Consider the following 68,711-nt stretch of genomic DNA (forward strand, 5'->3'; position numbering starts at 1 on the left):
AATCTCATGTGCCCCGCTACATGAGTTTTACGTGTAAAAGCTGCGCCGCATATCTCACACTTGTATGGCTTCTCTCCAGTGTGTATTATCATGTGTCCCACTAAATGACTTTTATATGAAAAAGCTGCGCCGCATGTCTCACACTTGTGTGGTTTCTCTCCAGTGTGTATTCTCATGTGTCCTGTTAAAGCCGACTTTTGAGTAAAAGCAACTTCACATAACACACACTTGTAGGGCTTTTCTCCTGTGTGTATTCTCATGTGTTTACGCAAATCAGTACCATGTGCAAAAGCCACAGAGCAGGTCTCACACTTGTATGGTTTCTCACCTGTGTGTTTTCGCATGTGGTATTTCAAATTACATCTTTGAGGAAAAGCAGCACCACATATCTCACACTTAAATGATTTCTTCTCAGTGTGTATTTTCATGTGGCGCAGTAAATGCTGGCTATCCATAAAATCAATTGAACATATTCCACACCTGAATTGCTTCGCTTCGTCATTTATATTCTGTGACATTTTAAAGAAATTTATTTTTATTCACAGTCATAAGGAAGGATCTAATATGTACATGTCTTTGGTATTCTTCATTTTGGATGTGTTTGTAAACTATCATTTCAAGTAAAACTAGTGCTGCACGTCCAACACTTTACATGCTGCTTCCACATGTCACCTGAAAAAAGCAAAACAATACGAATGATGTTATGCCAACAGAAGAGATTTGATGGGAATTAGTTCGTATTATAATGAAAACTGATGTAAGGGTTCGGACATCAATATTTTTGGATAAAATGTGAAAAATAAATTAAGCAAAACTGAAACTAGCATTTTTACAGACTTGCGATTCAATCATTGGTTTAGTCTAAAATAATAGACGTGTTACACGGGATTCTTCCAAGGAATAACCGTATCAAAAATTGCAAAAAATAAACTTATTTGGACTAGCTATGGGTTGAGAACCTTTCTTAAACTGCCATATTAAAACCAAATTCGTAACAGGATTATGCACATTTGCGACACAAATAATAAATTAACCGGAAATACTAGACTAAAATAATAGCGTTCATTATGAGATTCGTCAAAACCCTTCATCTAATCGTGAAGGATTTGCCATTTAAAAAATATCATAAAAAATCTGTCCATGTACAATTATTTGGACTAAGTAAAGTACCTGTAGTGTAAGAAGAAAATAATGGTATTTTTTTATATTAAACAGTAATTATATTATTTATAACTCAATTGTTTTATGCATAAATAATAAGTTAAACACTTCACCGACTAACAAAATTTACCTTGGCGGGGTTAAGTTGTGAGAAATGATCAAGACGCTTTCATAAGCTATGATGGGTGCTCTTTAGAGAAGATTTAACAGTTCTAGTGCACCTTATTATTGGTTCAATTATTAACAAAGCATGAACAATTTATAACTACGGGAAGTAACTGTACTGTGGACCATTACGATCGCTGCTATTCGCCGGTAACCGGTACCCCTAATCTTCTCTGCATTGATGTTTAACATTCTCTCGGATATGTCTGCCAATATAAATCGGCCAGATTTCTTTTCGGCATACGGTTCACCCCCTTGTTCAATGGTAATGAACGATTCATTGCTGTTTTATTTTCGTTTATATCGGATAATATATACGCCTCTCGTGAAATATATTTGTTGTACACACTCGGTGAAATAAATTACGATCTCCCACTGAAAATAACAATTTCTCGTTCTATCATATGTCTTAAAAGGATATCAAAATACATTTATTTGTAATTGTTCAGAAAAAAATGAATTGCAAAATTAAATGCGAGCGTAACGTCATTTCATGAGATTGTGACGCTGCACTACTTGTTTTTGTTCCTTCGGCAAATATTTGTTATTGTGTTACGATGTCATTTCCACTTAGGTGGTTACCTGTAGGTAGGGATTGACCCAATTAAAGGAGCAACCATCCTTTGTACGCTACTGCTTCTGATAATATCAGCAATATCTAGTAGTATTTATACTACATGATAAATTAAGTACCACCTCTTAGCAAAACTTTCAAAAGATTTTTTTTCCAGCAAGCTGAAATAATTAGAACATATTTTCAACTACACATCACTTTACCGTGCTGTAATTTCCATGTGCATGATTTAACTAACAATCTAGGCGACCCGGGTTCGATTCCCGGCCCGGGCGCATGTGAGTTTGGTTTGTGGTCACCAAGTCGGACAAGTGGGTTTCCTCCGGGTACTCCCCCCCCCCCAACACAAGACCCACACTCTCGCGCAACATCGTGTCAATTAGATTGATTAATACAAGTTCACAATCACTGTAAAATTAAATAAGTTTAAACTAACTTACAATGTTGCTGTTTAAATCGCACATGAGTTATCCTTAGTGTATACTCTTGAAAGAACTAGACACTTTCCAGTGGTATGTCAACTAGAGCAACCGTGCGCGTGTGTATTGTACTACAATTTTTAACCTGGAAAACTAGCTAATGTTATCAATGTATGAACTATACATTGCTCTAATCTACTGTTGTGCATGGATGTATTAAGAAACAGGTCACCGGCTCTTTGTTACGTTTTGTTAGTCAACATATACCTGACTTTAAATAAAGATACTTGTACCTTGTTCCTCGTTTGATTTGGAATTGAGAGCGGTCCGAAAAAGTGAAAAATATCATGTCTAAAGCAGGGAGATATTATTTTCAATTCATTTTCTTTGAAATCATCTAATCGCACATAAGAATAAGTGTCAGATATCTATTACCTGTAACGGGTTCTACTAACTCACTATGACGGAAGTCTATAGTGTAGACTGTTGTGTACATGTAAGTACATTTTCCCGTGCTAAAGAAGTCAGTATCTTTATTTGGATTATGATAAGTATGATTTACAATGTATACTTCTTTCAATTTCATTTAAAGTTTAAGTCATACTTTGTCATATGATTTTATATTCAGAGTTTACTGTCTGCTGTCTATTAATAACTGTATATGCAAATCTGGTTAGTTCCATTTTGTTCGTAAATGATTCATTGGGAAGTGTGTTTATTATGAAATTAGATATGGAATAGGTTTCTTTAAGTAGCTTGTTTGGAATAAAGTATATCATTAAAATGTTTTATAATTAGCAACCTATAGGCTTGTTATAAAGTTGTTTAGCTTTTTCTTTTGGTTGATTTTATAACCAAATTAAACTATGCTACTTGTATTAATATTCATATTTTATAAACCATACTTGGATTTGTTTTCTTTCTATTTAAAGACTGACTGAATCAGTTTCATTAAGATATCTGTCCTCTGATGGTACCTTCACCATTATTACGTTCTTGGACTCTGTCAAGGTAGTGTGTGGTTTCCCTGTGGGCCACTCACATTTTTCATATAGGATTTTCAACTTAAATTTGATTATAGTAACTGAGATGTGAAAGTTTTCTTATTTTTGATAGTTAAAAATAAATTACTTGGAGTTTAGCTTTTTAAACTGTGTTTCTCAATATTTGACGACAGAATTGTTTTAACCTTACAACATAAAGTTGCATTATGGCTTGCCTGAGCAGCTAGGTGTAGCTAGGCATTTGTTAGTTTCATAGTTGTTTTGTTTTACTGTGTTATTTCCATTTGAATATAATCAATGAACTTAAATTCTTGAATAGATTGTATAAAAAAATGAAAACATCTCAGTTGTTTTTCACGCCCAACCTCCCTGCCTTTGCCCTGTGTCGAACCTGAGGGTTCTTGTAAACGCCCGTGCGCCTACTACCACTCGTTGAGGTACATACCTATAATGTGCCCAATATGAGTTAATGTTATGTTTTGGGAACGTTTTAATCGTATGGCGGGTTTAGAATAAAACGAGTGTAACTCAATATGGAGTTGACATTACAACAGACGTCTGCTGAAACTGAACATGATTCAACATTTAGTTCATGCGGAGCTCCTCGGCCATTTTTTTATCGAAAACAAGCTGGGATGTATGTTAGTAATTCGTAATTATTTAAATATTTTTTATCATTAATAAAATGCAGTGTTTAAGCTTTTACTTATTGATCAAAGTTTAAATTGATTGCCAATGTAGTGTATTATTGCAGACACAATTAAGATTCCCAATAGTTAAGTATTTCTGAGTATGTAAACCGTCCATCTGCATCCGAGGTTGTTTTCGAGAAAAATGGCCGAGGAGTTCCAATAAAAAAAGTAAACAATATGCTTGCTTATTTTGTCATATGTATTTTCAGTATCTAAAATTGAGGCTACGGACGCTACACAAAATGACAATATCCATGTAAAGGGCAAGAATTGGGCAACTTTTTAAAAATAATATCACTGTCAACATTTCTAGGCATACCTCATACGGTTTTCATAGCGCTGAATAATTCTATAGTATATACATGTTTCTGAATTTTTTTATTTCCGTGCTCTTACAAGAACATATTCATATAATGACAGCATTGACAAATAACATTATCATAACAATGACAGCAGTAACAATCATTAAAATACCTCTACAGGTATTATTCATTTCATACATATACAGTGTGTATAACCGAATTGTAATCTTAATAAGTGTTACTTCTATAGATATGTTTGTATTCTAAAACCTACAAAAAACATTTATGTAACAATATAATACTAAATAATTGCGACACATAACATGATATACGAATTCATATGGAGAACTTTGTTTGTGATACACATAGAAAAGAACATTTTTAAACGTTATTATTTACTTAAATAGTTTTGGTATGCAACATACATTTATGTTCATGAACTTAGTGCATATGATGGGAATATTGCAAAATACTTCGGCCAATTTGCCCTTTTCACCGAAATGAGTTAGTAACGCTATTAAATACTGATTCTTTAGGCTTGTATTCCAATTAACTTTTCCAATGAGTATATGCCTGTTGCTGTTTTCTCTTTAATCATATAAGTAAGTAAAATAACTTATAACTCAATTTCAACAATTTAAAAGATAAACACTGCAATTTTTGTTTCCTATTTTCTATAATAAATGTCATAAACTGTTCATACATGTATTAATCGCAAACAGTTAAACTGAAACTTCCTTCAGACTCTTTTTCCATATGTTGACTCATGTGTCTCTTTAACACATCTTTCCTTATAAAGGCTTCGCCACATGCCTCACACTTGTATGGCCTCTCCCCTGTGTGTATTCTCATGTGTTTACGCAAATCAGTTCCATGTGCAAAAGCCACAGAACAGGTCTCACACTTATATGGTTTCTCTCCTGTGTGACGCCTCATGTGAACCCGTAAATCAGTACTTTGAGAAAAATCTTTATGACAAATTCCACATTTAAACGGTCTTTCTCCAGTGTGTACTCGCATGTGTTTTATTAACAAATTTTTCATGCTAAAAGCTTTACCACATTTCTCACACTCGTATGGTTTCTCGCCTGTGTGTATTCTCATGTGTGCCTTTAAATGAGCACTTTGAGAAAAATCTTTATGACAAATTTCACATTTAAACGGTCTTTCTCCAGTGTGTACTCGTGTGTGTTTCATTAACGAATTTTTCATGCTAAAAGCTTTACCACATTTCTCACACTCATATGGCTTCTCTCCTGTGTGTATTCTCATGTGTGCCTTTAAAAGAAACGTATGGGTAAAAGCAGAGTCACATGTCTCACATTTGTATGGCTTTTCTCCTGTGTGTTTTCTCATATGTCCCGCTACATTAGTCTTACATGTAAAAGCTACGCCGCATAGCTCACACTTGTATGGCTTCTCTCCAGTGTGTATTACCATGTGTCGCAGTAAATGACTTTTCTGTGCAAAAGCTGCGCCGCATGTCTCACACTTGTGTGGCTTCTCTCCAGTGTGTATTCTCATGTGACCTTTTAAATTAGACGCCTGAGTAAAAGCAACATTACATAAAACACACTTGTATGGCTTCTCCCCTGTGTGTATTCTCATGTGTTTACGCAAATCAGTTCCATGTGCAAAAGCCACAGAGCAGGTCTCACACTTGTATGGTTTCTCACCTGTGTGTTTTCGCATGTGGTATTGTAAGATGCATTTGTAAGAAAAAGCAGCACCGCATGTATCACACTTGAACGATTGCTCTCCCGTGTGTATATTCATGTGGCTAAGTAAATGCTGGCTATCGATAAAATCAACAGAACATATTCTGCACCTGAATTGCTTCGCTTTGTCGTTTATATTCTGTGACATTTGGAAATACTTATGTTATTTTCATATACAGAAGTAGTATTATATGTGTTAGTAAACGACAATTCCGTGTAAAACCAAATGCTTCACAATACTAAATCATTGTAGTTTTTCTCACATGTTGTTTTCCTGACACCTGAAAAAAATACGAAAAATATTATGTAATCAGCAGTATTTTCAATAATAAGGAAAACAGAGCTTCATACATTTTCATTTTACTGTCTCAAAACATGACAGCCGTACGAAAATACATATATAATAAATTATGCAGACGGGATGGAGCTAATTCACATTAGTTTTGATTTAATAAGATAATGTGAATAGTGAAATTGAATTAAGCAAATATTTATAACACGTACTTTTCCTGGACAGGTTAGAGCGTGCATGCTAGTGTTTTTGTGTTGCTTCGTCTCTTTTTTATTCGTGATTATTATTGATGTGTATGTTATATTAGCTGATATATTGGAAAGGTGGCGCTTGATAAGATAATATATTATAGATATGTTTAAAAAGTTCCCCTAACGCGCATTATTTTTGCCTTCAAAAACCGACATTACGAAACGAATACTGTAAAGATGATATAAGACATGAAAAAGCGATATGAAAATGCATGTAGGAAAAAGAGAACAGTACCAAAGTGACACATTATCATGCACCAGTCAATTGTAACCACGCCCCCCCCCCCCAGGTCCTGGGAATAGCGCGGACTTTGACTTTCGGTCCAGTCAACCCCGTGTAAAATCCCCGCCCTGCGGAGACGAACTGATGGTAAAACCCCGGCCAAATGCCCCCGCACCCCAGAGACTCTATAGAAGGCCCAATCTCCGCTAAATTTGGCGCTAAGACAAAACCACCGGGGTTAGCCAGCCCTGCGGGGCCACCTGGAAAGTAAAAACACGGCCTTTTTCCCCGGCTATCCCCGGTTTACCCCCGGACCTGGGGGGGGGGCGTGGTTACAATTGACTGGTGCATTAGCAGTTACTAAGACAAACATATTAAAATGCTGCAATGACAAACATTTACCTTTCAAAATGCAGTAAAGGTTGCAATATTTATCTAATAACATGTGTTTTATGTTATGAAAAACCGTAATGTAAAATATTAATCACAGTACATGGACAATTTATGACTAGGGGACGTAATGTGAACGTTGGCAACATCGACGCTGTGGTACAGGTATAACCATTGCCCAGTATGATGCCGCGAACCTGGATGGTACCGAGTTAGAATTTACGTGCATCACGTGTAATGATGAAGCTCGGCCAGAGGAGTCTATGGGTGACATGTGCTGTTTATTGTTATTGTTGTATTGCATTCGTGATGCATGTATACACTGATATGTTATTATATGTGCTCGATTTGTTTTGGGAAATAAACTGTTTAGGAAAATATTTCTTCTGTTACTTTTAATTGATTTAACTGCCAATCTTTCAAATTTCGTTCATTATGATTCACATAATTGTTATAAATACATAGGTCTTTAACACCTTTTGGAATTTCATAAGATTTTATATTGAACCATTGTTCTATTCGAATTTCACGGGATTTTTCACAGTTATATGGAATATATAAAGTCAGACTGAGCACTCATGTTCAAGTATTTATTAACAAATTAAAAACTAATGAGTGAATGATTAAAAAATATCTGGTCCGTAATGTCCCTAAATCTGATCCGTAGTGTCCCTAAATCTGGTCGGTAATGTCTGGTCCGAAATGTCCATGGTCCGTAGTGTCCGTAATTCTTATATGCTTGGTTGCAAATTCTAGACAAGCTCTGCTATATAAAATTGTGAAATTGAGCAAGCATGGAAAGCATTTTACTAATACATAACTTTCAGGCTTGTGCGTATTTGAACCACTGAACAGCAAAACGCAGGGTGGGCCTTTCGAGTTTTGAAGAAGATAAATCATAAAATGTGAAATATAAATTTAGCAAAATTGAAACTAGCATTTTTACAGACCTGCGATTCAATCATTTGTTTAGTATAAAATAATAGACGTGTTATACGGGATTCTTTTGAGGAATAACTGTATCAAAAATTGCAAAAAATAAACTTATTTGGTCTAGCCATGGGTTAAGAACCTTTCTTAAACTGCCAAATTAAAACCTAATTCTGATATGCACATTAGTTACACAAATAATGAATTAGCCGAAAATACTAGGGCCTAAAAAAAATAAATACATATGGTTCGGGTTACCCGACCCTACCTACGGAATAGGCGCCGACCCTACCATTTTTATAGTCAGTTTGAAAAAAAAATGAAAAACTAAAAAAAAAAATGTTTTTTGTTTTTTTTTTGCTTTTCAATATGTAGTTTAAAACCTTAATTGCTTATATAGAAGATAACTTTAACACAATTCTCCAATGATGAAAATGACATTCATATATAAAGCCTAATAAAAAAAATATAAATAAAAAGCCTACCTACCCTTCCTATTTTTGAATGTAACCCTAACCAAATATTATTTTTTTTTAGGCCTAGTCTAAAATAATAGTCGTTCAATACTAGTTCTGGCTTCCATAACTTTAATGTTGATATTTATTTTTTTGATGTTTACAACGCATTAAAGTTATGGCGTAACCCCCATAGTAAAGTCAACCAGAATCAATTGAGTGTGATGATGCAATGCAATCACATGACCATGATGACGTCGATGGATTCTATTTATAGCATCGGATTCACATTGTTCATTTAGTTGAATCCAATTGCAGTAAGGCTGTAAATACCTTTTGATAAGTAAAAACAATTTATTTATTCCAAATTTGTTATTATTTATTTATTAATTATTCGAAATAGAAAAAATAACAGCAAAATAAACACTAGGTCACATGGGTATTTACTGAAAATCTTGGTGTCACGTGATTAAATTTGAACACAACTATGACCTAGATAAGGAATGTTTGTAATAGGATTTATTAAAAAGCTAAATCAACTATCTTTAAAGCGTTTTTTGGTTTTGAAAATGAGTTTGTGAACTACATTTTACTTCATTAACCTAAGGATACAGATATTTTGTCTGTACAATGCATACAAGTGAAATAACAGCGTGACATAAAAATGTCACGAATTCTGGTAGGGTTTGGATACGGCGTTCTCTTCAGCGAACACATCCAAAAAGGTAATATATAACGTGTTCGCTGAAGTTCTTTAGCTAGTACAATACGAGATTCTTCTAAACCCTTCATCTAATCGTGAAGGATTTGCCATTTAAAAATATCATAAAAAATCCGTCCATGTACAATTATTTGGAATAAGTAAAGTACGTGTATTGTAAAAAGAAAATAATGATAATTTTTTTATATTAAACAGTAATTATATTATTTATAGCTCAATTGTTTTATGCATAAATAATAATTTAAACACTTCACCGACTGACAAAAATTACCTTGGCGGGGTTAAGTTGTGAGAAATGATCAAGAAGCTTTCATAAGTTGTAATGGGTGCTCTTTGGAGAAAATTTTACAGTTCTAGTGCACCTTATTATTGGTTCAATTATTAACAAAGCATGAACAATTTATAACTACGGGAAGTAACTGCTCTGTGGACCATTACGATCGCTGCTATTCGCCGATAACCGGTATCCCTAATCTTCTCTGCATTGATGTTTAACATTCTCTCGGAAATGTCTGCCAATATAAATCGACCAGATTTCTTTTCGGCATACGGTTCACCACCTTGTTCAATGGTAATGAACGATTCATTACTGTTTTGTTTTCGTTCATTTCGGATAATATATACGCCTCTCGTGAAATATATTTGTTGTACACACTCGTTCTGTTATATGTCTTAAAAGGATATAAAAATACATTTATTTGTAATTGTTCAGAAAAAAAATAATTGAAAAATTGAATGCGAGCGTAGCGTCATTCCATGAGATTGTGACGCTGCACTACTTGTTTCTGTTCCTTCGGCAAATATGACGTATTTTTATAACGTAACGTAATTTCATGAGATTGTGTGCACGTTGAGGCACTGCACTACTTGTTGCTGCTCTTTCGGCAAGTACTTCTTATTGTGTTACGATATGTCAGTTCAAATTTATATTCTTGAACAGTGGTGGGTGTTGATATTTTGAGAACGGTGGCCGGGCAGAGATTTGTGTGGTTACCTAAGGTAGGGATTCACCCAATTATAGGAGCAACCATAATTTGTACGCTTCTGTTTCTAATATTATCAGCAATATCAAGTAGTATTTATATTACATGATAATTTCAGTACCTCATCTAAGCAATACTTTCGAAATATTTTTTTCCTAGTAAGCTGAAATAATTATAACATTTTTACAAACTACACATCACTTAACCGTGCTGTAATTTCCATGTGCGTAATGTAACATACAATTAAGGCGACCCGGGTTCGATTCCCGGCCTGGGCGCATGTGAGTTTGGTTTGTGGTCACCAAGTCGGACAAGTGGGTTTCCTCCGGGTACTCCGCTTTCCCCCACAACACAAGACCACACTCTCGCGCAACATCGTGCCAATGAGAGTGATAAATACAAGTTGCTAAACCTTGTTTCACAATCGTTGTAAAATTAAATAAGTTTAAACTAATTTACAATTTTGTTGTTTAAATCGTATAATGAGTTATCCTTAGTTTATACTCTTGAAAGAAGTAAACATTTTTCAGTGGTATGTCAACAAGAGGAACCGTGCGCGCCTGTATTGACCTACAACCTGGAAAACTATGTTATCGATGTATTAAACATTCAGTGCTCTAATCTACTTTTATGCATGAATGTATTCATAAACAGCTTTTGTATATAATTGTTCCAATATTGTACCTATTTAAAAACTATATGCTTTTATTTCCAGGTCACCAGCTCTTTGTTACATTTTGAGATGTTATTTATGCTCATTGAGCTAATGTTTTTGTCAACATATATTTGACTTTAATTAAAGATCCTTGTATCAGATATCTAACTATTACCTATAATGTGCCTCGTATGAGTTAATGTTTTGGGAACGTTTTAATCGTATCGCGGGTTTAGAATAAAACGAGTGTAACTTAATATGGAGTTGACATGACAACAGACGTCTGTTGAAACTTCTTTTTTTTCTAAGTGAGAAACTTCGGAACCACACTTAACATATGTCCTTTGTGCAATAACTCAATAACTATTAATGTTTGCAGTTATGGAATTATCACAAAAGTATAAGGGTGAACATCCTAAGTTTGACGATTTGTTTCGGTTTATATATGTTCGTTGATCTATTTATAGTTCAGTGACGTTTGGAACAATACTTTGATCCTCTAAACAAGGTTTAAGTATTGGGTTGTCAAGTGTAACTGATAATTTAAAATCGTAATCGGAAATTAAGTATTTGAAATCTTTGTTAAAACGCTTAAAAACGTGTTTTCATTCCTCGGATGCTTCGCTATTTTTGCACTTTTCAAAGAGGAATTTCTAGGAGCCTGGAAATATAGGGATTATAGACAAAAAAAATATGCAGGGACAAAGAATATGACAATAAGTATTCATGAGGATGTCGATCATGTTCTTCCTTCCTTAAATGCTACCGGGTGCCTGTTTATTATGTCCAGTTAATATTTCGGCCGGGACCATTAAGGCGCAGTGACTTTTCCGGCTTGACTATTTTGGCCTGGGCTATCCCGGCCTGGATCATTTCGACCAAGTGAATATAAGGACATGGGCCATTTCAGGCCAGTTCCATTTCGGTCATGTGATCATTATGGTCTGGGCCATTTCGTCAAAGCCATCATTTCGGTCCAGTTACCATTTCGGCCTGGACCTTTTCGACCCAGTGAATACTCCGGGATGCCAATTTATGTCCAGTTACTATTTCGACCTTGACCGTTTCAGCCCTGTGACTATTTCGGCCTGGACCATTTTGGCTTGGGCCATCTCGGCCTGAATCATTGCGACCAAGTGACTATTTCGGCCAGGGCCATTTCAGCCCAGTGACTATTTCGGCCTGAACCATTTCGGCCAGTTGATCATTTTGTCCAGTGGCATTTCGGCAAAGCTATCGTTTCGATCCAGTAACCATTTCAGCCTGGACCTTTTCGACCCAGTGACCATCCCGGGGTGGTCCATTTAGTTTACAGTTTCGGCCCAGATACCATTTCAGCCCAGCCTCGACCAAATTGGTCCAGTGACTATTTTGGCCTTGACCATTTCGACTGAGCAACCGGCCATTTCCGCATGGATCATAAATGTTCTCGTGTGACAATTTCCAATACAAACCCGATTAGTAAGCTCCTGTTATTCTTTGACCATACAAGCCTGCCCACCATATCATGACGAAATTTGTCAACAAGGTTTTGTTATAAAGTTTCACCTTTATAAAGATCACTTGGTGGAGTTGCAAAACAGAAGCTAGGTCACATCAGATGATGAATTGAAAGAGTCGCTTTTAGTTATGAATGTCCCCATTAGATAAAGTATATCAAATCTAAGCGCTGAATGCGTTAAAAGGTTCAATAAAACTCATTTAGACGTGTGTTTAATGACTTCCTAGACCAATGGCGTTGCGCCATTTATGTTGGAGGCGTGGTATACTAGTATATTAACAATATGGTCCTTGTTTCAAATAATTCTGTAAAATTATATACATATTTTATTTCTACATGTTTTATAAATAAAATGTGTCAACATTAACTTAGTTATGCAAGACTGAAAGAATATGAATAAATTAGTTATTATCTTGATTCACTGGATAAAAAGACATAAAACTAAGTCTTGCAACTATCGAATAAGTTTAAGCAGGTAGGTCATATTAAAGCACATTATCGCCTCATGAGCGATCGGGCTATGGACACAACAGGCCTACGGACAACGCGTTTTTTCCAATACCGTTTTCGTGTTTGATTATAATTATTTGGCCTAATTAACATTATATCGTAACGATTGTCAATACAGATATGGTAACAGAGTTTCACTCTACTTGCTTATTTTGTCATATGTATTTTCAGTATCTAAAATTGGGGCTACGGACGCTACACAAAATGACAATATCCATGAAAAATGTATCATGAATTTGGCAACATTTTGAAAATGATATCACTGTAAACATTTCTAGTCATACCTCATACGGTTTTCATAGCGCTGAATAATTCTATATACATGTTTCTGTAAAATTTATTTCCGCGCTCTTACAAAAACATTATCATAGCAATAACAGCATTGACAACTAACATTATCATAACAATGACAGCAGTTACAATCATTAAAATACCTCTACTATTCATCTCATTCATATAAGTTTTAGAAAACCGAATAGTTATTTTAATAAGTGGTACATCTATAGTTATGTTTGCATTCTAAAACCTACTTAAACATTTATGTAACAATATAACACTAAATAATGGGAAACATAATATAATATACTAATTCATATGGAGAACTTTGTTTGTGCTACACATTGAAAAGAACACATTTTTGAAACCTTATTATTTACTTAAATAGCTTGGGTATGCAACATACATTTCTGTTCATGAACTACATGTAAGTGCATATGATGGGAATATTGCAAAATACTTCGGCCAAGGCGAATCATTTCATAAAATGACAAAAAATGCCTTTTCGGAAAAGTTTTCCACCGAAAAGAGTAACGCTATTAAATACCGATTCTTTATGATTATATATATTCAAATAAACTTTTCCAATGAGTGCTGTTTGCTGTTCAATAATATGAGTAAGTAAAATAACTCCTACCTCAATTTCAACAATTTAAAAGATAATTAATGCAATATTTGTTTTCTATTTTCTATAATAAATGCCATAAACTGTTCATACAATGTACATGTATTAGTCGCAAACAGTTAAACTGAAACTCCCTTCAGACTCTTTTTCCATATGTTGATTCATGTGTCTCTTTAATACATCTTTCCTTATAAAGGCTTCGTCACATGCCTCACACTTGTATGGCTTCTCTCCCGTGTGGCGCCTCATGTGAACCCGTAAATGAGTAGTTTGAGAAAAATCTTTATGACAAATTTCACACTTAAACGGTCTTTCTCCAGTGTGTACTCGTATGTGTTTCATTAACAAATTTTTCATGCTAAAAGCTTTACCACATTTCTCACACTCGTATGGCTTCTCTCCTGTGTGTATTCTCATGTGTGCCTTTAAAAGAAATGTATGGGTAAAAGCTGAGTCACATGTCTCACATTTGTACGGTCTTTCTCCCGTGTGTAATCTCATGTGTCCCGCTACATGAGTTTTACGTGTAAAAGCCGCGCCGCATATCTCACACTTGTATGGCTTCTCTCCAGTGTGTATTATCATGTGTCCCACTAAATGACTTTTATATGAAAAAGCTGCGCCGCATGTCTCACACTTGTGTGGCTTCTCTCCAGTGTGTATTCTCATGTGTCCTGTTAAAGCCGACTTTTGAGTAAAAGCAACATTACATAAAACACACTTGTATGGCTTTTCCCCTGTGTGTATTCTCATGTGTTTACGCAAATCAGTTCCATGTGCAAAAGCCACAGAGCAGGTCTCACACTTGTATGGTTTTTCACCTGTGTGTTTTCGCATGTGGTATTTCAAATTACATCTTTGAGGAAAAGCAGCACCACATATCGCACACATGAATGATTTCTCCCCAGTATGTATTTTCATGTGGCTCAGTAAATGCTGGCTATCCATAAAATCAATTGAACATATTCCGCACCTGAATTGCTTCACTTCGTAATTCACATTCTGTGACATTTTAAGTAGTTATCTTATATTCACAGTCAAAAGGAAATAACTTATAGATACATGTATGATATTTCTCCATTTCAAATGAGTCTGTAAACCACCATTTCAAAACCAGCGTTACATGTCCAATACTTCTCATGTCACCTGAAAAATAAAAAAAATACAAATGAAATCAGGTAATGTCATCAACAGTGCTTTGAGGAGTAAAGTGTGTGTAGATAAGAGCCAGTTGCTGGGTTAGCTCAGTTGGTAAAAGCATGGTGATAGTGTTCTGGCGGTCATGAGTTCAAGCCTGACACTGATGCATATTTCCTCATTCAGGAAATGAGGAATATTAATATTACTTAGTCCCTAATGTTAATGATGGTTCAAAATTGATTTAGAATCCTTTTTAAAAAGCCTCAATAATACAAATTACTCTATAGTTTTTTACACATTTGAGACACATATTAATAAAAAGCAGAGTGCAAGTAGGAAGAAGAAACATGTGACCATGCAAACAATAAATTTCACAGTTGTTTGATAGAAATTAACTACTTCTTTGGTGTCATATGACCTGTACAAAATTTAGTGACATTTAACCTAAAAGAATTATCAAGGGGTGTCACTCCTACCAATGATCTCGAATGATATATAGTACTGAAATACTACAGTTAGAAAAATTCAGAAAATCTTAAAAGGCTGACGTTTAAATAAACTACTCCCGATTTGGGCGAAGATGTATTTGTGCAAAACACAAGGAATTTTTACCTGTTTACAGACATCACATTAGTTCAGAAAATGTGTTGGTCATTCATACCGACAGCCTCCAAAATTTTTGGTGGTTCAAGAGAAAATGTGCCAGTTATTTTTGCCAGGCTTTGCTCCAAAATAAAGTTTTGACAACGCTATTCTTTACACTTCCATTTAATTGTATTGAAAATTTGGTTATACTGGTATTGGAATCGAATTTATAGGATTTTTGTTTGCACCATTTGCAATGTTAATTACTAAAGTTTATCATTTGAAAACATCGCGGGATATATACACATTTATATACATTATTTGGTTATTAAATGCAAAGGGAGGCAAATGTGCATGGTGTTTGACTTAGTGCTATACGCACTCTGACATCTACACAAGAGAATACGACATCGGCTTCGTAAACAAATGGCTATTTGACAGTATTATTGATATTACAGGATTTTCTATTCAACAAAATTACTTTTACCTTTAAGAGGTGGTTTGATAATTGATCAATATTTAATTTTTCATTCTTTTATATATGGACGTGACAACTGTTGGTTAGACGGGCCAACCCAATTACAAATTTAGTTGAACTTAGTCAAAATTTACTGGTCTGACCAACAATTTTTGCGATGTCTGTAGTTTGAATAACATAATTTATCGAATTATTACTTTATACTCAATATAAATCTTCAATGACAAACAACATTTACCTTTTCCGCTAAACTTTAAGAAAAGCATAAAAAAGCATTCAATATGCAGTGATGGATGCAACTGAATATTCATCTAATAAATTATTTCAAGTTTTCAAAGTTTATTTTGAACATAATTTATTGAATAATTATGCACCAGTTAATTAGCGGGGGACTTTGACTTTCAGTCAAGCCAACCCCGGGTAAAATCCCCGCCCTGCGCGGACAACTGATGGTCAAATCCCCACCAAATGCCCCCGCCCCCAGGGAGCCTAGGTAAGGCTCATTCCCAGCTATATTTTACTTGAAGCCAAAACAACCGCATACACCTGATGCTGTGGGGCCAACTGAAAGGTAAAAACACGGGCCATTTCACCGGCTATCCCCGGTATACAGCCGGACCTGGGGGGCCGTGGTTACATAACTTACAATTGACTGGTGCATTACTTTATACTCAATATAAATCTTCACTGACAAACAACATTTACCTTTTATAATTAACGCTATTCGTGTTGAAAATCACCAAACAGCTTTCAATATGCAGTGATGGGTGCAACTGAATATTCATCTAATAAATTATTTCAATTTTCAAAGTTTATTTTCATTAGAAAATTACCAACGCTTCATGGCTAATCTATAAAAAAGGGACGTAACTGCTCTGGATACTAATACGATCGCTGCTATTCGCCGGTATCCGGTACCCATAATCTCTTATGCAGTGATCTCCCCTAACAAGTTCGGAGTCGGGTTAATTTGGCGCAGGCACCATTCCGACATGTTCGAATAATTTTGGTTAAGATAAGACATACAATGTTAAAATGTTTAATATTATCATTTGGCTTAATAATGGTTAAATGAGATATGAAACTTTCTAAATGTACAACTTAAGGGGCCACATATCTATTCAGTACATATATGTACCAAAACAAAGTACAACAATAGTAAGTTTAAATGAATTGGACAGATTAAGCGATACAATTGATCAACTAAATGGCGACATATACCAAATCACAAGTATGAAAATAACAGTTTCTCTCTTATTGAAAATATTCATCGACATCATGGAGAGTTGCAAGACTGTCAATATGTCAATATAAAATTATTTAAAACATTTCAAAACGCAGTTGAATAGTGTACGTGATTCTTTGGATGCGTCTCCCTTTTCTGAGATTTTGTCTTGGAGGAATGTCAAGAAATACAATATATGACATAATTCGGTACAGGCACTCGCTAACCAATGTTTATTTTGCATTATTTGGAAGAAGGTGAATTCATAAAGACGTTGATAACCACCTCCAACTTCATATTGACGTTTCAATGATTTGTTTATATGAATCTTTAATTTTTATGCCTTGATGTTAAGAAAAGCGAGCACTTAAATGTCGTTATTTAAACTAAACCAAATGATGCAAACACATGAGTTTATTTTTTTGTTTCCGGTTCCTCTGCCAAGAAAATTGGAGTAGAAAGGTCAGGATATATTATTTGTTTTAGTGAAGGTTTTGTCTTAATATCAATTTCACGATGAAAACCGTCGATATTTAAACTGGATACATTTACAAGCATTTCCCGTGCAAGAAAGTTCTGAAAATTTATACCAGTAGGAGAAAAAAGAGTTAACGATCACTTACTTTTGTCTGCTTGGTATAAGAACAAACACGGTTAGATGCAAAGATATAGGGTAGGTAGAGAAACTGGAAGGAAACATTTTTTTTTTCAAATTACGCCATAGTTTCCAACCACTATGTGTTCACTAGTACAAAATATTGCTTTACCTCCAGAAATGCTGGAGATAAAACATTCGACAGAAAGATAAATAACAAAGTAACTAGTAGGCTTTCGATAACGGTTTGGTTTTTGTTTTACAAATATTTCTGCAAAAATATTTATATATACATTGTATGTACCGTTATATTATGACATGTGAAACAAAGTGATAGGAAGTAATCATCTACGAGGTAATTTGTTTTGAGTGATAATTGGTATATATACCATGTTAAGACAAAAGTTAAACTTACTACTACTACTGCTACTACTACTGCTACTGCTACTGCTACTGCTACTGCTACTGCTACTACTACTACTACTACTACTACTACTACTACTAACACTACCACTACCACTACCACTACAACTACCACTTCTACTACTACTACTATTACTACTACTACTACTACTACTACTACTACTACTACAACTACTACTACTACTACTACTACTACTACTACTACTACTACTACTACTACTACTACTACTACTACTACTACTACTACTACTACTACTTCTTCTTCTTCTTCTACTTCTCCTCCTCCCATTCTTCATTTTCTTCTTCTTCTTCTTCTTCTTCTTCTTCTTCTTCTGAGAGCTTAAGTTTTGAGTACCTTTTGTGTATAAGCCCTCATGGGCGCGAGGTTTGGTTGTCAGTAGTTTTTTTCTTTTTTTATAATTGACCGTACCGGCGTGGGTTCGCAGCCCACAAAACTAATTCATCATACTTTATACTTTAAGTGTATTTTTCTACAATTTCGTTATCAAAGAGTAAAATAGTTATACTATAAGTGTTTTCAGATGCAAAACCAGCAGATAAAAAATGTGCGAGTCCCTTTAAATATATTAGAGGTTCAATGTATTACAGACAGTTATACGTTGTACAAGTCATTATAAAATGTCTGATCTCTGCCATTCTTCTCATTGAATCGGCATCATCGGAGGACGGAAACAAATATAGCTAGCAAGTTGTGTTGCCAGGGTGTCACCACCTCGTGTGTTCAATAAGGGTCGCACATTAATGCTTCCTACATGTACAATCGAACCCCATTGGCTCAAACTTACTTCACTTGTTGGCTTGAACTGGGTGTACAGGACAGATTTTGTTTATAATTTAAAGTTCGACCGGATGGCTCGATGTCGCCAGGCTCGAAGTCTATAGTCTGTATAAACATTTGTTCTACGTTTCATGTGAGTATCTTGAACGGTGTTTCATATTTGGCCTAGGTTTTTTTAAACACCGACAAGAACAAGAACAACAACAACAACAACAACAAGAAGACGCCAAAGCTATCACAATTACTAGTCATGCTTCTTCGAAACCCAGTCGAGCTAAAACATAAACCATTATTTAATAACGCCATCAGAAGGTCATTTATTATAAGAAACTTTACAAGTTGCGACACGAACAAAAACATGAAAAACATTTTATTTTCTTTCATGCCCTATACAAAAAAGTCATATACATATAGTTACAATCAACGTTTTACTTCAAACACAAAATAAAGAATTTAATACATTTCCTGCAAACTTCAACAACCAAGCAAATTTATATTTACTAAAAATACATTACGCGATACACTCCGACAAATATAATGGAAACAATATATAGATAATATTGCATTAAAAACATGCAAATGTCCTTTAACTTATTTTAAATCAATCAAGTAAATTGATGGTCATATGTTTGTCTAATGGTATTCAACACACACAATACAACTCCCGAATTTTAATATACTTAATCACTTCAACCCATGTCTCAATTAAAAAAATGATGACAGTACTAAATACGGAAAACAAGAAACGTTCTAAATATGACGTCAGAAAGTTTGATGACGTCAGCATATCACTCTTGTTTTCCTCTCATCGCACGTGTGAGATCCATTTGGATAGCATCGGCACACTTTTTTCTTACAGCCATCGACGTATGAAAACAGCTTAGTCTTGTAGACGCGGTTTCCGACTTTGCACCCTGAAAAATAAGTGTCTTTAATTAAGAAACGGTTCTTTACTTAACAGTAAAGAGTCGATAACATATTAGATACACTTATAGTTTCATTTTTTTAAAATTGGCCAATCACATGGGTGAAAGTTGAAAATTTTGAAAAACCTGAAATATTTTACTGGGGGCCGGGGGGGGGGGGGGGGGGGGGGGGGCGCACTATGAAATGAAATTGAAGCCTGAAACTTATAATATTTCAAACTGATGCTTTTGTCAAAACTCTTTTAACAACCATTAATCAACCAAGTTTGATTCTTTTCCATTTATTCTGACTGTTGCTACCATTTTCATTTTTTTCATTTCTTTTTAAGCACCGTCTGTTTGGCCAGTCATGTAACCCTTTTTGCTTTTTCAGTTTTGAGAAACTGCAGGGAAGATTCCCAAATGATTGGTTTTTACACATCATTTCATCGCCAAATAATTACGCTCCGCAGAGTGATTTCCCCATCTATCACCGTTTTTGTCAACCTCAGACAAACATTCCCACCTCCACTTATTTTACTGCCTTTTCTTAGTCCTTCGTATTATAACCCGCTAGCAAAAACTTAATTTTCAGAACTATTTTGTTTGATAAACAATCGTCTGCATCGAATGACAGTTGCTAATAATAACAATGTCGGCCATCTTTATGTGCAGTCCTTAAGTGATAAAAGACACGCTATTTCATTGGAGGGCAAAATCGAGTAAGCCAATCAAAAGTATCCTTTCACACGAATGACGTATAGGGTTTTCCTCGACCTCGTTTGTCGGAATTACGATTCGGCGATTCCTGATGAAAGAGGATCGCACACCGAGTCTGTTTGGCCGTAATCGAACAAAAAGATCGGCTATCTCCGTAAATGAAATAAAAACGCGCACTTGTTCAAGCGGGCACCTGCTGGATGGCAAAAATGGAGGTTGTGAAATCGGACTTATTGTTGACCTCTGCAAAATATGATCGAAATTCGGAAGAGGAGTTGGGTCATACCCCCTAAACCCCCTCTGAAAATCTCAACGGATTTACACGATTTGGAAAAACGACCCCTCTGGATCAGGAAAAACCGGAAAATCCGGCATATGCCGGAAAACTTTCACCCATGCAATCAGAGCCAAACATTCCGTGCTACATAATTGGTTATAATCGTACCTGACTGAGTATATTTATTGAGCCGTGACGTCATATTCTGCTTAACCGAGATTCAACTTTTAAGTTCGTTATGGTTCACGAAATTCAAATTAAGTAAACTTATTCCAGTGGTCGCTGTCGCTCCCTTGGAATCATTTCGATTACTTTGTATTACATGAACTATACGCTATACATCAGTTTTTTTTATATTTTATGACACATTTACAGTATCGCTAACAACAGATTGTCTGCCATAATCACAGGGACAGGTTGCGTTTTCATGACACACTCCTATGACCACGCCACCTCCCCTACCCCCCAAAAAAATAAATTTAAAAAAATAAATAAATAAATAAATAAATAAATAAATAAATAAATAAATAAATAAATAAATAAATAAATAAATAAAAATAAAATCGCAGGCTTTACTAATGATGATGGAGGAACTGTAACTAGTGATAGCTAACAAAACATTTTTGTAAACTATTATTATATAATCTTTGTAAAGGGTGACGACTTGCCCATGCATTTCCACATAATCGCTGAGATAACCATATTCAAGAGGCCATAACTTTGTCAAATCTTAACCAAATTCTACAATTTTGGGCTTTCCTTATAACGTTGCTATCAATCTTTAGGAAAACGTTCAAACCCTAGATGCAAAAAAACAAACTACTCGACAATTGCAAACTAACTACCCACAAGTTTACCAGACTAAAAATGCATTATCCCGCTTTGGCATCATCAATTAAACACGACTGCCTAACAAACATCACACATCACACATCTATCACTATACATACAGAATAGAAGTCAAGTGTTGCTTAAACAATTATTTTCTTCACATAAAATAAGTAAGCTTTACACACCGATTGGCTTTGTTTGCTTGTCCTCTTCACAGAAGTCGATCTGCCTATCAGGGTCGCAGACATGAGTTCCGTTACAGAAACACTCGCAGAGGTGTTCCAGGCAGCCGGATCTGTAGGTGAAGTCGCGGCCTCCCTTTAGAATCTGAAGGTATACATACATTGTCATTTAGGGTGTGTAATCACTAATATGCGTGCCGTTACACCAAACACTCGCAAAGGTGTCGATTCAGCCCAATAAGAAGGTGGAACATCGACATCCATATAGAACCGAATCAAATAAATCGTTCCTATTGTAGACGCTACATGTAAAAGTCGAGCACAAAGATTTATTACACTGTGTTGTATATTGCCTCGGTCCTGCAGGTAAAATATCTGCCTCGCCTTTAACCCTTAACACAGTATAAACAACATTACATATGGCGAAAGTACTACACACTGATGCACGTTAAAAAAACCAGGGTAGCTCTAACCGGGGTTTCGTTCTGTCTGTGCACACTTTGCTTTAAAAACCTAAAATGACTAACAATCTTATCAGATCACTCGCCGAATGGGCAAGGCCCAAGTGCGAGTATAAATAAGCTTACACACCACCAAAAGCTATCATCACAAACAATATCATTCTATGCTGTCTGGTTTACTGTTCAAGTCAAGCCCTGCCTTCGAAACCTTAACAAAACATAACACGAAACACATGTTGGTTCTATATATCCTGATCTGGTTAAGACTGTAAACTGTAAACATTACTAAAGTCAGAGGAATTCGTATTGTGTCTGGACACGTTTAGTGCGTCCCACAGTCATTTGATAGGAATGAACTCCTGTTTTAGTATCATATGACCTGAAATACATTTAGTGACATTTACCTTAAAAGAATCTTCAGGTTTATCCAAGGGGTCACTTAGGTTAAATGTCACTAAATGTATTTCAGGTCAAATGACACCAAAAAAGGAGTTCATTCCTATCAAATGAATGTGGTGAGAGCTGGTGATACTAAAACTTTTTTTGCGATTTATAACACTGATATAAATAAACACAATATCTATATATCTGTCTTAAACGACCCAAATTTAACACAATTCCTGACACTAATATTAATCAAACAATATACTATTAAAATAATTATGTATTTGACCGTTTCACAACCAGAATATGTCGGTGTCTCACTAAGCATTTTGCCCCTTTTTCCAGCCTTCCCTTCATTGGCTCCAATGTGTGCCATAACAGAAACATATACGAAATGAAGCCCCATCTAGCCTCAGTCGGTCACAACTCAACATAACAACACGAAGAAGTTAGCTGTGTGAAGTTAGCTAAACAAACGACATTGGACATTGGACATTCAAAATCGAATGTTGTGCTGGCACGACATTGGACATTGGACATTCAAAATCGAATGTTGTGCTGGCACGACATTGGACATTCAAAATCGAATGTTGTGCTGGCACGACATTGGACATTCAAAATCGAATGTTGTGCTGGCACGACATTGGACATTGGACATTCAAAAGTGAAAGTCGTGCTAGCACGACATTGGACATTGGACATTCAAAATCGAATGTTGTGCTGGCACGACATTGGACATTGGACATTCAAAAGTGAGTCGTGCTAGCACGACATTGGACATTGGACATTCAAAATCGAATGTTGTGCTGGCACGACATTGGACATTGGACATTCAAAAGTGAAAGTCGTGCTAGCACGACATTGGACATTCAAAATCGAATGTTGTGCTAGCACGACATTGGACATTGGACATTCAAAAGTGAAAGTCGTGCTAGCACGATATTGGACATAGGACATTCAAAATAGAATGTTGTGCTGGCACGACATTGGACATTGGACATTCAAAAACGATTGTCGTGCCGGCACGACATTGGACATTGGACATTCATAACCGAATGTTGTGCTGGCACGACATTGGACATTGGACATTCAAAAGTGAAAGTCGTGCTAGCACGACATTGGACATTGGACATTCAAAATCGAATGTTGTGCTGGCACGACATTGGACATTGGACATTCAAAAATGAAAGTCGTGTATCAACTTCCAGGAGTCACGATGCACAGAGAGACGCACTATTGTGCAGTACTTCAATCAGAAACCTTTGGAAACGTGTGGTATGACGGGCTGGTCGGACAGCTAGGTCCATTACCGCACGACCTGCACACTTGGACACCGTCTCACGCTATTTTTGGTCAAGTGTAGAAGCATTCAAGTTTATTTTTTTTCTCAAGAATCACATTATGTAGCCTATTAGTATCTTCCATGGCCGAGAGTGTAAGATGGGTTCAGCCCAACCCGACCGTAGGGTCTTTTGCGGAAACGAGGTTTACCTGTTTCCGCAGAACACCCTGTGCGAGGGTTGGTATGAACCTATCTTACACGAGCGACTATGGTAGATGTTTTTCTCTCTCACCGCAGTTAAACAAAATAATGTAAAAATGTATTTTATCGCTGGAACTTTTTTGTGCGTAGTGAAAATAATGTGCGCATAGATATATGACAATTCCTGGTTGTCATAGATATTCGCGCGGTGATTCAGATTATGTTAATAGTCAAATCGTTCTTTAAATAGTTCTGGATGCAGCAAAGTGAAGGCAATAAAAAAGAGTTCCATACGGGTACTTGTTTATCTTTGCCCGTTGAGAAGATAAAAATTTCACGCATGGACAAATGTTTGAATCTACTGTTCTGAGGTGGCAGAAATATATATATCCGAAATCTTGGACTGGTGATAAGGCTGCAATTCTAGTTTGTCCATTCAAATTATTGTGTTAAATAACGACATTCAACTTGGCTTTTATTTTTTAAAATATGGTTTATAATAACGTATATCTGTCTATTCATAGTGACCAAATATTATTTAGGCATCCATTGGAAGTGGTAAATATTAAGAGAAAAAATATAATGAAACGACAACCAGTATACAAATAATAATTGTTGGACATAGGTCATTTTTACTCTTTAATTATCTGTCGAAGTACCCTTTAAAATAATACCAAAATTATATGGGATCCCCATGCATCGAAATGTAGCATTATCGCCAATGGTTTATGCATTGACAAGTTTAGCTGTGTGTATGTTGCCTTAAGTCACATCCATTGTTATTGAGAGTTGTATTAAAACAATCCTTTCGATTGATATACATACATATTCCCATGTAAATGCAGACACATTCATTAATGTAATATAATTTTTCTAAAGCTCTGTAGATAAACACATACTGAAGTGCACATTTGTTGGGTTTATATAATTATTTGCGCTTTGTTTCCTTTCAACCCTTTAACCATTGTCAGTTCTGCCCAAGATGCCATTTCCAATGGCTCTGGTGTCACATTTTACATGTATAAATTGTATATTCTGTAAAACCTATAAGAACTTATGTCGTATGTGATGAAGACGTCATTTTGAATTCTTTAATGTCGATGCGATTGATTATAAAACGCTTTGTGTAATTCTGTCGACTTATAAATATCAAAAAGGTTTATCGAACACAATTATTTCATATAAACTTGAAGACGACGTAGCATGTTTGACTAACTAAGTCGATAAAAAAACAAGTCGACAGGCAGGAATAGGTTACTTTATCGACTCATTGACAATATTTTTTTGTGTTTACGTAAAACCAGATAAAAAAGATGTACGGACGATTACATTTATACTTGTAGGAATCATCAATGCATGTATATATTTTCCATATGTCATAATATACTGTGGATATAATTATCTTCACTTCCTTTATAAATGGTACTAGATGTGTAGAAGTGGTGTGTAAACAATTAAGCTTATTAAAATATGCCATTTTGAAAGCATTATCACTGTTTGTCTACATATAATCCACGACCATTCATAAGTATATTCATTTGAATCTTTCTCTGCATATGTGACATCTTATTTTTCTGAATCATGCTTAAGTTTCAAATATTTCGATGGAATCGTCATGACAATGCTCTCTTGGTGCTAATAAATTTTATAATGGTTCATTGCTTTGTGATCTCTGACCCTTTTCAAATAATTTCAAGACAATATCTCAAACAAACAAAAAATCCGAATATTGCATGCCATCAAAATTAATTTAAAGTCGGTAAAAAAAAACATTCATTCATAAAACATGTCATACATTGATTTGAATGTGCTAATAGCTAGCACGACTTTCACTTTTGAATGTCCAATGTCCAATGTCGTGCCAGCACAACATTCGATTTTGAATGTCCAATGTCCAATGTCGTGCTAGCACGACTTTCACTTTTGAATGTCCAATGTCCAATGTCGTGCCAGCACAACATTCGATTTTGAATGTCCAATGTCCAATGTCGTGCTAGCACGACTTTCACTTTTGAATGTCCAATGTCCAATGTCATGCCAGCACAACATTCGATTTTGAATGTCCAATGTCCAATGTCGTGCTAGCACGACTTTCACTTTTGAATGTCCAATGTCGTGCCAGCACAACATTCGATTTTGAATGTCCAATGTCGTGCTAGCACGACTTTCACTTTTGAATGTCCAATGTCCAATGTCGTGCCAGCACAACATTCGATTTTGAATGTCCAATGTCCAATGTCGTGCTAGCACGTCTCACTTTTGAATGTCCAATGTCCAATGTCGTGCCAGCACAACATTCGATTTTGAATGTCCAATGTCCAATATCGTGCTAGCACGACTTTCACTTTTGAATGTCCAATGTCCAATTTCGTGCCAGCAGAACATTCACTTTTGAATGTCCAATGTCCAATGTCGTGCCAGCACAACATTCGATTTTGAATGTCCAATGTCGTGCTAGCACGACTTTCACTTTTGAATGTCCAATGTCCAATGTCGTGCCAGCACAACATTCGATTTTGAATGTCCAATGTCCAATGTCGTGCCAGCACGACTTTCACTTTTGAAAGTCCAATGTCCAATGTCGTGCCAGCACAACATTCACTTTTGAATGTCCAATGTCCAATGTCGTGCCAGCACAACATTCGATTTTGAATGTCCAATGTCCAATGTCGTGCTAGCACGACTTTCACTTTTGAATGTCCAATGTCCAATGTCGTGCCAGCACAACATTCGATTTTGAATGTCCAATGTCCAATGTCGTATGTTTAGCTAACTTCACACAGCTGAAGAAGTTACCTTTAAGCTGCACTTGCACAAATATACCATTTTTTATACTTTTTTCATTTTTGTCTTGAAAAGAGCAATTTTTTTGCATAAATTTCTGCAAACCAATGAATTAAGATTGTTGACAAAAAGTCAGATCGTAGATTTTCATATTTCCGTTCGAAAATTAATGTTTTATGGCTAACGGTTTAAGATAAATGCATTACACACCATTTTTTGAACTTAAATATAAAAATCTGCGATCTAATTTTTTGTCAGCAGTCTTTTTTCACAGGTTTTCAATCTGTGAGAGTGCAGCTTTAAATGTGAAAAAAGAAAAAAATCATATCAATAGTTTTGAAAGTAATACCTCTCCTTGGACAACACAGTCCTGGCAGTTTTGTGACCCTATTTCGTCATCACCAATGACCTCACGATCTGTTATGACGTTATTGCCGGTCCACGAGCCAGATATTCCTCCATTACTTCCACCAGAAGAAGACGATGAAGAGGATGATGATGATGATGATGATGAATAAGACGAGGAGGACGATGAACTTCCTGACCCGGATGTGGCTGATTCTGAACAGAAAACCAATAATCAGTGTGTATTATTGACTAAAAGGGTATAATATGTAATAATAAAACAATGAAAATAATCTTTCAAGACATGAGTATGGGTATCATAGCCGTTTGCTAGTACATCATTTTTTGCATCGAATTTGACATTAAATAACTGTAAAAACGACAGACCTCCTGACGATGTGAAGGATCCTTGCACATAGACACCTCCTGAGCTGCCCCCACCTCCGACACCGGAACTACTTCCACCACCGACACCATAACTGCTTCCTGTAACTCCGCTTCCTTCTGTGTACGACCCCTGGCCTCCGCTAACACTGCCACCGCCGCCGCCATTAACGCTGGCGTAGCCGACATTGTTACCGTTACTGGAACTAGACACGCTTCCTCCATTGTAAGATCCTTGGCTTCCAGAGTAGCTTCCACCACTTCCGGCGCTTACACTGCCATAGCCGACACTCGTACCAGAACTAGATGCACTACCTACTCCGCCGGTTCTAGAAACGCCCCCATCTGTATAATAGAATCCCTGACTTCCGCTGACACTCCCATCATCGACACTGCCGTAGCCTACATTGGAACTTCCGCTTCTGGAGTAACTGCCCTCACCAACGACACCGGAACTAGAAGCACCACCTGTATACGATCCTTGGCTGGCGGTGTAACTCCCAGAGTCGACACTGCCGCCGCCCGCGCCGCCACCTGACCCATAAGTGGACACACTAGAGGCACCACCTCCGGTTTGAGAACTTTGACTTCCGGCAACGCCTGCAGAGCCGTCAGCACCAAACGTGTTCACAGAGTATCTACTTCCAGTAGTCGCTGCGTAGGAAGAGCCTGAACCGAAGCCCGCTGGCCGTATCGCGACGAAGGTTCTCCCCGGCTGGGTGATTGTGTTGCTTCCACCCTGTTCCCTGTTTGCAATAAATTGTGTTTTGAAAGAATAATTGCATACTCTGATGTCTTAGACATTCATTAAGTCATTACTTCCGTATAAAATGCATGAAAAAACATTATTATGCAAATCTTAATTATTATCAAGAGGAATTTAAGTCAATAAAGGAAGAAATGTTATCAAGCCTCATTTTCTATAACTACTCTCTTTCTAAAATGGCTGCTAAAACTATATTGCAGAGGTTGATTTTGAAAATATTGAACTTCCGATTTAAATGATGCGAGCGCCGGCGCCGTAGCATCCCTAGATCATGCGTACACCAGTACTTCCGGGACAGCCTCCGCCTAGCTAAGTGTTTGCTTTTACTTATTTTATTTCCCACAAATAATATTGAATGTTAATACCTTGAGGTTCCGGTTGAGATTATGCGACCACCGGCACCGGAGCCTCCACGGCACACACGGACGCCGGTACTTCCGGGACAGTTGTAGGAGCCGTCACAGTTACAATTACATGTGTACTGTATGCAATCATCTATTTTTGTAAACTGCTTGCCTGTAGACGTAAGAAACGTAATGTTAGGCCGTACAGATTTATTTCTTGTTCTACGGAGTTTGACCGCAAATAATTGTAGCAAGCGGGTTAAATAAAGATAGAATACAGTTTTTCCATTTCGTTTAAAAACGAAAACTGGGGAAGGTGAACCTATTATTGATCATTTGGAATAATTATCTTGAATAATCATAATTGTTTACTCCCTTCTTAGTCAAATTTCCAGTAGACAGCCCGGATTATTCATTTGTTGCATTATTTCATTTATTTCACTATGATATTTTTTGCGTTGTTCGATGCAACATGGCGTTTCAAACTCATATAAATATATTATTTTTTAAACGAAAATATCAATTTGTAGTAGTAGTAGTAGTAGCAGTAGCAGTAGCAGTAGCAGTAGCAGCAGCAGCAGCAGCAGTAGCAGTAGCAGTAGCAGCAGTAGTAGTAGTAGTAGAAGAAGTAGTAGTAGCATAAGCAGCAGCAGTAGCAGCAGCAACAGCAGCAACAACAACAACAGGAACCGCAACAACAGCAGTACAAGTGTATAATGAGCTTCAAGGGTGATTTCATGTTTTGTTTTGAGCTTGCCTTTACTGTAGAATTGTTTTAAAAATATGAGGCACGCTGCTTTTTCGCATGTGTTATTGAGAAATATGTATATGAAAGAAAATGTCTGTTTCAAGAAAACAGAATTCCAAGCTCATCTTTCAACATTTTTGAATTGAAAATTATGTTTAAACAATAGAGCTCGAATAATGCATTGGCGATCAATGTGTCTCTAACATGAGCTTAAATAAAATAAATTGTTTGACGATATATCTTCGTATCATTAACTCAGCATTTCTTCATTTCTGCAATACGATTTAGTGTGTGTATGAAAAATGTTTCATAATAGTACGAACATTATTAGATTTACTTACCGTAGTCGTACGAGTTCAGACCTATGACGCACTGTCTGCACGTGCCTCGTGAGGGGTCGTATATCTCGTCTGGTCGGTCGCAAATCTGCACGGTGTGTTTTGGCGGGCATTCGAAGCTTCCGTCACAATTGCACATGCACTGGTATCTGAATAAACAAAACATTTTTATTTTGATATATTCAAAGGAATATCATCCGGTCGATCGCAGATTTGCATGGTGTGTTTTATCGGGCATCCAAAACGGGTACACGTATAGTGATATGGTTATTACTTAATATTAATCGACATTTTGTACACATTATAAGAACTGTAACTATCTAAGATATGTCCCATAAGTTACAACAGAGCTGCAAGGGGCCCGTCACTTAGTCGTTTTTTTAACTTTAATTTGAAACTATTCCAGTGTAATATTTTCATTATTATGTTGCATATTTGAATGAATTGATCTGTAACCAGTTTTAAAAATGAACACAAAGTTGTCGAAATAAAAATCAATGTATTGCCATATGTGAGGTTTATATAGATTTAAGATAAATGCCTAAAATCCTTTATTAAAGCATGCCCCAAATGACGTGAGCAAAAAATATGACGTCAAAGCTTTCTGTGACTGAAAGTTAAATGGCGGCGAACATGTTGTGACTAGTGTTCATTTTCCGGTGCGTAACCAAATACAATTTTAGTACCCGGTACACGATCAATACTATCTAATGTTGGGTGCTTTTTGATGGGAGGGGGGTGGGGAGCACGCCAGCCTTGGATAGGTGAATAAAACATGAAGACATCCTTACTGATAGCAAGTATCGTTTGCTGTAAACCACTTGTTCGGCGGGTAAGCGTTGTTGAAGGCTCTACACTGAATACATTCCGTCATCTCCCATGGTAACAGGGATCCTACACAGTCGGTGCCGATCACAGCTGGAAACGTTCAAAAATAAATTGTAGACAATACATATAGCGCGGATTCTTTATTGTTTAAGATTTGTTCTGTACATGGGAGGAGTTGTAATCGATAAATAGATAAACTACTATCATTTGTATTGATTAATATGTTGCGTCTAATCACTTTCTTCTTTATATTCCGCCTACCGGGCTTGCCCCAGTAGTTTCCACCCATTGTATTACGACGCCGTCAAAATATGAAACCTTCAATTCTAAAATATGCTTTGCTCACTGACACCGGATTTTCAAACTCAAATTATTTTAATTTTATTTAAAAACACAAAAATGTCTTATAATTCCAAACTAAAAATAACGATGCAAAAATTGTGAAAACATACAAAAATATTTGTTTCCATAAATATGCATTTCTATTGTCTATAACATATAGACAGCACAAAGTGCATATTTATAAAAAAACAACACTTTCTTGCAACGAAAATCTAAATTTTGTTATCGTTAGTTTTAGTCTGGAATTATAAGATTTTTTTTGGATCCCGATGAGAGTGGCTTTGCTCTATTTTAACTAAACGTGATTAAAGGCACACAACTACTTCTCCGTTGGTATTTTGAATCGTGAGTTTCTACTTTTATTCTATTTGCACAGAGCATCGGTGTAATAACCCTGAAAAGAAGACTGCCCTGCTGGCATATACCCAACAGCATAAATCAAAGAGACTTGTTCATGTTTAATAGAGTCAGACGTCGTAACGAACGAGTTCGTGTGAAATGTGTTGCAAAAATGAAACACCATCAATAGAGCTGTATTATTCATATCTTCTTAAAGTGACACTCTTATTCAAAATCAATACATACAAAAGTTTTGAGTTATAAACCTTCATTTACTTACTAAATAATGCATTTATGGAACATATGAATTACTGATAACAATATTATAACTGTTTTTAAAAGCTGAAAACGCAAAAATATTAAATGATTGGTGAATGCTTAAAGATTTACTGTGATCTACTTTGGTCTCATAAGGTAGATATCCATGATTTCTGCACCTTTCTTTCAGATTAAACTCAGTATCCTTCATAGAAAAACATTGTTTTCGACATTTTATTTGAGAGTATGAGTGCAATTTTAAAAGTGTAAAAGACTCTAAGAATGGAACTAGTGCTACCAACCATTACACTCTAAGAATGGAACTAGTGCTACCAACCATTACACTCTAAGAATGGAACTAGTGCTACCAACCATTACACTCTAGGAATGGAACTAGTGCTACCAACCATTACACTCTAGGAATGGAACTTGTATTACAACCACTTCAGTCCAAGAATGGAACTTATGCTACCTACCATTACACTCCAGCTTCCCACAGTTGCACGTGCACGACCATCGGAAACAGCCATCTTGCAGAACAAATTCAGACCCAGCCGCATGCGTGCGGTTATTTATATAACACGGTGCGCATGCGCTATCGCCAAACACTGTCGTCTTCTCCTCTTCCGCCACGACGACAGACGACTCGGATGTTATCGTCTCGGAACCTTTGAAAACAAGTTGTTCAAAGATTTGACACAAGTATTTAAATTTAAAAATATTGAGACTTTTGTTTATTTAAATAAATCTATATATTTGGCAAACCTAATGTGGTAAAATTAGCAGGTTATTGTAGTTATTAAACGAATTGGTACAATAAGCAAAACGTTCAAATTTAGACCCACTTCAAGCTGCGCTCTCACAGATTGAACGTTTTGACAACTTCTTTATTTTTTGTCTTGGAACGAGCCGTTTTATGCGAAAATCCATGGAAACCAGTTCTATAAGACTGCTGACGAAAAATTAGATCGTAGATTTTTATATCTAAGTTCAATAATAGATGTTTTATGCAATTTTCTTAAACCGTTAGTAAAAACACAATCCCGGCAGATTTTTACGCAAAAAATTGCTCGTTCAAAGACAAAAATAAAACTGGTATATCTGTGAGAGTGCAGCTTTAACAGTATAAAACGATGTACCGTTAGTAACGGTTTAAGCCATAAAACTTTAAATTTTCGAGCGGAAATATGAAAATCTACGATCTGATTCTTTTGTCACAAATCTTATAGCATTGGTTTGCAGATATTTACGCAAAAATTTGCTCGTTCCAAGACAAAAATAAAAAAAGATCTAAATCTGGTATATCTGTGAGAGTGCAGCTTTAACAGTCTGACACGATATGTACCTATCGGTTCTGTAGATAATGTTAACTATGTTATTTCGCTTAATCACAAAATGTACGCATTTGATTTAGTTTTCAATAAAGGATATGATAACGATGATTACACTCACCTGAGCTGAATACGTGACTTCCGGCGATGCTGTAGCGGGCCTGTTCTCGTGCCGATGATATCAATTCCGGCTCATTTCCGGTGCAGATGTACTCTGGCACCTGTTGCGGGCAATCCCAAGTTCCGTCACATCCACAAACACATTTGATGCTGTAACACGCTCGTTGAATTATGAATCGGCTGTTTCCGGGGCGCTGCTGATTTGCCACGTAGCAAGGTTCGCAAGATTCCGGCTCTTCCCGTTCAGCAGGAAGTAGGATGTTCGTAACACTTCGGTAACCCCGACATGAATACTCGCCGCTACATTGACAATCGCAGAGCATTCGAACACCACCGACATCGGTTGTAAACCGTGAGTCTCCCTTGTACGGTACCCCAAATATAAGACACTTCCGACAGCCATCATGCACTTCAGACGGTACTAATCTCTTCCCTTCACATACGAAATCCCCGTTACAGTTACATCGGCAGCGAATATTATGACTGTTTCTTGACAATGTAAAATCTGCTTTGCTCGAATACGTAGTACCATCGATGACACAATCTCGGCAGTCCACCGTTGAACCTTGGCAAGTATATTGTCCCTCGCAATTACACGAGCACACTTTTCTTTCTCCGTCAATGATCGCTTGGAATCGGGTGTTTCCGTTTATTCTCTGTCCATTCGCGAGCACGCACGAATTGCACCCGGTGTCTTCCGGATTTTCTCCGGTAGATATAATCTGGTACCCTCTACAAGTATATGTTGAGTCACAGTTGCACGCACATTGCATAAATAAGCCATACTTTTGAAACTGGAACCTCTCGTTGCCTGGAAACAGCTCGCCATCCACGTTGCAACGTTTGCACTTATTGTCAACGCCACAATCAGGTCCATTACACGTTATCTTGAAATTCTTGTTGTGGCAATTGTATTCTCCATTACAATCGCACGTGCATGAAAGCCCGCCTTCAAGCTCAAACTCAGTATTGGCGGAGTACGAAAGGCCGTTAACAGTGCACGCGCTGCAGCCATAATCATCACATTCATCACCAAAACAAGTTCCGGAAATACTAAAACACCTGTAAGCGCCATCACATTCACAGACACAGTTCATATCTAGATTATTCTTTCGTAATCGGAAACGGGCATCAAGCTGGTATTCATTTTTGTCAAGCATACAACTTCTGCAATGATCCGAAGCGCAGCTTTCCCCAACACAGGAGGTTTCAAAACCCGTGGATCCGGTGCAGCTGTGTGATCCATCGCAGAAACATGTGCACGTGTACTCGATACTACCCTTCTGGTACGTGAACCGTGTATTTCCGGTGAAGGGACGTCCGTCTATTACGCAGCGCTTACACCCTCCAGTGCCGCAATTCGGCCCTTCGCAAACGACCCGACGGCCTACACATTTATATTCTCCAGTGCACGCACATGTGCAGTCAAAGGTTACGCCGGTTTCTGTACGCTGAAATGTCGAGCCGCCTGCGTGTTCGCGTCCATCCACCAAACACGTTCTACACGTGCTGCCTCCATCGCATCCGTTTCCAACACACACCGTGCTTGTCTCCTCGCCTCTGCACGAGTAACGGCCATCACAATCGCATGTGCATTGCAGTCGTATGCCAGCATCTCCTATGGTCTCAAACTGCGAGTTCCCTGCATACTGCCGCCCGTTCACGTAACATGAGTCACACGACTGCGATTGACCTCCGTTACATCCGCTTCCGTAACATTTTGTTTCCGTCACGCTCCCCTGGCATCTATAACCACCAGTGCACGAGCATGTACATTGCATCCTTATTCCGTCTATTATAGCTTCAAAACGGCTATTTCCGGCGTACTCTCTTCCCTTGACGACGCAATTGTTGCATCCATTTCCCGTGCATCCGGGTCCAAAACATTGCGTGACATTCTTAACTCCCTCGCAACGATAACTTCCACCGCATTCACATTCACACTGCATACGTATTCCATAAGCGTTGTGGAACAGTTCGAAGCGAGTGTTCCCTTGATAACTTTTTCCTTCTATGCTACATCCTGGGCATGAATCCACACACCCAAATGAATCCGTACAGACACGTCCTTCGCTTGTACATTTCCAACTTCCTAAACAGTCACATCGGCACGTCATTCTTACGCCACTTACGTCAGCAAGGAAATCAACGTTCACTTGGCTGAAACTGCGGCCATAAATGACACAAGATCGACACTCATCTACGCAACCGGACGAAGTACAGAGGCGTCCACCTCCACGACATTCATAATTCCCGCTGCAATCACACGAACACTGCATGAATGTCCCCTCCAACACAGTATCAAATGTAGACTGTCCAGCATACTGGCGTCCACCGATCGTACAACTAGAGCACGTGTCAACGCAGCCAGAGTTTGTACAAATACGTGATGAACTGCGGCAGTCGTAATTTCCGTCGCAGTCGCATGTACACTGGTAAATGGTTCGACCAATCGACGCACTGAATCCCGCACTCTCCGCATAATTGCGGCCATCAATGACACAAGACCGACAGTTACTGACGCAGCCGGAAGATGAGCTGCAAGTCCTTCTCTGCCCACGACAAATAAAGGTACCATCGCAGTTGCAGTCACATTGCATATTTTCACCGTACACGGACGCGTAGAAGCCATTACTTGAGCTGAAGACTTTTCCATCAATGCTACACTCTCGGCAAACTGACACGCAGCCCCCTCGACTCGTACATTCCCGTCCGCCTCCTCGGCACACAAAGTTCCCTTCACAATCGCAGGTGCATTCCATTCTCGTCCCTTCCAGCAGGGCGCTAAACTTGGAACCACCGCCAGGATAGTCGCGTCCACCAATTGCGCAAGTAGAGCAAATGTCGACACATCCACTATTTGTACAGCGACGAGTAGATGTTTCACAGATGTAGTTTCCAGCACAGTCACAAGAGCATCTGAACACGATTCGGCCAATACTAGCTTGGAAGTTGGAGCTCTGTTCGTATTCACGCCCGTCAATGAGACACATTCTACAGTTGCTAACACAACCGGAAGCAGACGAGCAAGTGCGCAATTCACCGCGACATGTATACGTACCGTCACATGAGCACGTGCATTGCATAGTTTCACCAAATGCAATAGAGGTAAAACCAGTGGCGCTATCAAATAGCTTTCCGTCAATATTACACTGACGACAAATAGGAACACATCCTCGACTCGTGCATTCCCGTCCGCCGCCTTTGCAAACAAAGTTCCCTTCACAATCGCACGTGCATTCCATTCTTGTCCCTTCCAGCACGGCTTCAAACTTGGAACCACCGCCAGGATAGTCGCGTCCTCCAATTGCGCAAGTAGAGCAAATGTCGACACATCCGTCATTGGTGCAGCGACGAGTAGATGTATCACAGATGTAGTTTCCAGCACAGTCACAAGAGCATCTGAACACGATTCGGCCAATACTAGCTTGGAAGTTGGAGCTCCGTTCGTATTCCCGCCCGTCAATGAGACACATTCTACAGTTGCTAACACAACCGGAAGCAGACGAGCAAGTGCGCATTTCGCCGCGACATGTAAACGTACCGTCACATGAGCACGTGCATTGCATAGTTTCACCAAATGCAATAGAGGTGAAACCAGTGGCGCTATCAAATAGCTTTCCATCAATATTACACTGACGACAAATAGGAACACATCCTCGACTCGTGCATTCCCGTCCGCCGCCTCTGCACACAAAGTTTCCTTCACAATCGCACGTGCATTCCATTCTTGTCCCTTCCAACACGGCTTCAAACTTGGAGCCACCGCCAGGATAGTCCCGTCCACCTATTGCGCAAGTAGAGCAAATGTCGACACATCCACTATTTGTACAGCGACGAGTGGATGTTTCACAGATGTAGTTTCCAGCACAGTCACAAGAACATCTGAACACGATTCGGCCAATACTAGCTTGGAAATTGGAGCTCTGTTCGTATTCACGCCCGTCAATGAGACACATTCTACAGTTGCTTACACAACCGGAAGCAGACGAGCAAGTGCGCAATTCACCGCGACATGTATACGTACCGTCACATGAGCACGTGCATTGCATAGTTTCACCAAATGCAATAGAGGTGAAACCAGTGGCGTTATCAAAAAGCTTTCCATCAATATTACACTGACGACAAATAGGAACACATCCTCGACTCGTGCATTCCCGTCCGCCGCCTCTGCACACAAAGTTTCCTTCACAATCGCACGTGCATTCCATTCTTGTCCCTTCCAACACGGCTTCAAACTTGGAACCACCGCCAGGATAGTCCCGTCCACCTATTGCGCAAGTAGAGCAAATGTCGACACATCCACTATTTGTACAGCGACGAGTAGATGTTTCACAGATGTAGTTTCCAGCACAGTCACAAGAACATCTGAACACGATTCGGCCAATACTAGCTTGGAAGTTGGAGCTCTGTTCGTATTCACGCCCGTCAATGAGACACATTCTACAGTTGCTTACACAACCGGAAGCAGACGAGCAAGTGCGCAATTCACCGCGACATGTATACGTACCGTCACATGAGCACGTGCATTGCATAGTTTCACCAAATACAATAGAAGTGAAACCAGTGGCGCTATCAAATAGCTTTCCATCAATATTACACTGACGACAAATAGGAACACATCCTCGACTCGTGCATTCCCGTCCGCCGCCTCTGCACACAAAGTTTCCTTCACAATCGCACGTGCATTCCATTCTTGTCCCTTCCAACACGGCTTCAAACTTGGAACCACCGCCAGGATAGTCCCGTCCACCAATTGTGCAAGTAGAGCAAATGTCGACACATCCATCATTGGTGCAGCGACGAGTAGATGTTTCACAAATGTAGTTTCCAGCACAGTCACAAGAGCATCTGAACACGATTCGGCCAATACTAGCTTGGAAATTGGAGCTCTGTTCGTATTCACGCCCGTCAATGAGACACATTCTACAGTTGCTAACACAACCGGAAGCAGATGAACAAGTGCGCATTTCACCACGACATGTATACGTACCGTCACATGAGCAGGCGCATTCCATCGATTCACTAAATACTGTAGCCCTGAATGCAGTGGCGCTATCAAACATTTGTCCATCGATATTACATTGACGACATGTTGACACACAGCCGCCTTGTGTAGTACACTCCCGTCCGCCGCCTCTGCAAACGAAGTTCCCCTCGCAATCGCAAGTGCAGTCCATTGTCGTACCATCCAGTACGGCTTGGAACTGAGTGTTACCCTCGTAGTTCCGGCCGCCGATGTCACACTGGCTGCATGTTGGCCGCTGCTCGGGGTAGCACTCGTGTCGGCCGTCACAGAAGCAGTCACACACGTATGGAGCATTTCCTCTATACACGCGGTTTCTTGAATGCCCCTTGTAGGTTACACCGTCAATCTCACAGTTCGTGCACTGCGGTCGTTGAATGTCCTCGCAACTAAGGCTTCCGTTACATTGACATTGACATCTCTTGCGATAAGCGCCGCTCACGCCCTCTTCAAACGCTTCTCCGTACTTGTATTCTTTACCTCCATGGATGCATGATCTGCATCCTTCAGTGCTACACACATCTCCCGTGCAGACAATTATGATTTTTACCCCAACACCAATGCATCGATACGTTCCATCACAACTACACGTGCAGCTCATCCGTATACCGTCGTAGGTTTTCTCAAATGTTTCATACGCTTCTCTTTGGCGCCCATCTGACATGCACGTGTCACAACCTTCCCATTTGCACTGTCCACTCGAATTGCACGTGTATTCAGTTTCGTCATCCTTGCTCTCGCACCAATAGGAACCATCACATCCGCAGGTGCATCGCATGTTCTTGCTTCTTATAACGAAATCAAATGCACTGTTTCCCTGGTATTCCCTCCCGTTTACATTACAAGTTCCGCAATTGCCTAAGCAATTTCCTGAAGGACAGTCCACAATTACTTGATCACGTATGCCTATGCATTTAAAACTGGAGTCACAATTGCACGAGCAGGTCATAAAGTAACCTTGGTAAACGAAGCGTCTGGTCGTCTCGCCTTTGTAGATATCACCGAAGATTGAACAATCCCTGCAGCCGCTTATCAGGTTGCACCCGCCACGTCTCTGACAGGCAACGATTATATCGATAACCGTCTTCCCGTGGCACGAATAAGATCCATCGCATCCACAGGTACACACCAGATCAACTCCATCGTAAGTATAATCGAATTGCTGACCTGCGTCGTAACGTATATTGTTCGCTCGGCACATCCTGCAACGGTTGCTCACGCAACGTCTTCCGGCTGGGCATTCCAAAACCTCTGAGTGGCCTTTGCAAAGATAGCCCGTGTCACAATCACAACCGCAGCGCATAGTAAGGCCTTTATAAACGAGGTCAAAGTTTGTGCCACCTGCGTACTCTTTACCAAATATGTTGCAAGTCCCACAGCCGGGTACAAAACATCTGTCGCCAATACATGACACGATAATAGTTTCTTCGATTCCTGTGCAATACGACGAACCGTCACATCCACATGTGCAAGTCATATCGATGCGGTCTCGATACCTGTATGGAAACTGGTCTCCAAATCTGTGACTTACACCGTCCACAGTGCAAACTTCGCACGTATCAGGGAAACAGGAACTTCCAAACGGACAGGTAATGTTTCTTTCTCCGTAGCATATGACTCCTCCGTCGCATCCACATCGACAGTCGATCTCGAGGCCTTGTGAGATGAACTTGTGTTTTGAAAAAGCTGTCAAAGTTCTTCCGAATGCCGAACATGTTTTACAATTCAGCGGGTAGCATTTCTCGTCTATACAGCGCAGTTCGATCAGCTCCGTGACCCCCATACAGAATATCGTGTTGTCACATCCGCAAGTACAGGACACGTCGACGCCGTTATACTGGTACTTGAACGTAGCCCCTGCCCGTATTGTTTGACCCTCGAAAGAACATCGGTCGCACCTTTCAGGCAGGCAGTCCCTCCCGCGTCCATTTAGACATACAATGTCGAGCCCATGTCCTTCGCATTTGTAGCCACCGAAGCAGTCACAACGACACGATATTCTGTACCCAGAATGAATGACGTCGACCGACGTTAACGCTTCGTACGTCTGCCCATTTATATTGCAGGGCCTGCAGCCTTCTGGGTTACATACGCCACCGATACATATCACAGTGACGTTAACGCTTATTCCAGCACAGTTCATGCTCCCGTCACAGCCACATTGACATCGCATTCGGATACCTTGGTACTCCATGACTCCCGTCTGACCTCCTGGTATAATTTGTCCGCTGGGTAAGTTACATGAATTGCACGTCTGCCCTAGGCAGTTACCCCTTCCGCCTATACATTGTAGAACGATGACTTCATTTTGACCATAGCATCTATAGTCCCCATTACATGAACAGCGGCATTCTAAAACCATGCCCGCGTAGACCAAGTCGAACTCACTCGCGCCTGGGTAAGCAACCCCAAACGGTGAACAGGATGTACATCCCCTTGTTGTGCAAACACCATTCACACAAACCAACTTAATTACTTCTGTTACGCCTTCGCAGTAATAAGAACCATCGCAAGAGCACCGGCATTCCATGGCGATGCCTTGATATTCCATTTGGAAGGAGCTGCCACCATCGTAACGCCTGTTGTTGGCGACGCATTGACGACACGAGTCCGTCAGGCACCCTGGACCGATACCGCCGATGCATGTAACAATCACCACACCTCCTTGCGTGCGGCACGTGTAACCGCCCTCGCAATCACATTCACACGTGACCTTATCACCTTGATGGATATAATCAAACTGTGCTCCGCCGAGGAAAGAGACACCGTATATACTGCAGTCGCGGCAGCCAATTCTGTTGCACACTCCGTTATAACATGAGACCTCGATGCTGGTTCCGATTCCAACACAGTGGCTGCTACCGTCGCATCCGCAGGTACACATTATATCGATACTGTTGTATCGTGAACGGAATTCGGAGTAGGCGGAGTACTGGCGTCCGTCGGCGGTACATGGAAGGCAACGGCCAGTGAGACATCCGGAGCCGCGCCCCGCAATACACTGAAGAATGACCTCCAAGGAGGAACCGCGACAGATGTAACCACTGTCGCATGAACATTCACAAGCGAGGCGCATACCCTGATAGATCAGTGAGAAATCGGTCCCGCCATCGATTGATTCCCCATAAACGCGACATTCACCGCAGCCGATACGCCGACATTGCCCGTTGACGCACGAAATCTCAACGCGTTCAGATACACCAGTACAGAAATAGCTACCATCACAAGCACATATGCACGTAAAGGTGATTCCTTTCCAATTGTATGGGAACTCGGAGAGGCCCGTGTATTGTCGTAATCCAGTTGTGCAGGGTGCGCACACATTTGGGAGACAGCCACTTCCGTCTTCGCGACATCGCACCATAATCTCGCCCTCTGAACCTGCACACGTGTAACTTCCGCCGCATGCGCATTGACAAGTCAGCTGTAAGCCAACAGCGTAGATGTTGAAGGAAGACTCGCCTTGATAATTTTGACCGAATATAGAGCAAGCGCTACAGCCGACTTCCGTACACCGACCGTTAATGCAGGATAGAATTAAGCCTCCATCGCCTTCACAGTAATAGGAACCATCGCAGCCGCACGAGCAAATTAAATTCTGATTCTTGTAGACGCTTCCGAATTGATCGCCTCCGTTGTATGGCCCGCCCGCCACCAGACATTGGCTACATGAGGCTGGTAGACAGGCACTTCCGTATGGGCACGTGATTATTAATGTGCCTTCCGCGCCAAAACATTCGTATGAGGAGTCACATCCGCAACGGCAGTTGAGTTTCAGTCCATTATAAATGAGAGGGAAGTTCGTCTCTCCGTTATACATTTTTCCATAGAGTGAACACCGCCGGCACCCTAAATATTCGAATCTCTTCTCGCCATAACATTGGAAACCACCGTTACAAAAACATTCACACGACATTCGAATCCCCCCTCTAGTAACGTAATAAATAGAATTCCCAGCGTACACCTGACCGTTCATACTGCAAGTGAAACATCTGCTAACTTGTCCGCTGCCGACGCTACCAATAGCGGAACCGGAAATGCTTACGTCCTCGCGAATGTAATACCATTGGCCTATACAGATGTAACTGCCGTCACAATTACACCGGCAGACTAAGTCTATATCGTTATACTTGATCTGAAAGTGGGTATTTCCGGCCACGGTCCGCGTCCGGCTGCCTTCTTCCACCTGACACTGTTGGCAACTTCCGGAAGCCGTCCTCGTGTCCACGGCGATCGTTCCCGGACACCATGCGGTTCCGTTACAAGTGCAGAAACACTGATACAGCCATGAGCCTTTTGTGACGTCAAATGACGTATAGGCATCATGTAGACGTCCTTCGACATTACACGTCTTGCAAGTTTCGCATAAGTCGATGGAGTTGCGGCCGTAACACTCCCATCTGAAAAAACAATTGTACTCTTATTTTATTTCTGATTTAGATACAGTCGAACCCCGATGGCTCGAACTTCGAGGGACCGGCGAAAATACCTCGAGCCTCGCAAAATTGGAGCCAAGCGGGAATGAATACGTTCAATGTAAATAAATCGATCCTTAACGTCCAGTTCGAGCAAACCAAGATTTCGAGCCAGACGAATTCGAGCCAAAGGGGTTCGACTGTAGCTAAGGAGTACTAGTGATTTGCTGTGTGTTTAAAGATTAGAATATGCAATGAGAAAAAGCGATTACACATAACATCGTGGTATCGTTTGAGCCACACCATTTTGTGATGCGTTGATAATGACCCAACGGGTTTTCCCTTGTGGTGCCAAATATTTGGACGTGGAGGAAAACCTTGAGTATGGTATTTTTTTCTGTTCTTTTTAGATGTTTAAGCGCATAAAATGAAAAACAAGCAAACAGGGATGTGAAACAACAGATTATACCGTTTTAACTTAGAAACCGTTCATGTCAGTTTGATTCATCATGCTTTATCTTACTACGAATGTGAAGAAAGTTATGATAACTTATACTCCCGTTGGCACGATGTTACGTGAGAGTGTGGTCATGTGTTGTGGGGGAAACCGGAGTACCCGGCGGAAACCCACTTGCCCGGCTTGGTGATCACTTACCATACTCACATGCGCCCAGGCCGGAATCGATCCCGGGTCGCCTTGGTGAGAAGCTAGCTACTGCGCTAACCGGACAAACATTCAGTTAAGAATGCAATGATCATTAAACTTTCTTAGTTCCACTCCATGTCAGTTAAGAACGCATTTTTTCACGTATCCGGGTAGCTGTCCATGTCAGTAGCAAATGCAACGAATGTTCACGTGACAGTGTATGCGTTTGATCTTTGTCAACGCAATATCAAAGGGTTGTGGCTCCAATACTACCCCAACAGGACATCATAAATGGAATTGGTAACTTTTAACTGTGGCACTATTTGTTTCTGTTTATTTTCAAAGAAAAAAACTTTAAAAATACAAAGTAAGTTTTTCTTGATTAAAACAATGCTAGCACTGCCGATAAAAATAAATCTTATGTCATATATTAGGAAGCAGAAAAACGTATATCGCATACCTGCCATTACATGCGCAGTCGCAGTCAGTGTATTGTCGACACCCGGTTTTCAGGTTGAACTTTGACCCTCCAGGATACTCGGTCCCATTCACGCGACAGGAGCGACAATCCCCGCACGTGTCACTCACTGTCCGGCACGAGACGGTCCCACATCTACACGTGCATTGTCGGTAAGCTTGGCATTTCGTTGAGTAGTCGTAACTCTGGCCGTTTCTACAAAACGTAACGTCATTGTTTGTTTATGTAGTTATTCGATGAACTGAAGTAAAATCTTATTGATTAAGAATGAGCAAAGTTAGCGTTGCGTTACTTCAGGTCAAAACAACCTTATTCGCTGACACATAGTCAACCCAATATCTCACACAGGGAGTGTGTATCGGATGAGTGATAGTAGGCGGACCTTAAAACACCCACGACAGGTAGAAATTCTTAATGATTAAACCTAGTACTTAATGAACCTAAATGCCATTGGCTCTATAGAATGACAAACTTATTAGAACATCGCAGACCCAAATGCCTGATGATCTAATCTAAATGTCAATGGCCCTATGAAATGAAACTATTTATTCATGGGGCCCCAATTTCTTGAAAGTTCTTGAGCGTAACAAACTTAAGTAGCTAATTTCATTAAGCCAAGTTTCTTACTCTATCTTGATTTTATTCAAAATAAATCGTTATCATCATAAATATAATTTCCGTTTAAAGTCAAGCAACTCTTAAGAAAGTAAACATTACACAAAGTATGCCAAAATAACAATGGCGAGCTTAGCTAAATCCTGTTATAAGGGACTTTTGATGTTTCGAGATGGGTTCAATGAAGCTAGTAGTCACGAACATTGCAAGCAAACGACAACCAATGATTGTTTGGGGGTTTCATGCAAAAAGGGGCGAGTATTTTACTTAACAATATTTAAACCAGAGTTATGGACCTTGTTAAACATTAAATGATGTTACATTCTTGTAATAGAAATAGAAAGCTTATGTTTCATATACGATACATCTTCACTATAAATCTTTGGAAACGTCTGACACTTCAACTTCCAATCAGTCATCGATTTAATTAAATAATTTTGAAACAGGTAAACAACACATTTTGTGAATATAAGCATGTTCCCTGGGTACCAAAGTTCTTTCGAGTATTCTAACATTGTACAGCCGGAGCAGAACGCTGATTAAGTGTACCTGTACGTCCGTCCCCCGTGCACGCAATCCCTGCACGTCTGTTCCGGTGGCTGGTCGCCCCTGTCACACGTGTAAACGCCGCCAGAGCATTCGTATTTTCCATCACAATCACACGTGCATGTCCGGTACCGCGTGCATCCGTCTTCAGCTAATGTAAAAATCTAGATTAATCGTACGGGAAAAGAACGGGATTTTTACGGCATTGTAATTTTTATCACGTTAATTCAATTTACAATCACACTTGCATCTGACCTCTGTGCTGATAATGAAGGCATAGATACGCTTGCTTGATGCGTTTTGGTACGTAGTAAAACTGAACTTCAATAGATTCCGTTCCTATAGCTATAATCGTACGACAACGTGGTTTGCCGGTATATCGCGTGCATTCAACTTTGACTGAACGATTTAAAAGTTGAAGTTGTTGGAATGTTTGATGCGCTTTTGGAACAGAACATAATATAATCTTTTATTATTTCCGCTAAAAAAATAACGGGAATTATATTAAGCGGACGTCTGGTCACAATAAGAAGTGCATTGGGCTAGCAGCGTACGCGCGAAGTGGACTGAACTTTTGAATACGAAAACGATATAAAATTCTAGTTTTTTTTTAAAGTTAACATCATAATTTTGGTGGGAGTTATATGAAATGAAAGTGTAAATATGTCTTTATACGATATAAAATATGTCGTCTATAATGACTCGAAACAAGTTTTAATCAATACATACTCTGTTCTGTTCTAGGTTGGTATAAATTACACGCTTATATATGTCAAGTGGCCCTGGTGAAAAACACAACCAAAATGTCTTTGAAAGTAGTTACCTGTGAAGGGCACTGTGCCACTACTGTAGTACCTGTCCCCTATTTTACACTTCCGGCATTGGCCACACAAATCCTGAAAAAGAAATATTGATTAAACGCATAATTGATGGAACATGTACGCGACACAATAATATTAATAAAACTAAGTATTTTGGCACATCTGTTATTTTTCATTAAAACATCGTGAAAACAATGAATTATCCAAGAACTTTGAGAGTGAGAGTGGTCTAGCGGTGAAGGTGCCCACCTATCACCCAAGAGTTCGGTGGTAAGATTAAACTTGTTTGATTATACAACGATTGTGAAACAAGCTATTGCAACTTATATTAATCACTCTCGTTGGCACGATATTGTGCGAGAGTGTGATCTTGTGTTTTTTTGGGGGTGGGGGGGGGGGTGGAGTGCCCGGAGAAAACCCACTTGTCCGGCTTCGTGACCACTAACCAAACTCACATGCGCCCAGGCCGGGAATCGAACCCGGGTCGCCTTAGTGCGCTAATCGGAGAACCAGTTCGGTGGTTAGGGTCCCACAAGGGGTACTTCCTCATAAGCTGTTAGCATAGACACCACTGCTGGTTTATACCATGGAAACAGACTCACGCTTTTTCTATCAGGAAATAGCTTTCGTCACAATTCTGGTTGAAACAAATTAGTAAAAGCTAAAAATATTTCATAACACACTCACGATCACCGTGCCCTCACCGCCACCACAGTTCCAGCTACCGTCCTGGTCACATTTACATCCGGTGTAATAGTCGCATCCTTGTGTGTAGTTAAACAGTGCCCCACTGCCGTACTTCCGGCCATCTACTTCACATCCTGTGCATATAAATATAAAATAAATTTGCATGTGCTATAAATATACAGGGCCGTTTGCATGATATTACGTTACCGAGACGCTTGATTGTAATATGTTTTCGTGCGGTGGAAAAGAGGGTCTCAGGAGAGGATAGCCAACATCGAGGGCACAACACTATACTTCAGTCCCTTGCCCCGAAATGTATATATCTGACTATCCTGCTGTGCAGTTCTGGAGGTTTTAGTATAGAAATGGACTCTAAATGGCCCTGAACCAATAAAAGAATACACAGGAAATTGTTGGCCCCTACTGTGACACCAGTGCAATTAGCAGGAGATGCAAAGCAGGGGATTGTCATGCCAAATATTCCTTACACTTGGCCTTTAAAACACCGTCCTACTTGCAGACTCGTATTATAGACTTTTTCCGAAGGCGATGGAAAAATAAATCTGCCCGTGTGGTAAGATATTTGTTTAAGAAAAATGAACAATTAGTGATGCGTCATCATTTGGAAATAACGAGAACATATTTGCTACTTGATAATATATCACTAAATGTAGGATAGTGTCCTAGTCATGCTTTTAATAACTAAAAGGTGTGCTGATCGATCTGATCAATATCCTTCTAGAGTATTTTATTTCCACGATGATAGTAAATCACGTACCTTGATCTAGCGGCTCGCAGGTGTAAATGCCTTCTTCACATTTCCAGCTACCGTCGCAGTGACATCTGAAAAAGATGACTTGGAGTTTTGTCTTCGTTTGTTTTTGTGTAATTTTCTTTCGGATGTATCACGACACTCAACATTTATTTTATTGGGTTGTTTCCCTTGTTAATGATTTTTTCAGTTTAAATTATATCCATAATCGTCCACACATTTATGAATTACAAATTCCCAGCTATTTCCGAATTGGTTCAGATTTGACCACCTGCCACCGCAGCCTCTATATTTTCGATATGTCAGTGGAGGTCGGGATGTGCGTGATTCATGAAGTCAAAACAAACATTTAAGGCATGCCCGTCTCATACAGTTCGCGTGAACTATATACAACTAGCGGATCCAGGATAATCCGACGCCCCCGCCGCCCCCTCCCCCTAAATCGTCTAAGTTTACTTTCATTTCAATATATGAGAAAAAAGTATTGAATTCATAAAATCACAAATCCTGGATCCGCCTCTAAAATGCGGCACGCACCACATATAGGTCGCAACGAACTATGTTCGTTTAAGTGCTCCGAGTATAGTTCAAAGACGGCATATATGTGGTGACGAACAGTCTACGGCATCACACGTAATTATCATTAATTAAGCATTGCAACTATAGCTCCGAATTTTCCGTATCTGCGGAGGTAGATGTTGACATACCTGCATGAATTGTGATAGTGGCATCCTTCCGTGAAGGTGAAGGTCGTATCTGGGTCAACTATCTGCCCCTCCTTAACCTTGCACTGGATACACTGTGGAACAACATTGGGACGTTAGTAAATTAAAGTATAAACTGATCGTGTTTTTGTAACACAATGCGGTCTTGCATTGCACGTGATCATACTCCTAAGTATTTCCCTGGGATTATGATCACGTGCATGTGCAAGATCGCCTAGGGAAATACCTAGGTAGCTATGTGAGATCACGTGGATATGACGTAGTTTAAATATTGAGGCGAGGGCCGATCGACGGTAGCTCCAGGATTCTGGTTCCTGCTTCCAAGCTAGAAAGTCTGGTTTTTCCTCTTGAGCTAGAGAGTCGTAGTTATTCAACAGATATATGGTGACTTGTAAATAAAATGTAGAACTTTGAGGAATTGTTTCAAACGTAAGGTGACACTGGACTATTGTGTCACATTTTTTTTCTGGTTAAATGCCTTATTACCAAAAAGGTTACCAATTCTGATATAGACGAACTCAAAGGAAACACCTTCTAACATGGTACAAGAAACACTTACCTGAGACGGTACAGGACAAAGGTACTCTGAACTCCGCCTACCTGTTATCGTTCCGATATGGATTTTATTTTATAGACCATAAACAAAGCCTAGGCTCTCAGGCATGACACAAGAAACACTCACCTGTGGCGGTCCAGGACAAATGTAATCTGGACTCCGCCTACTTGTTACCGTTCCAATATTGAATTTATTGTATGGGCCAAAACAAAGAAAAGACTCTTAAGCATGGTTCAAGAAACACCTACCTGTGGCGGTCCAGGACAAATGTACTCGGATTCAGTGTGCGGACAATTCAGGCTACCATCACACTCACAGCGGCAGTTATACCGGAAACAGTGCTGGTCGAACGTGGCACGCGAGTTTCCTGAAGTTTAGGAAATGCATCTAAAGTTACTTATAAGGGAACTTATGATACGGCAAAACATACTTAGAATACAGATTACATTTTCAGCCAATACAATTGCAGACATGCAATCGTAAGGTACAAGGCTTAATCAATAAGAGTTTCAACTTTCGCGGGTATTTAAAGGTCCGCCTACTGCCCCTCATCCGAGACACACACCCTGCGTTGGATTGCGCGTTGACAATGTGTCAGCCAATAAGGTTGTATTCTAAGACAGTTAGATCTAAATGGTTCAGAAGGACTCATTCGCAACGGTCTCTCCGCCCATTCTTAATGATTAGGATTTTACTTCATGTCATCTAACTATTACATACACTATGTACGTCATATTAACTTGTATGACGTGAAATCGTGTGGCTCATTTTGAGGATGCATTGAGTAGAACATATCTACCTAATTAATCGCATGACAAACTTTAAATGTCTGAAGTAAATGATAAATAAGCTCCTACCTTCAAATGTCATGCCGTTATATTCACAACGCCGACATGTAGAGACGCCGGTTATTTCTGCGCCCTCTACTCGCGCCGAGCCGCTATTGACTCCAGGCACACGGGTTCCTTGTCGCACACCTTAAAATATGATAAATAAAATTAAAATCTTCGCAATAAGTCGTATAAATAAACATTGTTTGTTTCCACTAACCCGACCGACCCTCACTAACCCGACCGACCCTCACTTACCCGACCGACCCTCACTAACCCGACCGACACTCACTAACCCGACCGACCCTCACTAACCCGACCGACCCTCACTAACCCGACCGACACTCACTAACCCGACCGACCCTCACTAAACCGACCGACACTCACTAACCCGACCGACCCTCACTAACCCGACCGACCCTAATTTGCCTTTATTTTCGTAATGTGGATTTTTTCCCCATCATTTCCTAAAACAAATGCATTTTGAGTGAAAATGTTGAAATAAGACCAGTTCTTTAAAATGTTTTACAATAGTGATTAACCCTGATATTGGTCTGTTTTGTACAGTTAGAAAAAACGAACTTTTTTGGGGCTTATTCTTAAAATAGACAAAAAGCGTGTGTTGTGAATTTCTTTGCAATTTGTGATTTACCGAATGAAATTATGTTAAGTTTGGAAAAGTTAAGAATTACCTGATCCTGAATATCCTCCAGAACTTCCTGAAGTTGCATCAATTCCACCTCCACCGGAAGTGCGGGAATTTTGTCCGCTCCCACCTGACCCCGATGTGATGCACGTGTTTCTTGTTCTTTCCGCTGGGCATATATAGGTACCGTTACAATAGCACGTACAGATGAATAAGTTGCACTGCCCCCGCCTCAGTTGGAACGTCGAATAGGCGTCGTACCGTTGGCCATCAACTGAGCATTGCAGACAATCCTCAATTTGTCTCGGCGCGCGAGTGTGCTCCATGCCACTTCCTGCTCCAGATTCGTCCCTTCCGGAAGCTATTAGACTCTCAATCACGCGACTTTCGCTCTCGTCGCTGACGCACATGTGTCTGACATCATCCGCCGAACAGGAGAGACTTCCGTCACAGGAGCACGAGCATATATACCTAAGGCAGCCCCTATCGTAGTAAAACATAGATTCTCCCCTATACTGCTTCCCGCCAAGATAACAAGTCTGGCACGTGGTTTTCTCGTCGCCAAGGTGATTACAGACATACTCCCCCTGTGTGTGAGCGCACGTCCATCCACCGTCACACTTGCAATCACACCCCGGGTATTTGTAACACTCCCTTACGAGATCAAAACGCGACCCTCCCTGATAGATATAATCATCAATCTCACAATAATAGCACCCAGTAGTCATATTCAGCCTACAAAGGTCCCGTGCCCGCTCCCCCGGGCAATCCCACGACCCGTCACAATTGCAGACACAGTTGTACTCAATGCAGCCATTTACATAGCTGAAATAGTCGTTGCCAATGTACCGTTCCCCACCCACGTCACAATAATAACAACCGGAAGCGGGATCAATCTTGCATATGTCCTTAGCTCGCTCACCTGTAAATAAGTATGCACCTTTAATATAGTTACACGACTATACCCCCAGCAGAGCTATTGAAAAAGTGTCTTCTTACGGTTGTAAGCGGAACGTGCACGAGAATTTAGAGTAATCCCACTAGCCGATACATTGTATTTAGAAAGGCCATGATAAAACTCTAATGTTTATCATTCGGAAAAAAATATTTCCATTTGTCTATTAATAAATCTGTATTTATGTTTTCATTAATGCATTTATTTGCTCACTAATATATGTAAAACTCTTATCGTCGTATAAGTCAGATACAGTTACTCGTTTTTTCTTCAAAAGTGTCCTCGTACAGACGTAAGACTGGTGTTCGTCCTAGCGAAACGGCTTTATACGTCTGTAAGAGGACACTCTTGAAGAAAAACTAGTACTGTATCTATTACATGATCTAGCTATTTTTAGTGCCAGCTGTAAGTCGATATGAATCAGTCTCGTTTTTCCTGTGTAGAAAGCATTAGTACTCCACAGTTTTGACAGGGCATTGGAAATAGCCCCTGGTGCATATTGTAACAACTTTTAGGTGACCGACTCACACCTTTACCACTATACTACATCACCTGTGTGGATGTTTTTTTGTAGCCTCATGTTTTAGAAAGCTACTTACTAAGGAAGTTCCACATTTTTATCTTCATGGTAATCGTCAGATCCGCACGTGCAGTCATACTTTATCACATGCGTGAGCCGCAAGATTTAATTTTGATAAACTCTAGTTTAGAAGTGTGAAACATATTGATACAGTAATACCTCAGCATCGGGAAATTTGAGCCAAGCGGGAATGGTTACTTCGAGCTTCGGGAAATTTGAGTGAATGATTACCGACAGTAGAAAATGATTACCGACAGTAGAAAAGAAATCGGTCTTTTACATCCAGTTCGAGCCAACGAGGAAATCGAGCCAAATGAGTTAAAGCTAACGGGACTGGTCTGTAAATTACACAAACAACTTACCCGGGCAGTTCCAGCCGCCATCACATCCGCACGTGCAGTCATACTCGATACATCCATTCACGTACTTAAACCGCGAGTTTCCCTCATGCTTCTCCCCAGCCACTTCGCAATAATAGCAACCGGTGTCTGGGTTGGTATTGCATATGTCTTTGGTGTTGTTGCTATAAAATAAAGATTCATCCAATATACCATCGTAAGTGATAGTCATACAAGCTTTCTTCAGTATATCAACGCTAGACATAATCAAAACAGAACAGAACAGCCGACGATATTTTTGGTGAGGATCGTTTCAAAATGATTGAAAACATAATGTTAAGTACCATATCCATAACAATAACAGCCGTTGTCATAGTTATAAAACTGTATATATAATATCTAACTATAACGAAACAAACAATTAACTAAGGATCAATTTCAAGTAACTAAACTACGTTTGTAAGATAACATACCCGGGGCAGTTCCATCCACCGTCGCAGTTACAGAAACACTGGTACTCGTAACATCCCTCGCGGTACGAGAACTCGCGGTTACCCTCGCGGACCTAAAATGTTAAAAATATATAGCCATAAACAAACTACTATATAAAAGACATTTTTTTCTAACGTCTTGAAAATCGTTGTTTTATGTTTAATTTAAGTTGATAATATAGAAACGTCAATTGAAAATATTTATAGTTAATTCTTTCACGTATTTTTAAATGATGGAAGGAAGCTCCTATGTCTGTAATCACAAATACGAGCAAAGAAATAAATTCTGTAGAATACTCACCAGCGAGCATTATATAAACTGGATTTTGTTATTAGAAATGTTATTAGTGGTATAAAGCCTATATTTATTAGTGATATATAGCCAATCTAACCAGATTTCCGGCCCAGCACGTGCCACAGACTGATTCACTGACGCGCTCTTCTCTGCAAACGTCCGTTGTATTCTGAGCAGGACAATTCCAAGCGCCTGAACACGCGCATTCGCAGTTATATTTTAGACAACCCTCCCGTTGTGAAAATTTACCGGTTGGCCATTCTCGGCCGAATGCGTCGCATCGGACACAGTCGGATTGGCTTCTTTGACCATATATTCCTGAAATATAGGAGAAATTGTTTTTGGTCAAACAGTTAACATCCGCTCTAGCAGTTAGCATCCGCAGTTATATATTAGACAGTCAGCGTGGAGGGAGAGGGTGGGGAGCCAGCTTTGCTATTTGAGGCCGAAATTCACACAGTTGAATTGGCTTCAGTTGTCGTTATATCCCTAGAAAAAAACATTGCGATAAAAATATAATAGCATTCGTAGTTGGTTACCGTGACGGGATATTTTTAACATCCGCGGCGCGAATATATACACTGCAAGAATGTACACCGCGTTGTCTTGGCTGTTGCTTTTGTTGTTTCAATGTAACGAGATTTTATTTTTTCCTTTGATGGTTTGTTATATCTTTATGGATTTCAGAACTGCATAGCGTTAAAAAATGTACGCCCGCTTTTTGTCAGAATTTATATCTGAAATAGTGCATTCAATGGCATTCCAGTTCGCATTCAAGTGCATTCTTTTCAAACTGGTTCTCTGATATTGACATGTTTTTTAGAGAGGGTGCCAGCCGGGCTCAAACCCGTCCCAAGCCGCTAGTGGCATAAAGAATCTGAACATAGTTTACAAGTTAGTAGTCGGCCCTCCCCAATAGGTCTTATAAGTAAGTATTTAAATTGAAATAGCATAATGTGTTATCATATTAACAATTAACACTGTACTGCTTTATTTGATACTTCGAGTAAACATTTGTATAGGAAAGTCAGGATATTGTTATTCTCTTATAAAGTACTGAAATATGCAGAAAAGAAGAACCATAGAGAAAAAACAAACATTTTTTTTCTGTATACCACGGATAATCATTGTTCTTTTCTATCTCAGTTGGTTATGACTCAATGGTGTTTTATCGTACGTCATACATATAACCCATTTTGATGAATGTGTTGATAACGACGAACACATAATTCGTGTTGGCGTTTTACATGCTCATTTGTATTCGGACATGGCATGATTCGATACAAAGGCAGTTTCGTACCTAGTCACTCCTATGAACATGTAGATACAGGCGTATATGTTTGCGCGCGTAGACTGGATCATGCGAAATCATGAAAGAAGTTCTGTGTTTAGGAACCCAATGGAGTTTGCAACGCAAACAACCGCAAAATATTCAATTTTGCAACGCAAACAACCGCAAAATGTCCATTTAGAAACTGGTTTTATTTGTGAGTTATTTAAAAGCTCAGGCATGCGCACTGGTAAATATTAAAGACATTCGCGTGGCATTTCGCGCTGAACATTAAGAAAGCTAGATTCTGTACTGCGCCCAGCCTACCGACATAATCGTTCAGAAGACCAAACATTTAAACAAATATTTGAAATCGTAAAAAAATAGTATTTGTATTGGTGTTCTTTTACTCTTCCACGGCTTCTATGTTTTTAGAATCTAGACCTTATCAGTAATGTTTACATTTGCTTTACCTATAGCTAATAACCATGTATAAGGCAGTGCAAACCCCTAAAAAACAACAACCAAATGAAAATATGTATGCAGTGAATGAAATTAATTTTAAAGCGCAACATATTTGCCGATCAGATTAAAGTGGTAACTTTACAGTTCGTTTAATTGTTTTGGGTGAGCAGTGATTAATATACCACTAGACATTATCATAGCGCATGGATATTTTTCATAGGAGGATAAAAATATCATAAACCAGTGATGTATGTCTGGGAAATACTTCATAATTTATATACAAATATCTACAGTGATAGTTTGTCTATGGCCGTTCCTTACACGTGTCCATCAGGGGTAGAGGCAAAGATAGAAACGAATCGATGTCATATTTATATGGCGAGACATAATTATTTGGAATTGATTTTTCATTTGCTTTTAAAAGTCGGTGCTTATGAACTCAGTCGCCACATGTTTTTGATTAACAAATTCTCTAAATACAATACTACAGTAAAAAAAAACTTAACAAGTTTATTACTGTATTTCATTCGACATGTCAAAAGGACCGCATGATAAAAAACAAAACAAACAAGAGCGTGATAAATCTCTACTATAATATAAATGTTTTCGCTCGTAATCCTAGTGTATAAATGTACCTGGTTTACGTCTATTCGAATCAAACCTATTTCTCTGTTACGGAGAAAATGACGTAAGTTACAATAATACTTGTTTTTTTTTCAAGAGTGTTTCTAGTTGTAATCTGGGTTTATTAGGATATACATTTTACTCCTACTCTTGTCTAACCGTTAACATTTTGTTTACAGAGGCAGTGAAGAAATGATTCTAGTTTCTTAATTAAAGTTTGTAGCTGTAATCATTATTAAGATGAATATTTTACATATTCGTGCAGAACTTATTACCTTGTTTTAAATTGATTAAATGTAAAAAATAGCATGCGTTTTATATTCAATGACTTGTTTGTAGTCCTGGTTAAAATAAGCTGGAACCAATATTTCATGACATTAAGCGGGTTTAGACGGGATGCATACGGCGCGCGCCCATCTCTGAAATGGTTTACTTTTTTATGTCAATATCCGAAAAGCGATACGGAAAGAATGCAATTTTATGCTCTTTTTCAGGCTAAAATTGCTAAAAATGTCCTCTGTGACGACCTCAAGCATCATTTCACTCATTAGAACCTGTATTGTTCGTATGTTTTGTTTATGTATGTTGTTACTTTCTTAAATGCGCTCCAAAACCGCACCCCCTCTAACGCGAAATCCTGAATCTGCCCCTGCGTCCACATGCTGGTCAATTATTGCATCCGGTCTTGTAGGACGTATTTCATTTTTCTTCAATGCTTTAGGTAATAATCCTGTTTAATGAGGTCTGTTCGTTTCGAGACAATTACTTCGTTTACAGAAAAAGTTACTTAGTGACTTATACGATGTTTTTGATTGTTATCATTTCGGTACAGGTTTTACGACGATTCGTACTTTGATTGCTGAAGAAACTGTTTTTCCATATCGAGAAATGAATGCGATAAGGCTGTATGTGCTTCTTACTTTAATGACCCTTAAAACCATTTCTCCTTTACCCACTATATTTAATGTTTGTGGTTGAAATCCTGGTTCATTAAGTCTATTCGTGTTGTTTTAATATAAAAAACAAACCTAGAAAGAAAAAAATCACACTACTTCCGTATTCAAGGCCTTTCATGTTTTGTTATGAAAGAAACAATAACTTGTTCCCTGGTGTGTTTATTTTGTAAACAGCAGAAAATCTGGAATAAATTTCATTACGTTTTGGCTACACAATAAAACACGGTTTTATGAACTCCCACATGATTTTTTGGTTCGTTTGACATGCTTATGATATACAGTTTTCATTTCAGCTATACAACTTGAAGTTCTTGCCCTGCAAAGCATGTTGTAAATTAGGGATGCACATGAAATGCTTTAAATCTGCAGTCTCACAGATGGACCGTTTTGACTACTTATTTTTTTGTCTTAGTATGAGCAACATTTTTTCGAAAATGTCTGAGAACCAGTGATATAAGACTGGTGACATAATATCAGATCGCAGTTTTGAATAATAGCGTTTAGAAATTGAAGTTTGGTGGCTAAAAGCGTTACTAATGGTTTAAGAAAAATGAGTTTTTTCGGCATAAATCATCAACTTTCGAAAGTAAATGTGAAAAACTGCGATCTGATCCTTTGTCAGCAGTCTTATATTACTGGTTCGCAGACATTCAAGAACATTTTTGCTCATTCAGACATAAAAACACACAATAAAAAGTTGCAAAAACGGTCCGTCTGTAAGAGTGCAGCTTTAACTAATAGTGTCTAAACTCATGCCAATAGGCACAATTCACATTTGATAATTTAATGAAGCTCTAACGAACAAAACTCCACTTAGCCAACTTTCATTCATAGTTATTAATTGTTTTTAGATGAGTTATTTACCAGCCCGAGCATCCTCGGTCATGCGCACTGGCTAATTTAATAACATTTCCAGGGCATTTCCTACTGTACCGTGACTGTTAGAGTAAACATTTATTTTTTGGACTCCTCAGCAATCAGTCGGCGCCGGGTTGCGCCCTGCCATCTGACTTGCTAAAAAGACCTAAAATAAACACTTACTTTTACTTCTTCTCTTTTACAGTGAAATATCAATTATGCCACGCTCATGTTTGACGGGTTCTCGTTTAAGTATTTCGAAAGTCACTGACCAAAACAACCATTTAAATTCTATTTAGTCATAATCTGGTTTTATTATTGAATTATTCATTGTTTTGTGAGCTGACTAGCAAAGAGACATTCGCGACACCACTAACATGTTTATTATCTATTTTTCTCTTTACTATGCAATTGTAAACATAATATGTGGTGATTGCACGAATAGATTAAAAACTACGCATCGTCATGCTCTAAACATCATTATAACCGGTAATCGCTTTTATATTACAAGATCACATCATCAGTCAATAGGGTATACGCTTCCATACTACAGTATCACATCAACAGTATACACGGCATACGTTTCCATACTTCCTGCTCATACTATCAGTATATACGATATACGCTTCCATAACACCGGCTCACATCATCAGTATATACGTTATACGCTTCTATACAATGCAAAACGTCAGCATAAGTTGGCCACATTAAAATCGCATACAAAATTGGTCCAGGTATTTCCATATAACGAAACACGATAACATCAAGATTATTATTTTTTTGGTCGAAATTAGCACAAATATTACGACCATACTTTCACTTAAGTCAGCAAGAAATAATCTTTAAAGGGGCGGCCATAGACCCAGTCTCCGCGCCATCAATTAACATTTATCATATTTATCAGTAATTGCAGATTAGCTAGTGCTGTTTTATGGCCCGTTAATAAGACAATAAATCAGGTACGGTGCATATTATGTAATGAGAGTAATTGGCAGAATTAATTGCGTAGAATAACAAGCGAGATAAGTGGCACTTGTGATGGCCCACGGTGTCTCATTATTGTACTTGTCTGGCCGGGCTTATCAGTAAGTAATTGCTTACACAATTGTAGTCTGGCAAACTAATTCAAATAAAATCGTAAGCATATGAAATTCCTGATTGCTGTCCAACCGATAGCTCAGTGGTAAAACTCCTGTTTCGGGCGAGGAAAGTCCCATACATAAATATGAGTTTGTACATAGGCTTGCTTTTGTCGACCGCGTATCTAAGCATTTGAAAACAAACGTTGGAAGTAAAACTAAGATAAAAGGGTTTTGAGTGTACATTTAGCGTCACACCCGGCGCAGGTATACATTTGACAAAATATAACTACAAGTGAATCCATATGCATGTGTTTTCAGTATTGCACTACAAATTGTAGTCGATTTATATTCACAATTCAACCTGCACTTCTAATTGAAAGTTTAATAAAGCAAACTTAGAATACAACTTACATTTTCAGTCAATGAAATTGCAGATAGGCATTCATTAAGTACTAAGTTTAATCATTAAGATTGTTTTGGTAACAACATTCTGCAATCATGGGGGCCAGCATGGTCACCCTTCCAGGGGCGTAGCTAGGGCCTTAAAAACCTGTAGGCCCGATGATTCTATGTGAGTTTTGGGACTTTTATATGCTTATTACACACACTAAATTATACTTGCAATGATTACAATAAAACCAAGTAATATACTCTGCACGTACATGTAGTTTGAATACACAACAAACTTGCCAGGGTAAAAAGAATGTTCAAAGTGTTTGAATAGCTATTAGTTTTTAATGCATTTTATGGTTATTTAAATTTTGTCATTTTTCATTTAAGTTGTAGGCCCAGGCCTAAAAGGCCTTTATGTAGCTACGCCAGTGCCTTCTGCCTTCATAGAATTTAATGCTTAAGACTAAATATTAGTATCAAAAATGATTAGAATAAATAATAAGATTATAAACACATACAAACTTAACATACTTGGTGGCTTAAACCTAAAAGTACTTCAGTGAAGCATAATTCCTAACATCTTTTGTCGAAATTCATAATATTCAAGTTCTTCACAGCCCGATAATTCGGGGTATTTTCTCCCTAAGCACCCTGTCCCTCTTCTGTCGAACCCTGTCCTTTTTATAACCTACCTGAAACCTACATTAGATATAGCTAAAGGTATCAATTTACGACATTTTCAATATATTCAGCAAATCTTTGTCATCCGTATTTCGAGAAGTAAAAGAATAAGTTATGTACTTACGTTCTGCGGACGAAATGATGAGGAAAATGGCAATCACTCGGAATGTATGTTGAATCTGAAAGAAAGAGAAATAGGAAGAATAATTGATTACAGCTGACAAACAGATGTGCAAATAAAAGACCTAGTTATCTTAAACATCTCATTTTATTTCAAAGAAATGGCGAGGTCTAAATAAATTATGATGGATTTAATGCATATATAATTTAATATATAGAAATAGTTTTCTCGATTGTAATTAATATGTAGAATAACATTTCGTTATATTCCATTATTGCTACAAATAATAAAATAAAGGGTTAGTATATTACAGGTTAAGTTGGATGTTAACTTTGTTCATGAAAATAAGTTAAGTTACGTAACCAGAAAAAAAACGTTCAATAATAACAAGCACATTTGATTACAGTACATTGTGTTCAGATAAAATTAAAACACATTTCTAAAACAGATTGTGAATTAAGAAATAACTTAATGGTCAATATTTGAATTCTTAAAAAAAACAAAACATTATTATCAATAAATTCGTTACCAAGAAATAACAGCAAACTCAACAAAACTCACCATGATTCTTTATTATATGTAAGTTTTCACCACCAAACGTATATTTTTGGTGAAACACAGAGAAAAAAACTATAAATCACAAAGAAACGTATATAGCCCCCGTGCAGGGTATTAACATCGTCCCATTCTCGCAAACGATGTTTACCCGCTAGCTAGAGAAACTACAATACCAATTTGTTTGTCAGCATATCGCACTGGGCTTATCAGTAAATGCTGTGTTAACAATTAGACTGGCAACTGGAATAAATATACTGAAAGCGATATGGTGATTGTATAAGTGGTATAATTATGTCCTAAAACTGGTCTAACTTCAACCATTTGTTTATCACAGAAATAGCGTTCACCATTGAGCATGAGGTTTTCTAATGCACTGGGCTGATTAGAAAAAAAAATGCTGTGTCAATAAAAAGCCTGACAACAGGAGACGGTATCACGACAAACCACGCTGTAATGATCACACCGTGTTAATTATTTTACAATTCAATTTGAATTACTATTATTACCAAGAAAATGGTTTAAAAGTCAGTATTATGTTTTATAGCGCGCGGGGCTCATCAGGTAAATGCTGCTAAATTAAACTAAATTGCGAATGAAAACAAGTACTAGTAATATACAGAGAGTGTGTTAAAACTCGAGTTGTACGTTTAATGTTACTTCATAGTGTCTAACTTTTAAATTCATAGATCATTGTTTCAAAAGCTGGGAATACATGTATGTTTATTTGTAGTTTCATATAAAATTCGTCATATGCAGTTCGCCACGAGCTGTATGCGTGATATAGTCCGTACCAAATAGACCTATATGCGTGATATATTTCATGCGAAGATGGCCTATATGCGCGATATAGTTCATGCGAAGATGGCCTATATGCGTGATTAAGTCCGTGCGAAGATGACATATATATATATGTGATATAATCCGTGCCAAGATGGCTTATATATGTGATATAATCCGTGCCAAGATGGCTTATATACGTAATATAGTTCGAGCCTAGATGGTCTGTATGCGTGATATAGTTCGTGCCTTGATGACCTGTATGTATGATAGAGTCCGTACCAAGATGGCTTATATGCGTGATATAGTTCACACCTAGATGGCCTGTATGCGTGATATAGTTCGTGCCTAGATGGCCTGTATGCGTGATATAGTTCACACCTAGATGGCCTGTATGCGTGATATAGTTCGCACCTAGATGGCCTGTATACGTGATATAGTTCACACCTAGATGGCCTGTATGCGTGATATAATCCGTGCCTAGATGGCCTGTATGCGTGATATAGTTCGTGCCTAGATGACCTGTATGCGTCATATAGTTTGTACCTAGATGGCCTGTATACGTGATATAGTTCGTGCCTAGATGGCCTGTATACGTGATATAGTTCGTGCCTAGATGACCTGTATGCGTGATATAGTTCGCACCTAGATGGCCTGTATACGTGATATAGTTCGTGCCAAGATGGCCTGTATACGTGATATAGTTCGTGCCTAGATGGCCTGTATACGTGATATAGTCCGTACCAAGATGGCCTATATGCGTGATAAAGTTCGTGCCTAGATGGCCTGTATGCGTGATATAGTTCGTAACTAGATGGCCTGTATGAGTGATATAGTTCGTGCCTAGATGACTTGTATGCGTGATATAGTTCGTGCCTAGATGGCCTGTATGCGTGATATAGTTCGTGCCTAGATGGCCTGAATACGTGATATAGTTCGTACCTAGATGGCCTGTATACGTGATATAGTTCGTACCTAGATGGCCTGTATACGTGATATAGTTCGTACCTATATGACCTGTATACGTGATATAGTTCGTGCCTAGATGGCCTGTATGCGTGATATAGTTCGTACCTAGATGGCCTGTATACGTGATATAGTTCGTGCCTAGATGGCCTGTATGCGTGATATAGTTCGTACCTAGATGGCTTATTTGCGTGATATAGCCCGTGCCTAGATGGCCTTTATGCGTGATATAGTTCGTGCCTAGATGACCTGTATGCGTGATATAGTTCATGCCTAGATGGCCTGCATGCGTGATATAGTTCGTGCCTAGATGGCTTATATGCGTGATATAATTCGTGCCTAGATGGCCTGTATGCGTGATACAGTCCGTACCAAGATGGCATGTATGCGTGATATAGTTCGTGCCTAGAAGACCTGTATGTGTGATATAGTCCGTGCTTAGATGACCTGTATGTGTGATGTAGTCCGTGCCTAGATGAACTGTATGCGTGATAAAGTCCGTGCTTAGATGACCTGTATGCGTGATGTAGTCCGTGCCTAGATGGCCTGTATGTGTGATACAGTCCGTGCCTAGATGAACTGTATGCGTGATACATTCCGTGTCTAGATGAACTGTATGCGTGATGTAGTCCATGCCTAGATGACCTGTACGCGTGATGTAGTCCATGCCTAGATGACCTGTATGTGTGATGTAGTCCGTGCCTAGATGACCTGTATGTGTGATGTAGTCCATGCCTAGATGACCTGTACGCGTGATGTAGTCCGTGCCTAGATGACCTGTATGTGTGAAGTAGTCCGTGCCTAGATGACCTGTATGTGTGATGTAGTGCGTGCCTAGATGACCTGTTTGTGTAAGTTGTGCGTGCCTAGATGACCTGTATGTGTGATGCAGTCTGCGCCTAGATGACCTGTATGTGTGATGTAGTGCGTGCCTAGATGACCTGTATGTGTGATGTAGTCCGTGCCTAGATGACCTGTATGTGTGATGTAGTCCGTGCCTAGATGACCTGTATGTGTGATATAGCCCGTGCCTAGATGACCTGTATGCGTGATACAGTTCGTGGCTAGATGGCCTGTATGCGTGATACAGTCCGTGCCTAGATGACCTGTATGTGATAAAGTCCGTGCCTAGTTGACCTGTATGCGTGATGTAGTCCGTGCCTAGATGACCTGTATGCGTGATATAGTCCGTGCCTAGATGACCTATATGCGTGATATAGTCCGTGTCTAGATGACATGTATGCTTGATGTAGTCCGTGCCTAGATGACCTGTATGCGTGATAAAGTCCGTGCCTAGATGACCTGTATGTGTGATAAAGTCCGTGCCTAGATGACCTGTATGCGTGATCTAGTCCCTGCCTAGATGGCCTGTATGCGTGATATAATCCGTGCCTAGATGACCTGTATGCGTGATATAGTCCGTGCCTAGATGACCTGTATGTGTTATGTAGTCAGTGCCTAGATTACCTGTATGTGTGATGCAGTCCGTGCCTAGATGACCTGTATGTGTGATGTAGTCCGTGCCTAGATGACCTGTATGTCTGATGTAGTCCGTGCCTAGATCACCTGTATGCGTGATACAGTTCGTGGCTAGATGGCCTGTATGCGTGATACAGTCCGTGCCTAGATGACCTGTATGTGTGATATAGCCCGTGCCTAGATTACCTGTATGTGTGATGTAGTCAGTGCCTAGATTACCTGTATGTGTGATGCAGTCCGTGCCTAGATGACCTGTATGTGTGATGTAGTCCGTGCCTAGATGACCTTTTTGTGTGATGTAGTCCGTGCCTACATGGCCTGTATGTCTGATGTAGTCCATGCCTAGATGACCTGTATGTGTGATGTAGTCCGTGCCTAGATGACCTGTATGTGTGATGTAGTCCGTGCCTTGATGACCTGTATGCGTGATATAGATCGTGCCTAGATGACCTGTATGCGTGATATAGTTCGTGCCTAGATGACCTGTATGTGTGATAAAGTCCGTGCCTAGATGACCTGTATGTGTGATAAAGTCCGTGCCTAGATGACCTGTATGTGTGATAAAGTCCGTGCCTAGTTGACCTTTATGCGTAGTAAAGGCATGATCAGACCTCATATATATATATGTTATCCGCACTCCGTTGACCAAGATCCGGACCAAGGATATATACATCTATATACAGTTTTTTGGGGACCTGTAGGTAAGGCATGCTTATCAGTATTGTCCAATACTTTATACAACGAGACATACACAGTGTGTGCAAATTGCATCATAAATGCTACGTCGGAAGGCAGTAGTTTGCTTCGATTGAAGACTTTAAACAAATATAACGTCACTATTTGTTCACCATTTTAAATGAAGCATAACGCAATCTACGCCGCTTACGAAGCCCCACCTCCGGTCTTTTACCAGTGTTTGATTCAGAGTGTGGTTTCTTAAAACACTTCGACAAACCTTTTTACAAAATGGCCGTCTAACGGGAACTCTCAAAACATTATTTTGGAAACAGGTTTGTCGAAGTGTTTGAAGAAACTAAGCACCTTATCAAACTCCGGTAATAACATCTCAGGCGGGGCTCTTTATATAAAAACGGCATAGACTTCACTTTGTTTCATTTCTAATGGTGTAGCTAAACAAAAGTTACCTTTGTTGTAAGTTTTCATTTTAAGCAAAATGTTACCTTCCGACGTAGCATATATGACGTAATTTAACACGTGGTATACACACACTGATACATATCACATTTAAAAGAAGTCTTCTACACTCATTTAACGCTAGACAATTACAAACATTTCGTTTAAACATGCTATATATTTACAAAAGCCTGTATGAACACGTTCGCCAATTTCAATATTACAATATCGCCATATTTCAGATCAAAACAGTTTGAATTCGCCCTTTCATCGAAAATGTCCGAAACGTTTCTGGCACCAGACGACAGTTGTCTGCCCCACGGAAAATGCAGAAAAAATGCGTGTGTTCAAGTATCAAATATTTTTATTATTTTATCAATTTGAGGGAAAGAGGAGAAACGGGTGCTCTTTTTTTGCATAGAACTTACAACAATTTGACACTTTATTGCCAAAGAAAATAGTTTCCAGTGCAATTATTGAAAAAAAATCATTAGTTTAAACAGTAAATTTTTACAACGATTGTGAAGAAAGTTATGATGACTTATACTTAGTCACTCTCGTTGGCACAATGTTGCGCCAGAATGTGGTATTGTGTTGTGAGTTAAACCGGATTGTCCGGAGATTACCCACTAGTCCAGCTTGGTGACCACTAACCAAACTTACATGCGCCCAGGCTGGGAATCGAACCCGGGTCGCCTGGGTGAGAAGCGAGTGCGCTAACCACTGCGATAACCGGACAACAAAATCCATTATTGCCTGTGCAACTCTGTAAGTTGGTTGTTTGTAGGCTTATTCCGTCTTGTCATAATTCATGTATTTCTACTTAATTTAGTGAGACGCTGAATTGGTCAACGTTAGGTTTTCCAATGGTCATATTTTGTGTCTTAGATTGTTCTAAAGCAGACAGTTGCTTGTTTTTCAACTGGGACTGCTTTAAAGTGAAAAGCCAGGTTAGTGTTTACATAAAACATATAATAAAAATGACTGTGGTCTCACGAGATCTATAACGCATATAATGTTTGACACTGACTTTGCAGCCTGCAGTCTAAGAGTTTCTTGCGTTTAAGTCAATGAAAATTTAGGCGTACAAAATGCACCAAGACACTTTTAAAATGAATCAAAGCCAATTTGGTTTCCGTCATAGTACAATTTCTCATAAGCTCTAATAATTCCACCACGCCTGAAAACAATAACCTTGGATTTGGCCATTTTGGTTTTCATTCCAGTTATGTTACAATATCTTCAATGTAATTCATTTGTTTTTGTAAGTTCTGTTTTCTGTCTGCAGCACCTGCTACGTCATTAGCATACAAGAAAGCATACATATCATCAATAATGCCATTAATGTTAATTTCAGACTCACATTTCAAACTCCACTAGATAATTGATAAACAATGAAAAAAATCATCGGAGAACTAACACAGCCCTGTTTTGTGGCAATTGGACATTTCAAGTACCGCCCCAGTCCGTTTTTGACCTTTAGAAATGATTTTAAGCTCCTGTACATACACAAAAATATTATCAGAAATGATTTTTTCCTCTTTTATACAATTTCTTGATAAGATTCTGCATAAATTCTCGGGTATACAGGAGTCAAATGCCTTGAAAAGTCGATAGTAAAAACAAACCGTACATTCCCACTTCTTTCGACATAAATTCGTTTGAATAACAGCATGTAAATAAAAGATCTTGTCTATTATCGAATATTTCTTTCGAAACCCGACCTGAGATTCGAATACATCCCCACTAATGCACACCAACGTGACAGTCTCTTAAACATATATCAAAATATTTGTACATAGTTTACAAATACTTGAAATAAGTGAAATCGCCTTGTAATTATTTGTCTCCTTCTTGAACCCACTTTTGTTCAACGGTACTATGATACACTTATTCTATCATACAGGGAATACATCGCTATCGTATATTTGTTTAATATTGTTAAATAATTCCCGCAAATACGGTTAAATAATCCAACTGGTATTCTTTAATATTTGTAAGCATATAAATCCGTCATTTCCAGGGCTACAATCGTTGTTCACGAGGTTTTATACCTGATAGTATTTTATTATGAGTTATCTCCCTTTCTAAATCATTTGCATTTTTATCATGTAAAAGTTCGTCAAACGCATTTTGTTTCTCGTATGTGTAAACAATATTTGTTTCACTATACAGTATAAGTTTGAAAACTATTCTACCAATATTGTAGGTAAAGTATTGTTATCTTTTACAACTTTTAATTTATTTGATATCTTAACTTGCCGCAATAACTCTTTCGTGTTATTTCGAGTGTAAATGAGTTTTTCTCTGTCAGATCTCACCGCTGCCTTCTTTTAAGATTTGCAAATATTTTTAAAAGTATTTCTAGATTCAATATCTTCAACTGAGTTTGATGACTCGAGGACGACGTAAAAGTAAAAGTTTGTGTTTTGTCAGTTTAGCCGTATCACAAGATTTTCACCACCAGTCTGTCTGTTCTTTTTCAACAGTTATACGCGAAGATTAATTTTGTTTAACATACAAACCTTCACCAGCGTTTTTGAATACATCTATAAACTTACTTACCTTATCAACAGGATTGTGGTTTCTGCATTATTAACGAAAGAATCGTATTATGTTGAAAATGTTCTCACAAAGCTAAATATTTACATCTTTACTCTCGTCGCGCCATTTGTACTTAACGTACTTACGAATATATCCACCTTTATGACATAAAGGCCCGGTTGTTCAAAACTCTCGTTAAGGATTTAACGTTAACTATCATCGTTAAATATTACGCTGTCAACGTTAAAATGAACGTCAACTTTAACGTTGACAAAAATGAGTTGTTCAAACTTAATACTTACCCTGACGGTGATGAAATAGGCGTTAACTTAACGACTCTTCTAACGTTGGTCTAGACCAACGTTAGAGTCAACGTTAAATAGTCAGTCGACGTTAAAAATTGCTGAGACAGTTGGTGCTTTTCTCAACAACAAAAGAAACGAGAGGATTAAATCATTTCTTTCGATCCACATGAAAAGTAATGACTTAGATTCCGCTACTGTTTTGATATCTATGGGATTGAATCAATTGTACAGCTGCTTGCCCAAGTTTTTCAACGTAAGACATAATGGTCAGAAGTTGTGTCAGTCCGGGAGTGAGCAAGTGGTGGTGAATTGATTAGATATGTCGACTATACTTTTCCTTTGACATTTGATGCTATCCTCTGACTGGTCACTGCAAGTTGAATCACCAACCACATGTCGAAACATTTGATACAATAAGCGCAGTGTTTTATAGTACTTGTTTCTATGTTACCTACACATTTATTTACAGTACCAACAGTAATCAGTACATTCTAAACAGGTCATAAAATGAATATGGTTACCAAAAAATTGCAGAATATTTACCTGCATAAATGACCCTGAGGTGAAATGATGACAGATTGGGCTTCCACAAATGCACTGTCAATGTGACAAGTGTGGGAGACCAACTCACTTTCCTATTTCCATATCGGTAGTTTACCATAAGCGGAGGAAAGCCACTACAAGTACAGTTTTAAATCTAATTTATCTAATCAAATAATATTTTCTTCCACTGTTTACATCATCTGAACGCTTGAAATTATGACACAGATAAGTCGGTAAATCAGAAACGGTCGGACGCTTCACCCCACTGATAAATCGCTCCTTTTATGGGTCAACCTGTTTCACTTCAATTAACAGGTTAACTGTTTATCTCAAAATACAAAATAAGCATAAATATTGCATTAGAATCACCAGTTTTGAACAATATAATTGTGAAAAATGCAACACTAAAGTATTGCAAAATTATATTTGAGGGGGTTCCAGTTAAAACTCCCCATACCTTTAAGCCTAATATTTTCCATTTCTGTTGTGATCCCCATTTTCATATCATGTTCTGTTTATATATGTTTTTGCTCCAATGCTGACATATTTTACAAATTAAGTTTTTAAACTGCCTGTTGTGGCATAAATATTGCACATGGGTTCACAAGTTTGGTCTTAAAGCACTGTATTATGTATATGCCCTGTTTGGTCTATATAATCGAACACCATATAAGAGTTTATACTCATCACGCATATTAAATTAAAGCATCAATCCACATTACATTTGATAAGTGAATATAAAGTAAACTAGATTCTTATACTAGTAATATTATTATTTTTTCAAAAATTGAACGGTATTAAAAAAGCTCAGCTGATATCCTAGTTAAGGGGAAGTAATTCAGTAAACGTGAGTATTAGTGTCATGTAACCTCAAATCATTTTTTTCCCAAGTTTTTCGTTGTGGTTAAAACATGGCCTTGACATTCATGAAAAAACAACAACGCATTTTTAGAAGCAGTTGTAGATTTTTGGTATATATAGATATACATGTGTATATATATCATGTTATATACTGGATACCTTTACTTATAACGGTTGGTCTACAAAAAAAAACTGCATCCTTAATTTTTATATCATTATTCGTTTAATCTTGACTAAACTTGAGCAAAGTGATGAAATGAATAATGAAATACACCACTGCCTGTGACTAAGATATACAAGTTTAACATTTTAAGTGGATTAACCCTTCAAGTTTACGGGGTAAGCTTAATTGTATTTTTACCACATCAGGCCACAGAAATTGTAAAGGATTATGGAAATACAAACAGGAA

At 38.8% G+C, this 68,711-nt stretch overlaps 4 protein-coding genes across 4 annotated transcripts in view; all 4 read right to left on the minus strand.

Annotated features, from left to right (window-relative positions):
* Positions 1-1,410, minus strand: part of LOC128221961 (zinc finger protein 26-like) — a 2,585-nt gene extending 1,175 nt beyond the window's left edge. Inside the window, exons 1-2 of the mRNA XM_052930684.1 lie at positions 1,292-1,410; positions 1-672 (exon numbers count right to left, since the gene is read on the minus strand). The exon at positions 1-672 is cut by the window's left edge and continues 1,175 nt beyond it. Coding sequence (XP_052786644.1) covers positions 1-518 — 518 coding nt within the window. The 5' untranslated portion in view covers positions 519-672; positions 1,292-1,410. The remainder of the gene's footprint in view (positions 673-1,291) is intronic.
* Positions 1,411-4,296: 2,886 nt separating this feature from the next.
* Positions 4,297-9,687, minus strand: LOC128221962 (zinc finger protein 239-like). Its single transcript, XM_052930685.1, has 2 exons — positions 9,569-9,687; positions 4,297-6,316 (listed from the first exon to the last, which is right to left on the minus strand). The coding sequence occupies exon 2, from the start codon at positions 6,181-6,183 to the stop codon at positions 5,026-5,028; it is 1,158 nt and encodes a 385-aa protein (XP_052786645.1). The 5' UTR covers positions 6,184-6,316; positions 9,569-9,687; the 3' UTR covers positions 4,297-5,025.
* Positions 9,688-13,265: 3,578 nt separating this feature from the next.
* LOC128221964 (gastrula zinc finger protein XlCGF8.2DB-like) lies at positions 13,266-16,889 on the minus strand. The gene is made up of 2 exons (XM_052930687.1): positions 16,756-16,889; positions 13,266-14,993 (listed from the first exon to the last, which is right to left on the minus strand). The coding sequence occupies exon 2, from the start codon at positions 14,856-14,858 to the stop codon at positions 13,953-13,955; it is 906 nt and encodes a 301-aa protein (XP_052786647.1). The 5' UTR covers positions 14,859-14,993; positions 16,756-16,889; the 3' UTR covers positions 13,266-13,952.
* A 2,560-nt stretch (positions 16,890-19,449) lies between these two features.
* LOC128221368 (uncharacterized) lies at positions 19,450-59,843 on the minus strand. The gene is made up of 23 exons (XM_052929966.1): positions 59,696-59,843; positions 59,138-59,192; positions 52,782-53,002; positions 52,372-52,463; positions 51,923-52,083; positions 50,072-50,947; positions 49,407-49,526; positions 48,798-48,916; positions 47,976-48,067; positions 47,275-47,339; positions 46,497-46,630; positions 45,812-45,884; positions 44,992-45,139; positions 43,810-44,022; positions 33,264-42,688; positions 32,288-32,479; positions 30,836-30,962; positions 30,048-30,193; positions 28,980-29,130; positions 27,852-28,594; positions 27,469-27,680; positions 22,011-22,152; positions 19,450-20,006 (listed from the first exon to the last, which is right to left on the minus strand). Exons 1-23 carry the CDS (start codon positions 59,696-59,698, stop codon positions 19,873-19,875), a joined length of 13,644 nt encoding a protein of 4,547 aa, XP_052785926.1. The 5' UTR covers positions 59,699-59,843; the 3' UTR covers positions 19,450-19,872.
* Positions 59,844-68,711: the final 8,868 nt, after the last annotated feature.

Source organism: Mya arenaria, chromosome 16 (assembly GCF_026914265.1).
Source record: "Mya arenaria isolate MELC-2E11 chromosome 16, ASM2691426v1".
Classification (NCBI taxonomy): Eukaryota; Metazoa; Mollusca; class Bivalvia; order Myida; family Myidae; genus Mya; species Mya arenaria.

Coding starts and splice junctions, on each gene's coding strand:
- LOC128221962 (XM_052930685.1), bottom strand. CDS start 6,183: ATGTCACAGAATATAAACGACAAAGCGAAGCAATTCAGGTGCAGAATA.
- LOC128221368 (XM_052929966.1), bottom strand. Junction 47,340..47,975: donor CACTATCACAATTCATGCAG/GTATGTCAACAT, acceptor CATCTTTTTCAG/ATGTCACTGCGACGGTAGCT. Junction 28,595..28,979: donor ATCTCAACCGGAACCTCAAG/GTATTAACATTC, acceptor TATTGCAAACAG/GGAACAGGGTGGAAGCAACA.
- LOC128221964 (XM_052930687.1), bottom strand. CDS start 14,858: ATGTCACAGAATGTGAATTACGAAGTGAAGCAATTCAGGTGCGGAATA.